General features: G+C 39.4%; 1 protein-coding gene and 4 non-coding genes across 5 annotated transcripts in view; 3 read left to right on the top strand and 2 right to left on the bottom strand.

Annotated features, from left to right (window-relative positions):
• Nucleotides 1-68, top strand: part of trnaa-cgc (transfer RNA alanine (anticodon CGC)) — a 72-nt gene extending 4 nt beyond the window's left edge. Inside the window, exon 1 of the tRNA in view lies at nucleotides 1-68. This exon is cut by the window's left edge and continues 4 nt beyond it. This is a non-coding gene — a tRNA (tRNA-Ala).
• A 202-nt stretch (nucleotides 69-270) lies between these two features.
• On the top strand, nucleotides 271-342 carry trnaa-ugc (transfer RNA alanine (anticodon UGC)). Its single transcript has one exon. It is a non-coding gene; the product is annotated as a tRNA-Ala (tRNA).
• A 34578-nt stretch (nucleotides 343-34920) lies between these two features.
• Nucleotides 34921-71770, top strand: m1ap (meiosis 1 associated protein). The gene is made up of 13 exons (XM_062444481.1): nucleotides 34921-34990; nucleotides 39013-39149; nucleotides 41734-41997; nucleotides 42151-42348; nucleotides 46513-46678; nucleotides 67271-67426; nucleotides 67580-67739; nucleotides 69426-69567; nucleotides 69841-69898; nucleotides 70158-70300; nucleotides 70832-70944; nucleotides 71059-71137; nucleotides 71750-71770. The coding sequence occupies exons 1-13, from the start codon at nucleotides 34921-34923 to the stop codon at nucleotides 71768-71770; spliced, it is 1707 nt and encodes a 568-aa protein (XP_062300465.1).
• On the bottom strand, nucleotides 43671-43742 carry trnaa-cgc (transfer RNA alanine (anticodon CGC)). The gene has a single exon. It is a non-coding gene; the product is annotated as a tRNA-Ala (tRNA).
• Nucleotides 53368-53439, bottom strand: trnaa-cgc (transfer RNA alanine (anticodon CGC)). Its single transcript has one exon. It is a non-coding gene; the product is annotated as a tRNA-Ala (tRNA).
• Nucleotides 71771-72089: the final 319 nt, after the last annotated feature.

The raw sequence follows: 72089 nt of genomic DNA, 5'->3' as shown, positions 1-72089 counted from the left end.
ATGTAGCTCAGTGGTAGAGCGCATGCTTCGCATGTATGAGGTCCTGGGATCAATCCCCAGCATCTCCACTTCTTATGTACTTTGGTATGGCACAAGGCACTTTACCAACTGAGTAATGTTCTCAATTGAGTTACATAAATCAAGGATGGTGTACATAAAAGCTTAGAATAAAGCTGATACATCAGTTCAGCTGCTCTGAAAGGTTATGACATTCATCCTCAGGTGCACCCTTAGAAAAAAGTCTTAATAATAAAATAACCTTTCAATTGAGGGGATGTAGCTCAGTGGTAGAGCGCTTGCTTTGCATGTAAGAGGTCCTGGGTTCAATCCCCAGCATCTCCACTTCTTATTACAATGAAGCAAAGCAGGAATCTTTCCAGAGTGGGTGATGGTTGGTTGGGTCAGCAAATTCTAACCCATTGTTCAAAGGTGCTTTATGTAAAACTATTCACCACAAAACAGTTGTAGCCTTGTGTTGCCACGAAGGTGAATGTCAGCTGCTCTCACACAGAAAAATGTGATTTTTCTTCTATTGAATTTTCAGCTACTGCAGCTTTCACAAGGGTTAAACAACCCCCGTTGTCCTCCAACTTGAATTTTTCATTCATTGTATACACTGTGATGTGATGAATCGGTACACAGTAATATGAAACATGCACTGTTCTGTTTAATGTCATTTTATCTTAACCTTTACTTATATCCATCTCTCTCTCTCATTTGTCCCTGTGAGTCCTTTCCTTAAGCAAACAGAAAACAGCAGGAGAGATGAAATGAAGACGGTAATAAGAAGGGGGTTGAGACTCAAGAAAGAGGTAGAAGGGGGAGAGCGAGCAGAGGGGGGTGGAATAAGGAGTAGAGGGCTTTGTTGTGTGTTGTACTCGTTGAGAACACTCTAAAATTGCATCTATTAATAAAAGACATGGTTCAATAATCAGCACATGAATATGGATTCATAATTTCATTTGGAGGGAGAACAGGTTGACTGAAGGAAGGAATGAGGAATGAATCCAGCTGCTCCTTGGTTTTTAAGCTTTCGTGACCGGGGACTGAAAGAAGAAATTCAGAGGGAATTAAAAAGGGAGCGAAGGAGTGACAGGAGGGAGGAGGAAGCGAGTGGCGTCTTTCCCACCCAAACATCTGCTGACTGATTACCAGGACACTTCTAGAAGAGAGGAGAGGAGAGGAGAGGAGAGGAGAGGAGAGGAGAGGAGAGGAGAGGAGAGGAGAGGAGAGGAGAGGAGAGGAGAGGAGAGGAACAGACTTAAAGTTTTTCTGAGAGCTAAAATAGAAATTGAAAGGTGGGTAGTGCACATAAATCATATGTTCATTAAATACTGTATGAGATTAGAGCATATTTTATGGAGCTTTGAGTCCCTTTTAAGAAAAAAGGGTTCATCCCTCATGAGCAGAGAGCAGAGTAAAGTAGACTAAAACTCCATGTCTTATTCTCAGTCTCTCCGTGGTGTGTGTATGTGTGAGAGATCTATCTAGTATATGGGCCAAAAGCTACTTATTGTGTGTGTCACCCATAAAGATTTAAAAACAGAACATTTAGTATGTATATACAGTATAACTACTCTGTGTGGTTCATTCTGAGGGAAGACTGTGAAGGCTCAGAAAATGAACAGTATGTAAGGGGTTAAACCAGCCCAATATCCGTATTGGAATTTTGCCCATATTGGATATTTCCACACATCACGATTTATGTGCCAACATTCAGTGGCAATGCAGGAAGTAGAGTATCCTTCATGCAGTGATGTGGAAAGTAAGGGTATGGAGGTCAGGGTGGTGGATGGGTATGTAGCACGTCGGACTCTTCCTGCAGGAGAGCACAGTCCGTTTTCTGTATTGCATGACTGCAGCTCTGTGTAGCACTTTAGCCTAAGACAAATTTCCCTCGAGACATTAAAGTTTATCTTATCTTATCTTATTCTGTCACAGCTGCCATAACCATGACGGTCCCTTAACCTTACCCAAGTATTGCAGTTGCTCAACTATCTTTAACCACATTTTATTATATGCACAGTCTTCCTAAATGTAACCATACTGTTGTTGCCATGTGCAGATATTGCATTGGAGACTTTTAGAGAAAGTATGATTTCATGTGGGAAAAAAACAAGCGTCTAATTTGTCTCTAAAAATCTAACTGACTAAAGACAATGAAAAGTGGCATTGCATTTTCATTCATCTTGTGATGGAGAAACAAAGCTTGGAGTGACACTGCAACTTTTTTTTAAAACTTAGTGCCTCCATGAATGAATATCTGTTGTATCCCATTTACCTGCTCATGCAGTGATCACAAAAAACACTTCATTTCAAACCTGACTGCACTTTATTGAGTTTGCATGAGATGCTGTAAACGCAGTAAAGTGCAGTCGAGTACGTGATGCTGTCGTGTATTCTGTAATACACAGAGACGAATGCTTGACTTCCAGTATCCGCTGATGTTTTCGATACAATCCCCCTCAACTGCATTGCGGTGACAGTTCATCTCCCGTGCGAGCAAGACTGAAGAGATTTTTTTAGACAATGTCAGAAAAAATTCTGCAGTTTTTCTTTTGTCTGTATGAACAGGTAGTTTCTCAGGAGTAAATTTAACCTGACAGCAGTAGTCGCTGGTGTTTCCCCTTGGGCAAAACCCAATAAATACCGATCTGTTCAAGGGAGACAGGGAGGGGGGGTAACACGCACAAAAATCACAAGTAAATGTCAGCAAATATTATATCAGGTTAGCCAGTCACTCTTCTGACTGCCACTATTTAGTTTTTTCATTACTTCTTTGCTCAGATATTCTCTTGTGCCTCACTCCTCTCAGTCCATCCTTGAGCTTGGATGTATTTGCCTCTTTTTTTGCCTTCATCTTCTTTCATCCACCCCACTTTTGTTCTAGAGTCTCAAACCCTTAACCTTGACTGTACACCAGCAGACGACTGGTTATTAAAATTCAGTTTATTGGCTATGGAAGATGGTAAGAATGCTGGACACAATTTGTTGACTTTGGATATCCTCCTCTCTATCCTCCTCTCTAAGTAAGTAAGTAAGTAAGATACACTCTTCAAAAATAAAGTGGCAAAAGCAGACATCAAACAGAGGCCATAAAATGCTTCAAACAAAGTGCTTGTTGGCCCATTCAGCAGCGTTGAATCCCCCTCCTTCTACACCTTTCTGACATTGACACGAGGCTGCACTTGACCATTTCTGTAACCTTACATACAACCCAACAAGCATGCACCCTTTACACAATGATTGGCCAGGTGTACAGAGGTGTAAAAGCAGCCTTGTAAAGTACATTTAAACTTCTATCCCAATTATTTTCTCCTTTCTCATACAACTGCCATTTTAACGATTGTAACACCTTGTGCGAGTTTTTTACTGACCCTTTTAGTGTGGCCGTGCCTTCAGCTTTTGTCATCCATACCTTAGCCTTTACAGAGTGTGCATCTATTAGTAGTGGTGTGGAAATATCATCTCAGAAGTCAAAGAACTTGTCCAAAGACATATTCCTTAGTAAATAACAACATAATTATAATAAGGAGATGATTTACACAAGAATTTGTACTGCAGCTACTACAGTCACTGTCTTCTAACACTTGATTGTCTCATTTATAAGTTGATTCGGATAAAAGCGTCTGCCAAATAACAAAATGTAAATGTAAGACCTTTTCTTCATGTTAATGGTCACACAAGAAAAACTGGTCCATATTTTATATCCCTCCAATTACATGTAAAGTGGCAGCTGAATTGCTCCTGGGCTAACTCATTCAAGTCTTCCTCTCATCTACCCACTCTCCAGTATTCCAGGCTCTCATTCCCCCTCCGTGTCTTCATCCCTTCCTCCATCTCACCACCAAACATAAAGTCCTCCCCAGCATCTCCTTTGAGCTCCTTCAACTCCCTGAAGACAGACAGGGAAGCAGGCTTTTGGGGGATGGGGTGATGGTGGTGGTGGTGGTGCTGATGGGGGGGATGGAGGGAAGGGTGTGAAGAACAGTGTTCCCAGAATGTCAACACCCACACATGTGCACGTCAACTCACATACATACGCACATCGGAGAGCCAGATTTCTAAACCATACCTCCTGGCACACGCACCAACACTCGCACACAACTGCTGCCAATCGCTCCACCCAAAACCCCCTCTGAGGCCCCTCTGTGGTTTAATTGGTGTAATTATATTTGCATAAGTCTGTCCCGTTTGAGCTAACACACACGCACACACACACTCCTGACAAGTTTTAATAGGCAAGATAATTGAATATGGTTCTCCCACTAGTGCCCTGAAGGGTCTATCTGTATATTCTGCAAAAAAATCGGCGCTCCATACGTTTACTTAGGCAAATAGGACAGCGTTTGCCACTAGATCAGCTGTTAATTATCTACTTCAACGGTTAATGGACTGAAGGAAGCATTTGAGGTCATTTTATAGCTGATTATGAAAGGTAACAAACTGCATCCAACACTTCATCAGAAGATAACCTCCTTGATGGTGTCATTCTGTTAACAAAGTTGTTTCTATGCGTGAATCCACGCCTCTTCTGAAAAAACAAGTTAATGAAAAAGAGCAGAAATAATGAAGGCTTGAAGTGGAAATCAACTTGACATTTTCCCAAGTGTAATTTTTTTTTTTCCCCTAATTTATACAAGGTTACAGCTTAATATGTGAGACTGAATGAAAGTCTGTTTCTTGTTCAGTGTGAGCAACAACAAGGGAAACATAATTACTAGCTAAGCAGTGCAGCTGAAGATGCTGATTAAAGTAGTTATAAAAGACATTTAGTTGTTTTCTTTGCTGCTGGAGTAATCTGAGGAAACCTTGAGGTAGTCTATTAAAGGAAAGATTTATTTTATGGATAATTAATTATCATATCAAACAGTATATTTAGAGTTCATGATAAAAAAGAGCCTTTGTACTAATAAAAGTATCACACCAAACCCCTAAATGAGCTATAGAAGGTTGCATTCCTGAATAAACTGGTTTTCATTTTATAGCTGAATGCTGAACTCACTGGAATGGAATGTAATAAAGTGTAAAGTATAAAGAGTCTTTAAACAACCCTTATCTAAGTGTAATGTAGAAATGCACCAAGCTAGTTTAAGGACTCAAGATACTACCCTGAACTTTTTTTTAAGTTCAATAAAATTTCCCGAGACTGATCATTCTGGTGAAGTTCAACAGAAGTCTGTTTGTGGGTTTCTTATGATGTCAGAGAACTTTCCATCACTCACATTTCACTGAAGAGACTTAGGTGTTGGAAAGACCTATATCAGACCCACAAAACAACATTCTCTCCACTTACAATATATGACAACAGGAGAAATATTTTCCTACCAGCGATGACTCACCTCCTAAATATCACAAAATGTCACTGCTCCTCATCATAACATTTGCTAGTCCCACTTTCAGTGCAATGACGACCAGCTTTGATCAGTTTAATTAAATTGGGTCAGGCACCAAATTGATCCAAGACACTAAAATAAAATTGACAATTTCTTCACACTCCAGGACACTGGCCCCCAAAACTTCTTTGCTTGTGACCCTTAATGGACAAGCAATGCCTGCACTTCTTGAGCAGACTTTTTACATGTTTCATGTGTCTATGAACTGTGATTCAGAGTGATGCCTTCTCATACTTAATCATTGATAGTTTTTTGTCCTGAGGAGGTGAAACTCTCCATTATTTCATGAGGAAAAAGCTAAAATTATACAAATGCCTGAAATATTAAACAATTTGCTTCCTCTTTTCTTACTTGCGACCCTTTGGGGCCCCCCAGGCCCCTGGCTAGGAACCAGTTCTCCAGTAAACACTCACAAGTTCTTCTGTGTTAAACCAACTGCTGGCTAAAAATCCATATTGTGGCTTAAAATCTGGCACACATTTGTCAATAGCCTTCTCCACTGCTGCTCTAAATTACATACTGCACACTGCTGGTGCACTAGAGTAATGTGGAGCCACTAATATATAAGTGGGCATGGTTTCATTAAATTACATGCAGTGAAATACCTTAAAGATATTATTAAAAAACAGATTTTTTGACACAAATTGCCTTCTAAAGTACCACCGACTGAAATAGCTAAGTGTTTGAAATGATCTTAACAATAAGAAAATGACACCCAATCTTCTGCACCTCAAAGCGATTTCAAATGATCTCTCATGCTGAGACACCTCCACTGGTCACAGCCACAGTTTTACATAATGCCCTGTTGCATTTTCAAGCTTATCTTTTTTTATTCACAGAAGGTTTTTTCCTTTCTTTTGCTTTGTTAACCACATCTCCCTTCCCCCTCTCTCTTCCTCTCTCTCTCTCTTTTTCATTTATGAACTCACCTCACCTACACTATCCATCCCTACCCCCTTCTCCTCCTCCTCCTCCACCTCCTCCTCTTCATTTTCCACATACACCAAAACCCCTCGCCTAAAAATGAAATCTGATTTTCAGTCTCTCTCACTCTCTCCGGTTCTCTCTTTTTCTCTATCTCTCTCTGGATAAGGGTCTCTGGGTCTTTTGTTCATCCACCCGCTCATGTGGCCTCCTCTCGTTGCCACGGCAACCGGGTGTATACATACTGTTGCTCCAGGAGAAAGAAAAATCGACATGGAAAAGAGAAAGGGATGCAGTGAGATGCAGTCAGATGAGAGTTTGACAGGGATGAGATGGAGTCAGAATCAGGGGAGGAAGAGAGAGAACGATAAGGCATAAAGGACAAAATGAAGACATGAAAGTGTTAGAAGAATGGAACGATTAAGAAAAGTGAGAGGAACAAAAAAGAGAAGACAAAGGAATACAGAAATGACTGGTTGCATGAATTAGGAAGACACACACATCCTTTTCCTTACTGCTACAGGATAATTTCTTCCCAGCTCTGATCATTTCCCTCTGAATGAAACGACTGTCTAATATCAACCCCAAAACAAATTTATAGATGCGATTCCTGTTTCAGTGCTCAGCATTTCTTCATTTCTTATCAATTTGTTTGGCGGAGGATAATTGAATTCTTTTTTTTAGATGCACAGCAAAGTTTAATCTAATCTCTTGTCCTGGAACTCATCCCGTGTGTTTCATATCAGAGACTGATTGTACTATTGGGATTTAATCTTGACTGTGCTGAAGTCACATACTGCAAAATGCTCCGAAACAAGAGCATCAGCAAAATTGTATAAATTGAAAATGTGCTGCAATGAGAATGCAAAATGTAAAAATGTTTCTCAGCGTGCATGGCAAGCCCACAATTTACAAGTTAAACTTTGAAGTTGATTCATTTGAATGTAATTACACTACAAAAATCAATAGAGCTGCAATTTATAGTTGTACCAAAACCCCTTAAATGAGAAGGTGAGAAAGACACTCATTAAATATGCTATTAGAAAACATTTGGAGCCATTAAAAAATGGTGTAAATGATAAATGAATTTAATTGCAAAGTTCTTAAAGAAAATTGGTTGTTTAAAGCTTCAAAGATTATATACAGAAGAGAGAGAGAGAGAGTGTAGATGGAGGGAATAAATTAATAAAGGTGACATGGTGGATTAAACCAATGACGCTGTGAATAGATGATATCTTACTTAATATAATTCTGTCTAATGCTTATCTTGTCTGTCTTCTTCTAGAACATCTCTTTTGTAATAAATATATTAAAAATGGGAACAGACATCACAAAAAGGAACATGCAAAGGAAGGACGAAATGGAATGGGTGGCGAAAAACTTACAAAGGAATTGAATCAGTGAGGACAGAATCAAAGTTTAAATAAAAAAAGAAAAGATTGAGAGAGCAAAAAGAAGGAGAAAGAGAGACACAGAGAAACAATGAATATCAGCATCCTCATCCGAGCAGCATCTTTTTCCACCCAGTTGTCTGTGTTTGCTGTATTAGAGGCCCTGTAGGAATCCAAACCCTGCAGACAAGCAACCATCTGCCATTTTGGCTCCTGGCCAATGCTGCTCGGTGGAGCCAAAATGGCACCCAGTCACAGATATTCAAAAGATTCACATCCAAAACTCACAGTCAAACAAGGCATGTTTCATTACATGTCAAGACACGCAGACATCCAAAAGCCAGACAATATAATAGATGAATTACTTTATACTGGCACATGTAAGAGGAAAAGGTAAACTAGTTATTGCATTTCAATTAAATTAAAGCATATACTAAGAATAATACAGCCTGTGTGCTACTGTACATTTAATAATCAGCAGCTGTACATGTCTTGGCTATGAATCTGTCTATATTAAGAGAAGACGGGCAACAATAAAGTCAACCAGCCATGCCTATAACACACAATCACATACGAGAAAAACTGTAAATAGAGATATAGATTAAATTTAAAATAAAATAGAAATATATTACTAACTACATTGCAAGCAACATAGTAAGCAATGCAGACAAAGCTAATCAAGTCTATAAAACAGTATGCAAAACCTCAAACACAAAATTAAACCTTCGCACACATTCATGCATTGTCAGCAGAATAAGGGGAATTAGAAATTCCAAGATGTTACCTCCATTAGCTAAATGGTTTTTTTTTTTTTTTAAACACGTTACATGCTAGCAGCAGTTCATTAACAAGCAAAACTAGATGCAAACAATTAGTGTCAGCTACCGCTCCTTTTTAATTAACAAAGCCAGTGTTTAAACTGGATTTAATGAAGATGTAACTCCCAGTAATGATTGCTTTTTAGACATTTTGTCACCAATTTGTTGACACTTGTGTACAGTAATTCATCTCACCACGTGAGAGCTGTGAGAAATTCACAATTCCACTACCCAGATATAATCAGGGGGATATAAATGCTGCATTAAGCAACCATGTCAGAACACCAGGAAATTAAATATGTATTTTAGCTAACGGAAAAGCCTCAACAAATATGAATTGTAGATACATTTGTTACTAGTGTCAGCGGAAGATGTTTAACCTAGAGGCTACAGTAACACTGTGAATGAATTACTGCTATTATTTCAGAAAAATGAAGAACCTAAAGACTACTGTAGTAATATTATGTATGCTAAACGCTTGACCTTTTCCTAACTATGAGACAGGATGCAAGCCTTTAAATAATGTACATGTCTATATTTTGTGTTTAGATTGGTGGGCACACTATGCTAACATGCTACACATAAGACGCATAAGAAACCTAGCATTTATTGCCTTTAAAATAAGTTACAATGTGCTTTACAGGGGAGAAAGGAGTAATGAGAGAGGACAAGAGAGGCTGGATATGTGGATTTAATGCCTATATGTGGCCAGCTTTTTATCTATGTGGGACAAGGACACTAGGTCAGCATTTACTCTAGCTAACGTTTCTTTGGTGCTACATAATGTGTGACAAGAGTGACCATTGACTGGTTTGACAAGTTGGTGGCATTTTGTATGCATGGCTGGTGGCCTGTTTATATGATGACTGATTGGCTGAGCTGAAAGATGATGTAGGAATAATGAGCAGAGGCAGGAAGGAGAGATGGAGAAAGATAGATAAGTTATCAATGTCACAGTGATTAACCATCCCAACTGCACATACATGCACACACACACACAGAGCTGTATAAGGATCATGACACAACGCTCTGATCTCAGGCTAATGCAGAAACACCCAGACTCACTGGCATCGTTCCATTTCACACATACACACACACACACAAACACGCATACACACTCTGACTTTCTCCTGGCAGTTTTCCATTATAATAATCTCTCTTTCCTCTCATGCATATACATACCCACATGCTCAGAGGCCACCAGACTATAACCAGAATATAAAATGAAACTGTATAGAGGTTCATCCTATTATCCAGGAATATTTGTATTTTTATGCATCATTTAATAATAAATGTTTCTGTTTTAGCAATTTATAAATAGAGAATGTGTTTTCTGAGGAAAGTGCAATGTGATTGGAGCGGGAGGGTTTTAATGGGCCAACAATGTATTGAAATTATCTGATGCTGCCCGGATTACATTTCTTTAATTACCATATTGCAAAAAAGCATTTTTAATTAACTTATGAGCTTAACCAAAGTGCTTATGTTGCTTAACCCTAAGCACGCATGGGATTCAAGATGTATACTCCAGTCTATGCTGTAAAGTCCTGCACACTGTGCCAACATCATTCATCCTGACCTCGTCTCTTTGTATTTCATGTGGTATATACATGTGACACTTCCAACATTTTCAAAAAACTGGGACATTATACAGGCAGCAATAAGGATTCCCAACATGTATTTGGCAATACTAATTAATAGAATACAAATTATTTCGAGGAGAAAGAGTTGGATAGACTGGTGATTGAATGCTTCATGTGGTTGCTAAGTGGTTGCTATGGTGTTACTGGTGTTTGAAAGGTTGGTACCAAGTGGTTGCCTTCATTTAATAATTAATTTCTCGGTTAGAATCAATACCATTTATAATGAATGGATATGTGCCTCTATCTCTCCCCATCAGTCATTGCATGTACATCAATCGCTTCTATATTTTGTTCTATATTAATGGAGATTAATGTTTTGGAGGAAGAAAGTAGCACCTTGTTTGATTTTTATTGTTTTGGTGTCTGTGGAGCTGATTATAACTATTTCAAATGTGTATACAGCTGACAATGTTGTTCAGAAATGAAGTGTTGTGATGCTGAAGTGGGGGGAGCAAAGCCCTCATATTAACTACAAAAGTCTAGTTTTCCAAAGTTGATAAGCATTTCTTGAGTTTGTGAGATGCTAATACAAGGAGGGAAAATGTTGCAAGATGAAAACATTTACTCATTCAGCAGAACACAGAGACCCAAATATGTCCAAAATCTTTACTCTCTTTCCCTCTGAGCTACATTTCATCTTCATAAGAAGTTATTAATGCTGCCCATTTGAAAAATAATCTTCATTTATATTTGGACCTATCTCTGTCTTTACCAGGTCACAGGGATTATATGAGACCCATGTCCAGGGTCTTTATAATTACAGATTACATGCGATTACACAACACACAGAGACATCTGTATAATCCTGACATCATTCTTCTGACATGTGGTGAAAGTCAGCATATTTCAGTTGTTTGTCTTATGACTGACACTGAGACTGATTAATTGTGAATACTTAATCACCTTAATAATTTATGCGTTTGTGTGTGTTTGCATATGTGTGTGATTGGCTCAATCCATGTAAAGTCAACAATATGCTGAGTGAGGTCAGTCGTGGGTCATATGCTGATGGTACATGATGGTACATCTGTATGTGTAGGCATGCATGCACAAGTGGAAGCATACATACATACATGTGATTATGTCAAGATATACAATATTACACATGAGAATATGTGTGCATATTTGTCCACGCTTCAGATGGTGTCATACAGGCAAACGCTGAGGGCGCAGTATCGCTCAGAGGGGATTGACACATAAAGATGCTGTTAATAACGTATGTGTGTGTGTGTGTGTGTGTATGTGTGTGTGTGTGTGTGTGTGTGTGTGTGTGTGTGTACTGGAGTGAGGGGTCTTTAATCTGCAGGATTAGTGCCTGTGGATTGAGACTGAGATTAAATTCAACACCAAGCAGGGGCTCCTCCTGCAGAAAGACAGATTAATGGGTGTGTCCGTGTGTGCGTGCGCTGTGCGTGTGTGTGCATGTGCGCGTCTGTGTGTTAGGTCAAAGTCCTGACCAAGGCAGAGACATCCGGAGAAGTGTTTGCCTGCCATCAGTCTGAGGTCATTTTAGGGTCGGAGCCTGGTTTGGGAGACAAGATTGGACATTACAGATTCATTTAATTTAAAGTGGCACTATATGGAGTTTTTTAAAACTTATTTAATTTATTTAACAGGCCGAATAGTACTTCAGTAGAGAAAATATCCTCAGAGATGCAGCAAATTCATCTTCAAGGACCAGTGTGTAGGATTTAGTGGCATCTAGCAATGAGGCTGCAGACTGCAACCAAGATTAGTTCTTAAGAGGCATGCACAAATGATTTAAGAGAATTTATGGCATTCATTATACTTAGAATAGGTACAAATAGAACTTACAAGTGGTCCAGATCTGTCATAGGTTATACGTCATGGAAAGATCATCTCTTCCTTTCCTCATTTGATTTAGAATAATAATGTCTTCATCTGAGAAAACTTGGCGAGATAACAAAGCTAAAATAAAATATATAACTAAAACAAAATGAATACAACATTAATATTCTGTGCACCACAGTGGCATCATTGTGGCTGCCAATTTTCTGAAAGGGTTTTTAGATTTTATGATTGTAATTGGCATATTTTGGCACAGAAACTACATTTCAGTAGTTGCTAGGAAACTTCTTCATCAGCTGCCTCAGGTTGTTTCTGCAGGTCTCTGTCCAGTATCATCTTGTGTTACAGCTGACAGTGTAAAATCACCATAAACTATAATATTATCCTTTAATAGATCTGTGACTGTCACATCCCTTGACCACCTTCCATCACAGAGCACTTTGCTTTAGAAAGACAATCTTTGAAATATTAATTCTCTATCTCTGTCACAGTACAGTGCTGCTCCGCATCATTGTATTCAATTATTTTTTTAAGGTTCTCTCAGCTACTACTGGCACTCCAAAACTTAACTTGAAGTGCCACGGTGTAAAATTAATCTTTTTACTCTTCAGGCAATTTTAGGCATGCTGATTATGCTAATGATCAGATCTCACAAACATGCACCTCCTCTTGAACAGGTGACATTCAGCAGGCTGAAACAAATAATTCACAACAAGCTCAGGCAGATTTAAATGAATAGAGTTTTAGGAGAAGAATACAAAATGTTCTTGCAGGAGGAACATTATCTGCTCCAACCAAACGCTGCAAACATTTACGGTACCTTCATCCTCAGCAAATCCAACATTACCTCAGAAAAACACATTATGTTACTTATATGATGCAACTTTACAGGCTTTATGAAATAGGTTCAATTGTTGGCTGACGCCTCACAGACATTGTAATGCAAAGAAATATCCAGCATCCACTGGTGTCTTATGTGAAAGAGAGAGAAAGAGAAAGAAATGCCTTTCCATATTTTCTCACTCTAATAGGAAAGTCACAAACACACACACACACACACACACACACACACACACACACACACACACACACACACACACACACACAATCTCAGGACTCAACCCCAACCATAACTAGTACTTGTCTAACCTTAATATAACCCTAACCACTGACCCAAAAATCACCTTTCCCCAAATTGAGGACATGGCTTTTGTCCCTAGTTGGAAGAGTTATCCCTAATTAACTGGTCTGAAGTATGAAATTTGTCCCCAAAATTAGCCTGTTACAGACCACACACACACACACACAAACACCCCAGATCACGGTCACTTTTGGGGACATAACATAGACTTCCATTCATTTCCTGGAGACTCATCCAGACCCCAATCACCACCACTACTTATCTAACCCTAACCATAACCTTAACCTTACCCTTACCTTAACCACTGACCCAGAAATAAGCTTTTTCCCAATTGGGCACACGGTTTTTGTGCCCAGTTTGAAGAGCCGTCCCCAATTAACTGGTCTGAGGTCTGAAATTTGCCCAAATGTAGCCTGACAGACCACACACATGGACACAAACAAAATATTTTTACTGGCTTTTCTCTATACTGCTCTCTTTTTAGTCTCTGTGGATCCAGAAAAAGGTCATTTATCTACATTTAAAGAAATTCACTTTACCTCTTTCTTTACTTTACAAATTTGTCTGTCCTCTTCTGCCACACACACACATAACCAGAGTCCCTCCATTCTCCATTTTTGACCTTTAAATACACTGTCAGGTTTTTTTTATTTTTTATTTCTTTGTTGAGACACAAACTAAACCTGAAATTGCTTGTGGGCTCCTGCTCACAATCTCAAAATCAATGCATTCTGACATTTAGAGGGGGAGTGGAGGCAGAGTGTGCGTGTGTATGCAAGAGACTGTATGAGTGCATTTTCTTGTGCGTATGACCAACCAGTAAGTAGACAGACAGGTGAGGTCAGTTTTGTTAAAATCCTGTCCTAAAAGGCTCCTGCTTACATTTATTACAGTACACATTTCAAAGCAGTGTACATGGTGAGGCTGTAAATGAAATGTAATGTTTTTATGCACTGGCTTGGGCCATCACATATGATTTTCACTCTAATTTATGTAAAAAATAAGGTGGTAGAATTGGCTGTTGAGAGGTCTGCCTCCATTTTCCTCAAAACAGTGTGCAAATACAGTATAATGTAGATTAATTCCAGTAGAATAAATATTGTACAAAACTACATGATAAAGCTGAAAAGCCATCTCATTGCACACGACACAAGCACTGTCCCTACACTGCCAAGATCAATACACATCTGATCTGGCCATTACAACTAATGGAGGGCAGCTAAAGAAGCTGAAGGTATTGACAGTATGTGTACAGTACTGCTGCACTGAATCAATATTAGCCATTGAAACCATAGAAATGCTTATATTATTATATAATAATACAAAAGAATACAAATAAAGCAAAAGCTGCTATAACTATGTTGTCAAATTGATGCAAATGAGGACAATTGTTGCTACAGAAATATTTTAGCACACATGACCTATTGGAAAATGGGCCTTTCAAATAGTCAATACAGTGTAAGGCACAGCAGAGGCAACACAGTCAATATCAACAATGGGTCGCCCTGCACTCACACTCTCATGCACAGAAGTACATTTATTGACAAGCTCGGGCAATTTAGTGACGTCCTGTGGATAAAGCACGTCTGACCAAGCATATCCTGGGAGAGGGAGTTTTAACTGTGCACTCACTGTTTTGCCAAAATACACACACACACACACACACACACACACACACACACACACAATCCCCTTTCCCCTCCCTCTTTCTCCCTCATACTTTATGTGCACACTGACAACCTTTCACCACCTTTCATCATCATTTACTTGTGTGGACACACTTGGGTCTAATCATGCACCAGCATTGTCAAAACGTCCATCCGACTGCATCTGCTGTTGCCACTCCAATCAGCAAATCGGGATCGTCACTGCCGTCATTGGTGGGTTCGGGGCAGCGGCTTGTCAAGAGTGACAGTGATGGCGGCTGAAAGTGTCAGACCAATGAAGGAGATGGTGAGGATGAAGGCACCCTCCAGATGTGACTATTTGTGTCCCATGCATCTGTAGTTTTTGACACAATATCCTTACGTGAGCTGAGAGCCAAGAATATTGAAGGCATTCATTTTTCATCTGGTGTTATATAAAGTATAAACCAAGATAATAAGTGAGTTAAAATGGAATTACTGATAAAAATGATGAAGATTCATGGACCAGAAAATGAAAATGTACTGAGTAAAAATAATGGTTTGGAATTTAAAGTTAAGAGATAAGAGTGTTGATTTAAACAAAGATAAAAGTGTGTCTTCTACATCATGACATATCTTTCTTTGTACAGCACAAAGCAGCTCAATGCTTGTTGGAAAAGGTCCTCAACTTGCCTCAGGCTGTCCTCAGACTCTTTGTAGGCTGACCACTTAAAGGTTAGGATGTGCTCTGGGCTTGAGTTCATCAATTCGAGGGAGGTCAAAGTATACAAGGTCCATCTGAGCCATTTTACATTAGGTCTTTTCTTTCCACTCGTATTGTAATACTAATCCCTGAAACAGCCCACCGCCTGAAAGATTTACGAAGCAGTAAAACATGGAGAGAGATGATAACGTGACTCACTGCCTCCAAAAACTGCACCTGTAACTGCATGGGCTGTATTTCACCTCCAGTTAATTTGGAAACAGATGCTGGGTTCATAGTTTGGAAGAAAGATTTCCAGAAAAAGCAACATCAAAGTTTTTCCAGGCTAAAAACCAGAGGCAAAATCCAGTGATGGCACAGCGACTGGTGAATTCATCCGATGAGGTGGAAGAAAGGTTCGTGTCTGAGAGAAGGAGAAAACGGATTTGCTGACATACTTACTGAGCCTTAACAGACCTCTATTAAAAAAGCAAACACTTTTCTAGCTTGCAAGTGTACAAGAGTGAGGAACAAATCTATCAAACAAATTACATCTAACCTATAGGCAAAAACATTATACAGTATCTATGGTTAACTATGAACAGCAGTCTTTGCTGTTAAGAGCCTGTGTTATTCCAGGAATTAATCTGTTTACAACATGAAACATCGACTAATACCGTTAAAAACGTACAGATCTGTGTCATGGCTCCAACGATATCCAAAAAACATCGAACGCACAACAATTGGCTTTAAGCTTTTAGCGCATTTGACACAAATAACCATATTGCGACAAATGTCATCTGTCTAGACGGTCACAGAATCACCCGAAAACACAACGACACCCCAAAACCAGTCAACTGAGAGACAGCAATGCTTTAAAGCTACAATGTCTCATAACAATGGGATTTAAAAAAGCATTAATACCCACGTTCAATAACAAATCTTAAACCCTCTTATCCCTTTCTAAAATCCTCTTCCTCGTTTCACCCCAAAAACATTTCCCAAATAATCAGCTTAAGTGATACGACAGGGGCTTTTTATTCAAGCACTATTAAAGAAGAAGAATTCATTCTCCTTTCGAGGAAAATACCACAGTAATTAGTCTAAAGCGTTGTAAAAGTTAGGTATTAAATGTAGTTGTCAGATCTTCGATATCAGCTCCTTTCATATTGTGCTTGATCTTCTAAAAGAAAGGTTTTGTTGCTTGAATTAGCCAAAACTTGGTCACCCTGACAATATCCTCTACTTCATTAATTCAAACACTGACTTTGTAATCCATCTGAGCCAATTACCTTTTGTTTGGACTAGACTGGATAGTTTTGCATGAATCTCTCTCGCAGTCCCAATTGTATCAGTCATTGGCTCAGATTGGATCAATGGGGTTGATTTAATTCACAGTCAGGGCAGTCAATACCTGTAACTAATGCTAATTTAGATGTAAATGATACTATCCAAATTTGCGCAGTCAAGGTCATGTAAGGATAAAAGACTAGTGATATGGAAGCGGGGCGATGGTGGAAACGGAGAACAGGTAAGTACAAGCAGTACGAGAGGAATTAAAGATGTTAGATAGTGTGATGTCACCTTCACCACACTGTGACTCTGAGAAACAACACATATGTATAAACAGACAAGTATAACCCCTGAATCTCATTCTACAACACATAAGAAGATATATGTGCTTTTTTTCAATAGATGCAACTTAGAATTTTAAATTATTCCTTCAAAAATGTCTTTGAAAATCACATTTTAACAATATTCGAGTGATCAACAACAACAATTCATCTGGAGCTGAAAATGTATCTCATGTCAACCCGTCTAATAGTTGCTGAGACATTTTACTCATGGAAAAATCCCAGACTCCACAAAGTCATTATGCTACATCATCTGAGAACATTTACAAAACGTGATACCAAATAATCTTGTAAATGTAGATGATAGTTCACACATCAAAAATTACAATTTTGCAAAAACACTGTAATTGAACAAGTTAAATAAATAATATGCAGCTAGTTTGCTAATTTCTCACATTGTATCTCTTTTTGTTCCAGGAAGCATTTTCTCAGCTCAAAGTTGCAGAGATGTCACAAAGAACATTTTCAGTACCATTGATCAGTGCCTTCTTGCAGAAAACAAATATAACAACTTTTGGGTGCACGAGATATAACATCTGGGAGAAGATGTGCTAAATGATGTCAAACCAAACATCTGGTATTTATCAGTAAAAGTCAGTAAAAAATTAAAACATTGTAAGCCTTAGGTACAGTAGATAGGTATATTGGTCCTGTGCAGTAAGATTTGGATCTCTGTTGCAGTTATCTTCACCCTCACCTCAAAAATGGCCACAAAGTAATTTAAATACTATATGAACGGTCAGTCACCTATGAACCACTTGCCCACACAGTAATTCCCCAGTTGAGACTCTTGTATATACTGGTATACTACTGGGACCTGTGTGGGCACTTTAATGGATTAGCTAGCAGGACAATAGTTACCACACACCATATTGCAATTGGAATCAGCTAATACGTTCTGTTTGACAACAGTGACGATTGCAAATTTTGTCCTGAGGTAACTGATTGTGTGTGTGTGTGTGTGTGTGTGTGTACGTGTGTGTGTGTGTGTGTGTGTGTGTGTGTGTGTGTGTGTGTATGTGTGTGCTTAGCAGCCCACTTTGACCTTAAAACACGAGTTTAATCCCCAAGGAGGAGCCCCTGGTGTCCTGATACATCCTTCAACACACACACACACACACCCACATGCACTCGCACACACACACACACACACATAAAAACACAGTTGGTCAGTCATGAGGACACACCCCATACGGCGTGGGAACAAATCCTCTTGACAGCCGACGAGAAAAGGAGATAGTGTGTGTTTTTAAAAATGTGTGTGCGTGCATTTTTTTTTGTGTGTGTGTGTGGGTGCATTTGTGTCCCATCGTTGCTCGCTCCGTCACCTGCACACATTAGATCGCCCATCATTTCTGCTTGTGTGTGCTTCAAAGTGGAGCTCGATGGACGACCACTAACAATGATATCACTTCAGCCTATATAAAATCCCTTTCTACCTCCCACAGGGCGAGCAGCAGTGGGAGAGAAGAGAAGAAAACAGGAGTGTCAGGAATGAAAGAGGAGAGTGTTTGCGCCCGGTGGGTGATGAGTGTGTGAGGCAAAAAAGGGAGGGAGGGCTGAGGGGGGAAAAAAAGAGGAAAAGAAAGCCACGCTGTTGTCGGCATAGTGCGAGGCATGTATACCAAGGTTGGAAAGGACAGGGGGAAGACTTTATTAAATGACAGCGATCACAAGAGACCCAGACTTTCTGTGATCTGCCTTTTATTCTTTTTTTCTCTCTTTTTATAAGTATCTCACTCGGCTTTTTTCTTTCTGTCCTCATGGTCTCATGGTCACATTTTTCTGGAGTCAATCAGTCACTTAGGAGTAGGCTGAGGAATTTAATTAGCTGTGACATCTGAGAATGCAAAGGATCTGATGTTGTCAATGGGGCCACAAGATAAATTGGTAATATATGCATATCTGGAAATGTAACATATTTCTGTTGCATTATTTACAGTTTTTAGATTTTCCTTTTTATTATGAAACATTTAATAATTCTACCTTTTCATGAGTTTAGAACATCGCTTTGCTCTAAAGGGTCACAAGCTAACAAGACAAAAAGATTGGGAACCAGTGGTGTGAAAGCAAGCATGGAGGTACCAATTAGCAAGCTGCTCAACCCTAACAGTACAGTACAGGTGTTACAGGTGTGACGGTGCAGGTTTTTGCTTTTTTCATGCTCTCTGACTGTGTGTTCGGACAGAATGTGAAGTAAAATGTTCACCTCGCTTCATTCACGCGTGCAGTTCTGTCCTTTCTTCGCTCTTCCTCTCATCTTTGTCATTAGCAAAACAACACACAAAGCTCTCCAGGAAGTGGAAAATATATTTTTTTGTGGGATGAACCACACTGATCCTCCACTCACTCATTTCTACATTTTCCTCCTTTCACTCTCTCTCCTCTCCACCTTTTCTCTCTCTCTCTCCCTTTCTTGGACTCGGTCTTTCATGTACAGATCAGAGAAGCCTGCCACTTATCACAGGAGTCTAGAGAGGCTTTCCAATAAAAGCTGGCATTACATGCCTGATTTAACAGGGCACACACACAAAGGCCCCACTATCTCTTTCTCTCTCTGACTTTTTCCATCGCATTCCCATCTGTAGGATATCCCTCTCTCTTCTTTTTTCAAGCACACTCTCCTCCAACAGAAATAATGTCACTCACTCATAAGATTCTCGCTCTCTTTTGCCCTCTCTCTCACACACATACACACACACCGGCCTGCCTCAGCTCTTGTTCTGTCACAATGGGATTAGTGGTGTGATTCCTCCACTCCTTTTAAGTGGGCACACCACCAATCCACTTACGATAGACTCAGCTGAATACTGAAAAGAGTGAAGAGGAGGGGAGGAGAAAGAAAGAGATTCGGAAGAAGGAGGAGGTAAAAGGAGGGAAGGAGATGAAAGATGAAAGGATATTTATGGACTGGAGAAGAATGGAGTTAAACAAAAAGGGAGGAAGAGATGGATATGAGTTCAGGGGATGGGAAGAGAGCTGTAGAGGTCACAGATTATTAATCTTGTGTGTTTTAAAATGAGAAAAACACTGTTTAGATGATACAATGAACCTCCATGGGAAAAGGAAAGAATGGAAAGATGAGAAAGAAAGAGAAAGAAGCATAAAAGAAAACTAGCATTAGACTTCAAGCCAGAGGTGAGGCAATCACAGCATAACTCTAACAAGCACACACGCACACATGATTGGACCTGTTGCCAGGGTGACAAGAGGCAGCACAGCCCCGCCCTCCCCTGCCGCGTTTCACACAGTGATGTCATCGGTTGCCGCCAGCGCCGGGCCGGCCCTTGGCCAATAGGACAAAGGCACCGGAGGGCGCAGCTTGCCCTTGTCTGTTTTTTTCTTTCTTTCATTCTTTCTACCCTCTCAATCTTGTTCTTTCATCAGGTGCTCTCTCTTGCCTGCCCTCTAGTTTTTCTGCCCCTCTTTCTTTTTGACTTATTCAACTCGGTCAGCAGGCGGCCACAGAAGTTGAAGCTTTAGGTCTTTCACTGCTGATGAAGAGTGTGGCTGATTAGACTGGCTGTGAGAATATTTCCCAGCAGGAAAGGCTACAGCGATTGTTCAAATCCAGGAAAAGGAACGCTATAGATACTAGTTGGTTTCAGTGGGTACTGTCACAGCAGTTTTCATTTTTCAAAGCAGGTTTCATTCAAATAAGTCTGAGAGTCTACAGCCAAGCTGGCAGCTCTGATGTGGAGATATTCCAAGAAAACTCTGTAGCACTAGATGAAAAGACAAGATATCCCAAGAGTCAGAGGGATTCATCCTCTGGGGATCATGAATGTTTGTACAAAATGTAATGGAAATCCATCCAATACCTGTTGACATATTTCAGTCAGGACCAAACAGAATTCAGTAATTCATTTTTATAGACAGACCACCAAAAATCCCCCAACATGTTCAGATGATTTAAACAGCCTTTACTTTTTGCAGTTTGTGCATTTAAATGAGCTAAACTTGACTACACATAACCAAACCTTAAGCATCGAAAATGCTGAATCACCTTTTTAGTAATAGTTGGAAGGCACTGATAAATTCCCCCATTTTCCTGCTTATAGAGGTACCAGATTATAGAACATGGGTCATTTGGTGTATTACTTATGCAAACTTTTTGAAATGAATAGAAACTAACGTCTACCTGGAACTCTAGGTAAACTCTAGGTGAAATAAAATACATAAAAGAAAGTGCATTTCAGTGCTAATGGTTTAATGTGTACCCTTTCCTTGTCTGGAAGGGTAAGAAAAGTGTTGCATCCCATCCTAATCAGGGTTTTCTTTGACTACTAAACTCACAGATGGCACAAGTGTTTTTGTTTTTTTGCTGACCACCTACAGTGTTTATTTCCCTGCTCCCCTGACTCTGCAGCGATGGATGCCCTTCTCCCAACATTCAGCACTGCGGTTATTCACTATCTGCTGTCAGAGTCATAAAAGCTCACTTGTCAGAAGACATTTCCCCCCTCTACATGCTGATCTCACACAAAGAAATACATAAAAATACCCCGGTCTTACTTCTGCATGTCCTGTAGAATACTAAAAGAAGCCGTGTGACTTATATTGTTTGTTACACTTTAATAGCTTTTGCTCTTGTCATTTTTTTTTTTGTACTGCACCACAAAACGAGAGGAAAAACTGATTACAGCGGAAATGAACATGCACAGAAGCCTCATTACCTCAAGTGCCTCTTCCATTTTCTGTTATCTTTAGAGGTTTAGTTGAATGTGTATGTGCTTCCGCTTCTCTATCATCCTGATTTACTCTAATATATTTTTGCACTTGGTTTAACCTTGTTTTAGTCTCACTCCTATTACAGTTTGTCCCCTGACTTTATTTCAGTGTGCTCCTGCTTGCTGTAATCTCCTTTCGTTTGGATTGGTCTCTCCTTTGTACCATTATCTTGTGTTTCTTCCACGCCTTTGTCAGGAGGGAGACATACAACCCAAGTGTTTATTGTCCCAAAGCTGGAGCATGCAAGGACTCTTCACAGTAGATAAGAACAGTCTCCAGACACATAACCCGCTAAGAAAACATCATTTTAGGATGAACATCCATTATGCAGGACAGGGTGTGTATGGGTGGTGTGCATGTGTGTGACACGGCATGTACCAGGTCAGTGAATGGAGCCATTGAGGCGAGACTGATTGTTAATTATTGCGTTGGATGTTGGCGGCATGTGGAGAGAGGATGAAATAATAGGAGGAGCTGACAGCAGAGAGGGCTGTCAAAGGTCTGTACCTGACACACACACACACACACACACACACAGAGAGAGAGAGACACACACACACACACACACACACCACACCATGTACACTACATACATTCATACATGCACTGTGCTTGTTACATTTGTAGGGGAAGAGGTCATATGGACCAAGTAGTACCTCTCTGGGAGTCAGTGCTCCATCCAAGAGGATAATAAACAATACAGTAAGTGCTACAAAGTGCTATTAGATATGTGATATTAGAAATATGACTTTGTTTTCTTCCATTTACTCTAAAAAGATTTGTTAATTAAATCATATCATATATTAATGTATGTTCTATATATTCCTGTATCTCACATTTAATACAGTTATATTGTTGTGACACTTTAAAATGTAAGTGCAACAATATTTGTAATACTGTAATTAGGTCAACTCAAAAATAAATGAGGATACAGCTTTTAAAGTTTAAACCATATAGTTGTTCCTATACCGATACCAGTATTGGATGTGCTTCCAATACTGCCTAAAATGCTGGATCGTTCCATTGGGTATCGTTAAGTACAGGAATATGCACCAATTTGATACCACATAATTTATTAATAAAATGTAAAGTAGGTTCACACCAGGATGAATCAGAAATCAATTCTTCTTTGCCGCTCCAACACAGCAGCCTACACAGCAAGATGCTCTGTGCAGCCAGCGGCAACTACTGCTTTAGAGTAGCGGAGAAGAATTGATCTCCGGTAAATAGAGTAGCCGTTAGCAAATACCAGCTATCTGGCAATATTTTACACTGGAATCCCAACCAGTAAAAAGGCAATGTCTACTACAGTATACCAGGCTTTAGTATGAAAGAGGGGTCACTGGTGTTACCAATTTCAACATGAACCCTGCATGTAATATTAATAAAAGTGTCGCATATAGACTTTAGTGCTGTGAGGAAGTGTACTAATACTTTTCAACAACTTGACCCCACAGACACACCTCTTTTGTGATTGTTGTTGTGTGAGAGGACAGAAAGTTGCTTGCCTACCCCTTTGACGTTCTCCACTTAACACTTTCCTTGTTGCTAAGCAGAGAGAGGAAGCACATATGACCAGAAGAGACTCCTAGAGGACCTTCTTCCTGCTGGAAAGTCAACAAAAAGAATGTTGTAAAGTTCAGTTCATTCTCTTGCTTGCCTCGCTGACCCCAGTCCTAGCCACAACAATTAGTGTGGGATATCGCAGAGCCTGACACCAGATCAGGGTCAACCTAAAGTTACAAAGCACATCCTGTCATAAAATAAAGGTGCTGTCATCCTGCAGCTTCATTTGGCTTGTTGCGCTTGTTTTTAGCCTTGAAGTGTTGAAAGGGTTGAAAGGACACAACCGTGTTACTTAATATCAGTGCATTATGTTCTCATTTCATCAAGCAGCCTTCTGTGCATAAGCCATCCCATTATTTTAATTACCTTAAAATAATGGGACAGATCAAAAAGAATGACCCAGGATTTTTTAATGGGACTGAAGCAGCAATATTGCAGGTACGAATGAAAGATCTCTTCTGAGATTGTGCAAATTTGATCCTAACAAGTTTCGTTTTAGCTTTTATTATTGTTTTTTCCACACTTAAGGCACATGTAGTTAAGATGACACTGTCTACCTTTGAATAGACATTCAACTGGTCTCACAAACTACATGAGCTACAACTATGATGCACACCAGGACAGTCAAAAAGAAAGAAAGAATGTGGTTTGGCAGAAACTATGGTGCAATTAGGGCTTAATGTTATTATGATTCATACATTTAATGCCAAAGAATGCTTAGGATACATATACTTAGAATACAGCATCCAATTGTGTGGTGTTTCTTAAGTGGATGGCTCAGTTGTCATGAAGATGGCTTAGTTGTTATCAAGGCACCACAGACCACCCTTGACTAAACAGAGGTTACAACTCAACCTCACCCACCCCCCCAAAATTCCACACTTGAGTTATAATAACTAAACCGCCTTCTTCATGATAACCTAGCACATCCATCTGCTGATGAAGGCTGTGATATGTAGCTGAAAGTTTCAAGTTTATTGACCTTGTGATGAATATTTTCTCTCCAACTGCAATTTCCAAGTTCAACCATGAACACTTTATTTATTACATTAAAAGGTTGAATGAGGAAAGGTTGTGTTTTTAGAAACACTGGAATGACACTGAAAAAGATAACATGGCTCTTATTGGTACATCAGTGACACATTTGATGGATTAAAGATAATCTTGTTCAAATGAAACAAAACTACACATAGTGAAGAAACTACTAACTTTTTGAGAGCTGGAATCAGTTAGCTGAGCTGTGCAATTATCCATTTTACCTGTTACCATGTTCTCTGTATTCTGGAGACAAGTGAAATCAACATGGTACTACTTTACAATCATCTCATTAGGAGGTGAATCTATACTGGGAGAACACTGTAATCAAAACATGAATATGTAATATAAAAAAACATGCACTGAAAAATGTTGCTCTTTTAGGTCTTTGCAAATCCCACAAACCCTTGCATATTGATTGTGCATGGAAAAATGTTATCTAATTTTTTTTATTGTAAATCAGCAGTGAGTGTCGCTAGATAGTATTTACAATCATGCTAAATTAATGGAAATTACCCAGACCAGCTACAACAAATACAATTGGCACAGGAAATGACAGACAGGCTACAGGCAGGATGCAGCCTGCCATAATGAGAAGTTGATCAATGGATAGACAGGAAACAGGAGGAGCGGCATATGTTGCCTGTGTTTTGAAGTTGCACATTTAAAATTACATAAAGTTGCATGAACGGACCGTTATTTTCATCAAACAAGGTCATAAACTATAACGCATGTCTAACAGAACAGAGGTTTATTCAGGAAATTGAGAAAAGCACAGTGTTTGCTGAAAGGGGATTGAACTGTCTGTCTCCACTTGACGGAAATCAAAGGCTCAAGACACAAAAACAACATCATATGACAGAGGTAGTGATACGCAGCTGCACCAATATCTGTATCACACCAGGAAGAACAAAGTTCACTGGACGCAGCGTGAGTTACTGGGAAAGAGAGAGGAGAAAAACAAGGAAAGAAATACATAAAAGGTGATGATGTTATTCCTACAGTGGCAGAATGTGACCAAATACATTTAAACTCATAGCGTACAGTCCTGATGTTTTTAACATTTATCACACTTAATGCTTCTACTATAATAATATATCTACTTACTCCGATATATTTATTTAACAGCTTTAAACAGTTAAACGGCAATTTGACCTCCAATAGAGAATTTCATTTACTATTGCATGACTCTTATTTTGAGACAGACTTGGGAAAATTTGAACCTATCCCTTGATAAGATAAGCATATGAAATACAATGCATTGTGAAGTATTAAAACACTGATTCCCAAAACCTTTGGCTTGTGACTCCTTACTAACAAAGCAGTGTTTACTCAGGGACTCTTATCATGTTTCACACGTCTAAACAATTTTATCAGTTTCACCAAAGTGATATTTTCCCTCTGGACCTCCCTGAGGGTCTCTGTAAAGAACTGGCTGAAGCCTGAAAAGATAGAATTATCTAATATTAGATTAATACAAATTTGTGTGACAGAAGGAAACCTCTTGCATGAGAATCTAATAATGTAACATCTGATAATATATCAGTCACAGGGTACGTTTTCTGCAAAACATGTACTTTTACTGGAGGATTTTGAAAGCAGTACTTTCCTTAGTGAAGGATCGGAAATCCTCGAACACTACATTACTGAAAAGGTGAAAGTGCAACATGATCTTCACACATGGTAAAAATTTTATATTTAAGAAACTGGGACCATGATGTTAAAGAAAAACCTGGTGGAACAAAACATACTGTGATCATAAGTCAGCTGTTCCTTGTTTAGGTTGTTTTATTTTTGACTGGGTGAGTATCTGCTGTTCCACAAGAGACCATAAGTTGTTTTTCATACAGGAGTACCGCTGAGTACGTGTCTGTTTGCTCTCCTGCTGTGAAATATTACTTTAAAGGGAGAAAAAACATACAGCCCTGGAGGTGTCGGCAGGTCACAAAGCAAAACAACATATCAGACTGACTCCAAGAGATAAAGTACTAACAAACACACACACACACACACACACACAAACACACACACACACACACACGTACGTTTATCTTTATATCCTTGTCAAGACACTCATAATAATGCATTCCTTAGCCCCTTACCCTAACCTTAACCATCACAACTAAATGCCTATACCCAACCCTTACCCAATGTGAACCAAAACCCAATTCTAAACTTAAAGTTCAAACCAAGTCTTAACCCTCAAATTACCCTTTGAAGTTGTGAGGACTGGCCAAAATTCCCTCAGAATACAGAAATGTCCTCACAATGCTGGTTTTTGACTGAAATTGGTTCTCTTAAAGATAGAAAGATAGATATGCGCACACACACACACACTTTCTGTGTTCTTGTAATTAAGACAAAGTGCTCCATTAGTTCTCCATTAATGACTGGAACAACTACATGTCTAATCAAGTGATTTGGTCCACAACTCATTTTTGGTTTCTATGGCAACAGACCTATTGAACCTCTCAGCGCTTGATTAACAGTGAAGAGTGTGCACCATAATGTAGTCCATTATGACGTTCCTCATCCACTGTTAATCAGGAGTAACACGAACACTTATTAATAAGCACAAAGAAACATATAATATATTCAGTCTTCTGTGCTCCATATTATTATCTGTCTCAGTTCAATCCCCAAAGTTTGTACTGCATTCAAATGGAGATAACCGCACCTTGTTTTTCAGAAAGTACAGTGTACTGTTTGGGATATCCCCAAGAATTGAATTGGCATTACTTATTGCAATCACACAATTACAATGAGACTATAAAGGAGGGAGCTAATAACTAGCTATCAAGAAAACAAGAAATATGATGACAAACAGTATAATGTAAATTACAGCTTGTCTACTAAGGAGGAATTTCAATTGTCCTCGCCTGAGTCTGAAGGGAAAAATAGCTTCTATATAAATCAATACACCTGTCCATACAGGCCGCATAATTTTGTGAACTCTGGACAATTTCAGGTCCGGACCTTTTACACATGCAGCACACAATACAAGATCAAACGCATTCTCACCAACTGGAAATACTCCATTTGGTTCAGGCGAGGGGTGGCACATGGTTAGAATATGCCGGAGGCAGAACATGGTGCAAATAGTACAGTGAGGTGTTTTGTTTACAACACATTGATTGAAGATGTACCGACTCATCTGTAATGAATCCATAATCAGTCTAATCATCTCTCCATTTAGTCATTTTCATTTGCATCTTCTTGTAAATGACCATTTGATTTACCCTCAGATGCCTTTATTCTTCTGGTTCTGTGCCAGTTGCATGAAAGAAGCATCATTAACACACCCACTCACTCACTGTGAATTCTCTGGATAATAATCTGCTCTATTCACACATGGGCTCAATCAGACATTACACTGACATTGATTAATAAGCTAACAGAATAAAGTCTGTTCTGGTCCAACTGATTCAGACATCTAGACTAGGTAATGTCTAGATAAGTTCAGGGTCACAGTGCATGTGTGCAAAAACATTACATCTGGGTAAGTCGTCATGGTTGTCTGTCACTGCATGTGGAGGGATCGGGCCATACCAGCGCAGCTCCTCTTGGCAGACTGGGCACAGTGATGTCATCCTCTATACTAATTGGAGGAGAGAAGTGGATGACTCATTGAAATATAGCCTTTTCATTGGGAAAACCGCCTAAGTGGCTAAGGATTTCAAGCTGCCCGAAACCCTTTTTACCCAACAAATCAAGTATTCAATCTGGATGAAAATACGCTCAATATGGCAACACTGACTAGGAGGTCATTTATCAAAGTGAGATAATTCAGTCAGAAACAGAAAAAAATCCCTGGGATGAGTAACAGAATGTAATAATAAATGTTTAGCAGCGGGGGTAAATACTACAAAAATAGCCCTACTGCATATACTAAGTGATGAGTGCAGTCTGGACAATTTCGAGAGCACAAATCAGTAGAATCATTCCTTATCTCTCTACACTCACTTTCCATATTTCAGACTTAGTGAGATTATTAAAACTGGCCAATTGGCATCAGTACCAAAGACACAAAGGCATTCAGCTCTATCTATTTTGAGATGGCTAAGCGCCTACCCTAGTTTTTCTTTGTCGATTGAGCAGTTTTTAGCCCAAAGCAATTAGGCAAACCCACCAGCCCTGTCAGCGGTTGCATTGAATGCAATCCTGCATTGAGAAATTAACCATTGGGTAGATTTTGTACCTTCCTCTCTCCATTCACTGCATCTTTTTACTTCACTTCCTTTTTCTCCGTTTTTCGTCTTTTGATGAAATGACAGAAAGAGCGATTAACTGCTAAAATCCGCTTGTTGTCCGCCCCTCTCTCTCACACACACACACATACACACAGTGATACACACAAAAACTCAAATTCATCATTCATGTTTCATGCAAGGGGCGCTGAATAGTGCCGTTTGGAGAGCCCAATTTCCATGACAACAGGTCTGAGGATTAGGGTGAAAGACTGTCATTCCTGAGCAATTGTCAGAGCACCTTGATTCAGAGGAGCACTTAAAAGGGAAGTGAAGGAGCAGAGCACGGGGGTGGAAAAAGAAGAATTTGGGTCGGTTGAAGGATCAAGGGAGGAAAGGAGGAATAGAGTTGTGGCTAATGATCCTGCTGAAGATCACTTTACCCCAAAACTCCTCACTCACTGTAAGTCACTGCGGATGAGGGGCAAATACCTAAACTGTAAATGTATAGCAATAATTATAAAGGACAACTTATAAGAATTTTAGTTTTAAACAAATTACACATTTTATGGAATTTGTTTAGAATAAGAAAAATATATAACACCAGCCTCATCCTTTACCAGAAAAAAACTGGTGTATAGGATGAAAACTGGTCAATAAGCATAAATGACTAAAGGTTTCTTTGATAAGATCGCCAGTCTTACAGCTGTTTAATGATGAAGTGATTTTTGTATCGGTCATGTCAGAATTAATACAGGTGGTTTAACTTTGAACATTTATCTGAGTAGAACATGTGGCAACTGCACCAATTATAGTTGGCAGGTAGGTGGAAGACAAGAAAAAAATGTGGAAAATTCACCATGAAAAATTCTGCAGATGTAATTTTAGGGATGCTACATAAACCTAGGGATGGGGAGGGGGCTGCAGACAGGTTAAAGGAACACCTTGACACTTTAAAATCTAGTTTATTTTGCTTCTCCTAATCTTTCACTGACAGAAGGATCGCCTCCCACAAATTTCTTATTCACTTTTCAAAGCGCAGCCAGAAAGTAAAATCATCTTGTGTGAGCAGGTTTCATGTGATTTCAACTGTAGCAGCCTGTCACTCTTTCTCTATTTAAAAAAGTTTATAACAGCTTTATATATTTCAGCACCTCTGCTCAAAAGCTTTTATGTTTTAATTTTAGTTTTTCATATTCATGAAAATCTGACAGGTTTACATAACCTGATCCATATGCTTTCCAGTTGCTTGGAACTCATTTCGTTCGCTACGCACGAATCTTCAACCCGTCTTCAAATTTAATAGACAAGGCGCTTGTCTTTCACTGCAGTCTCTTCTGCGATGATCTGCCTGGAACAATGTTTCGACGGGTCGATGCTGCCTCCTTCCAATTAGCTGTTCCTGGGTTCCTTCTGAAGATAACAGCCGTTCATGTTCATCTCGAAACATCTGCTGTTTTTAAATGGATCTGATGAATAGATGATTTTTATTCTGCTCCAAAACTGTGCTAATGGTGTCAGCACACTTTAACATCAAGTCATTACTATTATGAAATTCAGACTTTTGAAAACCCACATCTACCCACAAAACCTTACACAAGAACAAAGTAAAACTTTTAGCTCCCATGAGTGCAGCAGCGCTGACATTTTACAATATGTATGACACAATACCTCACTTCATTGCCCTGGAGTCACAAAACTGCACATGGTAGAAAATATTATTCATTACTCAAAAAGAAATGTAAGATTCAGAGTTTATGAACAGATCAGCCATGGCAGTGAGACATACTGTATTTGCACATATGCAAACACACACTTGCACACTGACATGAATCTTTAAATCACAATCAACAGGAGAACCAAGATTCATGAATATGTTAACAAGCACCCCCTGCAGAATAATACGGTCCATCCATTAACACACACACGCACACACCAGACACTGACCTGATCATTATACAGCCCTGAGGAAGACACTGGGTTCAGGGAAACACAAAGGGAGAGAGCGGTGACATCGTTACCATGATGTACTGGGCTCCAGTGTCAATACACCTCACCTTATACACACATAAGTGAAAGCCAGCGAGGATAGTGTGTTTAGAATGACGATCTATATCTAACACATGTAGACACAGTGTCTCGCCACCTCAAAACGCAGCTCAGATACCATAACATTAGCTGGATCTGCTTTGATTTAGGCTTGAGATTCTTTATATTACATGCTGAAAATGTCCTCTACTCATGACAGACCACTCAGTAAATACACTATGTGTGCTTAGCCATAGATGTCTAATGTACAACTCAACAACTGTCAAATCACCCAAATTGATCAACAAACCTATCATTTAATTAATTTTCCTTTCATTTTCTGCATTTGATGCCTTTTGACCCTTTAAAGGAAATGAAGAAAACAAATGCACAGGCTTTAAGTCGTTAACATGTCACACCACCACAGCTGGGACAATATATAGCTTAGGCTACTTGTTCCTTTTCTGAATATGGAGTAGAAAGACATGGGAGGAAAGTGCAACAACAGAGTGGATTGTTCGAAGAGTCACATGTCACATCGGCAGATCCGATGAGACCATGCGGTGCTGTAGCTGTTACTGTACAGAGCTATACTGTCTATACTGTCCTGCAGCAGCGATAAGCAGGAAGCACTTCCTGACATTACTAAATTACACATATAACAAGAAGACACAAAGAAGCATTCTGTTTTCTATACATGTAAATCAACAACATGAGGCATGAGACATGTGTGGACCCAGATATACATACAATAAGAGTTGGTGTTCTAAGTTAAAATTGTGCTTTTGTGCTTAGTTTGTTTTCGAAATGAACAATTTTAAGCTCTATACCACTACAGCTGTTTTAAAGGCCTGGTTTAACCAACTTTAAGTGCACTAAGACAAACCAGGCTTCATGTGTTACCTCCAGGCATCATAGCAGAAGATAACCAAACCATCCTGTTGTAGCCCTGCTTTGCAGTCTTGCCTCAAATCAAGCTGTGTCAATTGTAGGAAATGCATGTGTTTATCACCAACTTAGCAGGCATTTGTTTGTGGAGCTATTCTTTAATAAAGATTTGTCCACACAACTAGATTGACATCTTTTGTGCTATTTAGTCAATTGATCTAAATATAGAAGGGTAAAAGTGGAATAACAATGGTGAGCTCTTACATGAAGAGCTGCAGGTGTTCTTACTTTGGTTAGTGCGAACCAGCACACCCCCAACACCATATCCAGGTACTTTGTAGAAAAAGATTTGTAGAAAAAGGTTTGTAGAAAAAAGGTTTGTATCACCCCAGCACGGCTTGAATGGTCACTGTTGCTCACAGCCCAGCTCAGAGTTAGTACCATCATCCCTGCTGAAAAACAGCATATACATATATTAAAAGCTATTAGCATTGAGTAGTGTTGGCTACACTCCTTTATTGACAGATAACTTAACATAAATATCTAAGGCTTATAATGAAATCTAACATATTTTAAAAGTAAAGACTTCAAGTTGTCTTTTTCTCTTATAGATGCAAGTTGGTCTGAGCTGGTTGCTAGGCCAGAATCCAATAGCAAAGGCAATATAAACTCTCTGTAAACCATTTTCAGATAAATTTTATGCTAAGTGGAAGTCCTGATTTGACAGCACCGCCTGTGTGAGTGTGTGTGTGTCACCATCGACCGGGGCTTAATATTTCTGGTTTGGATGGTGGCTAAAGAGGTGCACATAAACAAGCTTCCTCCACAATTCTGATTCTTGAATGCCTACCACATCTATTTCTCCCTTCCTTTCCCTCTTTTGTTCCTTCCCTCCTGGTTAAATATTCATCCCAAATGTCATCACACACCTGCTCCTTACACCTCATTATAGAGGCACTATTGGGCTGAATAAATAGGATCGGGGACTGAAATAATAGCAACATTTGCATGAGATATTTCAATTTGTCACAACTCATGGTAGTTCAGCATAAATACAACATACTTACTGGCATCACATTGCCAATCGGGTGATATACCACCTTTTATAACAAGTCATAAGCGTATAATTAAGTTATTAATGAGATTATGACACCACCAGGAGCTGACCTGAACAGGGTAACGCCATCTAGGTCACCATCAAGCCATTAGCCCTGAAGATGTTGATGTTCAAGATGAGTCATGCATGTTCACGAGGACTTTCTCAGCAGTTTCCTGCCAAGAACATCACTCCTGTTCATGTGGTACATTAGGAACACTGACTTATTGATGAGGCTGCAGTCACAAGATCATCAGGAGCTTCTGTTGTTTGGTAGACAATCTGTTTTCTGACGCAAAACCCCTGACAGCAACTGACGCAAAACCCCTGAGAATGATTTTAGAGCTGAGATAAAACACTTCCATATAACACTCCAAACAGACCTTTTGACGATGGTGTGGCGATGCGGTCTGGGTCAAAGGAGTCTGCCTGTGGCCAAGTATCATCAGACACATGCGCAGCCACACTTTTGAGCAAATAGATGGGAGTGGCAGACCAGCTAAAACCTTTCATCCATCATCCTATTAGAGAAGGAAATGTCCTCACGGTTTCAATAACAAATTAGATTGCCAATAGATATGTAATGGATAATTATATTTGGCCAGAATTGAATGGTGTCAGTTACACACTGAATAAGGCAGGTGGAGAGCTGCAGAATTAATTGCCCTTGCAGAAGTCTGCCATGTCTTGCCAAACTAGATTTATAAAAGAAAGAAAGAAAGAAAGAAAGAAAGAAAGAAAGAAAGAAAGAAAGAAAGAAAGAAAGAAAGAAAGAAACAATACATCGGCTTAAACATAGGCAAAATCAGTTGTTTTGGCCACTTGGGGACAGTAAAAATAAGCTCTAAACACAACATTGACATATTATTACGCTTAAAGTTGAAACTTGTTAGCAACTTTTTATTTATTCCTCTGCCAGACACAAAGCAGCATTAGCATTCATTTGGAGTTGGGTTTTTTTGATCATCTGATTGCTGTCAAATACAAAATTCCCTCTTTGTTTAGCTCTGATCTAGTCCACCAACTCCTGAGAGAAATATCTGGTTATTTAGCTGCTAGATGCTCCAATATATTCACCAGCAAGTCACTAATTTTGTCTGTTTTCCATTTGGTGAACAATGGGTTCATCAGAGGGTTTTCTTACTGAAAACAGCAGGCTGCTGCAGGGCCTGCTACAACAGGGATGAAAAAGCAGTGATATAGAAGCAATTAGCTAGTTTAAAGACGTGATAAAGCTCGGTAGAAGTGAGAAGAAGTGCAGAGATTTTTATAGGTTTGTCACTATGAGCAACACCTTTTACATTCGCTTAGTCATTTGAGTCATCATTCATATGAAAATCTTGATTATATCAGCTTTAAAATAGGGATATTTTTGATCTACAAAGCCTGCTCTCCCATCTCACTATGGCGCCTGGTAATGCTTCACTCAATATTTATCAGTTAATTAATCAAAAGTTATTACTTGAAAAGCCAAGCCCTTATGGACAGTAGCACTCATGGTAAGACCTTAATGACCTGTGATAAACAAACAAGGCCAACTGGTAACATGAACTCTGGCACGTTCAATCTGTTGTCTGGGAAACATCTCAACTGATTTATATCAACGTGGACCAGAACATCTCCTCCCTACCGACTTTGCAATTAAAATGTATGGAGCCAAGCAAAGCAACAGTGATACGTGATAGCGATGCTCTCATTGTTAAGGTAGATGTACTCCATGTCACAAAAAAGCAGAGCTCCAATTACACCATTAAGCCATAGAGGCTGTGCACCCCTCCTTTTAAAGCACTCCCATCAGGGTAAGAGCAGCAACTCTGTGACCTGATGAGTCCAGGACATTCACCCTTTTAGCTACTTTACCCTATTATATCACACTCTGTCACAACAGTAAACACAAACACCACGGTAAGCAGGTTTGGCTTTGTGCATTGACACACAAAGACGTGCTTCTCTCGCTCTCTCACACCCACACGCACATACATACACACACAGGCATTCCAATGAAGTCGTTTTCCCACCCAGATTAGTACAAACACTCAACGTATTAATGCTTATCATGCTAAGCCCAAAACACACATACACACACACATAGACACACACTTCCCAGAACAACAATTCCCATGATACCCACCATTACACTACGAACCAAACACATCCTCTGTAACAATAGGATTGGGTCGACTCGGAAATGGGTCCCATGTGGATAAAAGAACAAGGTGGTTTGTCCCTATTTGACTTCTGAGCCAAAGCCGATTTACAATGACAAAAAAATCTCATTTGATTGAACATTTTCATTTTTTAAAACATGCACGCCTGCGATGAGGTTCAGCATCAGTTGACCTACAGCTACCCTGAGGGTTCTCTGTTGCCACCAGGTACACAGCTTTGAATTTTGTTACAGCAACGTAATTTGAAAGAAAAAAAAGAGATAACACCCCTCAGATCTGCCAGATTTAATAGTTGATTGATGATTCATTCATGATTCATGAAGCCCAATAACAACAATGTCAAACATGGCAATCTAGAGAAGCTAGAGTTTCAAGTCAGCCACATTTTCTCCTGAGGGTAAATGCCTGTAAGTGGTTTAGCTAAATCCTTTTTCCACATCTGTTTTGACATATTGAGTGTTTTACATGTCAGGTAGAATTTAGCTGCTCTAAAGTGGCATTTGTGGCAGATGTCTCTATATTCTCAGTCATCAGAGCTGCTGTACTGTAGCTGCTCTGTGACATAGTTCAGAGCTGTGATCCCCTTTTCGGTCTTTCTTACTCTCGAGACGTACAATCTAGCTTCAACACAGTGTAAAAATATTGACTCAACCCAAATTGTGAGCTTTTTTTTAATGAGTCCAGAGAAACAAGCGAGCAAATACCTGCAGCAGCTCATTGGAAGTCAACCCTGTCGTGTTAAGACAGATACATGTAAAAGGTGTGCTCTGCTGATACTGAAAACAAGCAATTTTCACAATCCATGTTTACGTCTAAACCAGTATGTTACACATAGCATAACACTGTAAAGTCTACCCAACATGCTGAAACAAGCCTTTTGTTTTTACACTGGATTCCCGCACAGACTTAATAATTATAGTCAACATACTCTTTTTTTCCTTCTGCTGTATATAAAAAGGGCACTCAGAGCCTGTTATTCTTGTTAAGAGACATTGTTTTTAAGATTTAGACATATATTAGAGATGGAGATTCATCATCAAATGTCTGAAATAATGTGTACATAATAAATAGTGCAAAACCAGTGCAATAACACACTAAATAATGAGATTGGACACAGTTCCATTGTCATGTCCTTAAAAACACAACCCTGCTGCCGGCTATCTGCTTCCATCTGCCCCCCCCCCCCCCCCCCCCCCATCCCCTTCCACTGAAACTGCTGGGACGTACTGAGAGGATTTTCTAATTTCATGCTCCTGTTCCCATTTTAGGGAATTAAACTAAAACTTCTCAAGGCAGCAAACAACTTAACACAACTGACTTAACGTTAATTCAACCTGGGTCACACAGAGAATAAAACTGAGCCTGAACCCGCAGTCAAAAAACGGTGCCATAATCACACTAGACTGAGAAAAGCAACTAGTGTGTAAAATAAGTACTAAAAACTACTGTTCAAACTTTCCCCCAAATCTCAGAGAGTAAATCAAAAAAGCATATCGGATTAGTACACTGCCGGAAAGCTCCTATTGACCTAGAAGTGTGCTCATCACAACTAAATTAGAACGCGTGTGTGTGTATGCTTGTTAAGTGTGTGTGTGTGTGTGTGTGTGTGTGTGTGTGTGTGTGTGTGTGTGTGTGTGTGTGTGTGTGTGTGTGTGTGTGTGTGTGTGTGTGTGTGTGTGCATTAGAGCGATTAAGCTCCAATCATATCGGTGCACCTAATCCCTTTACATGGGCCTTCATATTTGAAAGTGAAAGCTCACATCTGTCTCAGTGGAAGATCCTCCTGGTGAAATCTATGCATCCCGGCTGTGATTTTATACATTACAGGTAAAATTACAGTTTCTTGTGCTGACGGGCAGGTGGGATGTTGTGAAGTAGGAGTAGGTGGGACGGAATGAAAGAAAGAGTGGTAAATAGAGAGATAAGGTGCAAAGGATCAGGTGTATGATGACATGACAGGAATGTTTAACCAGGAAGGAAGGAACAAAAGAAGGAAAGGAAGGCAGAAATGGAGGTGGGAGGCCTTCAAGAATCAGACTTGGGGAAGAACGCTTAACTCAAGTGAATCTTCTCAGCCACCATCCAACCAGCAACATTAAGCCCTGATCATCTGGTGACACATACACAGGTTGAGCCTTCAAATCAGGATTTCCACTCATCTATCTGGAAATGTTTTTTGCCAGATACAAATAGTTTCCCTCTCTCACATACACACACAATGCTCATCTTATCTCCCATAAGCAGCTGTACATGTTCCACATTTCTTCACGTCATCTCACGCATCCCGACAAAGTAGTGTGTTGTGGTTGTGGGTGTGACAGAGAGAGACAAACGAGCGCTGTGTGACTTTGCATGAATCAGCTCTCGTTTCACAACCCAGCATTCACTAAAGCCTCTTACACGGTACACAACACTTTACAAAACCCCTGCACTACACACACTCACAAACAAACACACATTTAATATTGTATTTCCCTATCTCCAATTCCTTTCACATCTTGATGGTACCTTGATGGCTCTAAGGGTCACAAACAATCACTGAATGAATGGAGCAGACAACTATTGGGAACAAATTTCCATATTACTCTTTCATTCTGTCCCTGCACTTGGCCTCTCATTATCTTTCTCTCTATGCATATAAAACATGAGGCACAGAGAGAACCCATGGAAGAAGGGCAGAACAAAATGCGAAAGTTTTGAATTAAACTTCACATTTTGCAAGAAGTTTGCCAAAACCTAAATACGTTTTCCTTCTAATTTAAGAGAAAACCAACAGCTTACTTTCATTCGTGGTGTTTCTTTTTCTGTCCTTCTTTGCTCCTTGCAGATACAGATGTTCAAGACTTCTTTGTCTGTCCTGCTTAATTAAAAAAAAAGAAGAAAAAAAGAAGTAGTTTTCTTAGAAAGTGATCATTAATCTAGTAAGGTGACTTTCCAATTCAGCCCAAATTGTTTCAGGAAGCTGTGGCTTGGCCTTTTCTGCCTGCTTTTGAGACAAATTCCTTAAACAAGTGAAACACAGAGTAACATACCATGAAATTATGACTTTTATTATGATATTTTAAATCTGTATCAAAATACACAAATTACCTTCAGGTCGGTCGCTTTAGACATCACGACCTACGCTGTAAAATTCACCACAAAAAAAGTTACAACTCTGTTTTGAAAGCGAATTGAAAGCATTAATTTAAAATATTGACAAGGTCAGTATTTTCAGATGTAGAGTGATTCATCTTACCAATAGACAATCTTTGCTTCCGTTAATGTGAGGTGGTGCTTGGCTAACAGAGAGCAGGAACAAGAAAGACGCTGCTCTGGACTTTATTTACAGGTTTGTTGGCATAGCCTGTTAGCTAGGTAGCTTTAACTGTTGGATTAAAGTTTCAATACGTAACGATAAATAGTTAACAGTTTACGTTTGTCGTGTTTGTCAAATCTTTAGAGGATACATTTAAGAATCATTAGTATTAATGTTATGTAATTGGCTGTTATAGACTAGTTATCCCAGCAGCAAACTCAGCATCTGAGGAGAAGGAAACTAGCTAAGGTAATTAGGCAGTTAGCGTTAGCCAAACTTTTCTACCATGTTATTAGCAAAACTCATTCAAATCCTTACAATACATGTCTAATATTTATAATAATTTAACGTTAGCAGTAAAGCTAGCTTTCAAAGGTATTTAATTCAATTTCCAACTTTCTTATAGCTTATTTACTTTGGTTAAAGATATGTGCAGCGTTGCTTGATTAACTTACCCTAACCCATATACAGGTCAACTTTACCAGTCAAAAGACACGTCCTCTGATTCACTTTAACAAGAAGGCGTGTACAAACTTTTGACTGATACTGTAAACATAAACAAACATAAACATAATTAGAGGAATTTGAGAGAATTCACATAAAGTTATTGTACAGTACTTAGTTATACTGTTTACCAAGTCTGTTTATGCCAAGGAAGAAACTCAGCTGAATAGACGCAAGGTGCATGTACCTGAATCTGTGTATTATTTGATGACTGAGTCTTATTGCATTTATTTATGTTTACACAGAGTGGGAGTTGATGCAAGATCAAAGCCATGAGGGTAAAAGATGTGTGATCTGGGTGGTGAGAAGGACAGATTTTGGCTTAGAAGAGGAGAACTGAGTCATAGACAGATGAGAAGGGCACAAGATCAAACAGAAAACACACACTCACATAATATTCGGTGTAAAATAGCCCTTTCCTGTGAAGATCAAAACAGAACAGGGTTTCAGGACAGTGGATTTAAGAACCCGGGTGATAAAGAGTGCTCAGGGCTCAGCTTTCGATCCGAGGGGATTAGTTCTGTCAATGGTTTCTACTCTGATAACAGCAGTCCAGGCCTTCAGGTGCTTTCTGTATGCCATGTTGTTATTTCTACCTCTATTTTGAGTTCAAAGCTGTTACGGAGCTGCTGTTGCACTGGTCCTTGTGTTCATGTGGGCATCAGCAACCCGGTATGACTGTGTGTTTCTGCAGACAAATGAAGTGAGGCAGGCCCAGTGGCAGATTTATAGCAACATGATGACATAAAGCTGAAATATTCCATCCGCATTTAAATTAATTCACCACTTAAACCCCAAAAGGGAATTTGTAAACAGAACTTTCGTCTGTAAGTGCCTAAAAATGTAGTACCTCAACCTGGGGCACGGGCTGATTGAAGTGTTTTGCTGCAAGCTGTACCGATGTGTGTGTGTGTGTGTGTGTGTGTGTGTGTGTGTGTGTGTGTGTGTGTGTGTGTGTGTGTGTGTGTATTTACAGCCAGTAATGAAGAAGCTTCCCTGTTCCTTAATAGTTAAGGCAGAGATGAATAAAGTGAAAAATCAGGCAGTATCATCATAAGAGATAGTTAAGTCGGGTCTAGGGCTGCAAGTGATGATTGGTGAATGATCTGTAAGTCGTTTTTCATTTTAGTCTAAAAAATGTCAAAACGTTTCCCAGAGCTCAATGTGACATATTCAAATTGCTTGCTATAGAAAAAAAACAGCAAATCTTAACAATCAAGAAGCAACAATCTGTGAATGTTTTGCGTTTTTGCTTAGAAAACTGGAAATTTGATTTCCCACCTTCATTTCTCGCTAGTGATTCACTGACTCAGAGTCTATTGTCTGAATATTAGTATAATGTTTTGATAATATGATCTAAAAGCTCAGAAAACCCCATCATGTCATTTTTTCTGTGCAAACCGTAGCGTAATCTGTTCCTGTTTCAACGGTTTTCTCCCTCTCTGTGGTAGTGCTTGTTCTTGCCCAGCGAGGTGTGGAAATGAAATGCCTAATTGTACTGATGTGTGTCAAAATATGGGGTCACTGATGTTGCCAAATAAGGGGTTTCCCTTCAGTAATGATGATGCTAGTGACCAGATATAAAAGGCTGATTCACACAGACACATTCCATAATGATAGAGCTTCAGATGGTGCGATTGACTCTGTGAAGCGTGGGGAAGGTTTTGGGGGGGGGGGGGGTCCCTCTGGCCACATCCTCTGTGTTGCATGACTGACTGTTGCCTTTTGACTCACAGCTGAGGCTTTTTCCATCTGTGGAGACAGTAAAAAAACCAAAAAAGATATGTTTTTCTCCTTGTACACATGGATTAGATAAAAACTTCATCAAAAACATGTATCTTCCATATTTTCTTTCCCTTTGTAACATGTGACCATGGACTAAATTTAGATTTATCATTCTCTGATAAGTTGGTCAGCAGAAAACGAATCAAAAGCAATTATTATAAATGTTTAAGTGTTTTTTTAAAGCAAAAATACCTAATATTTGCTATTTTCAGCTTTTCACTTGTGAGGATTGAGAATGTTTACTGTTCTACAACATATTTAATCACAACTGATATACAGTGTCTGAGTTTTGGATTATTGGTTGAGAGTACTTCACCTTAAACTCTGGGAACATTTGATCAGCATTTTCACAATGTTCTGCTATTTGAAAGAAACTAAACTAACTAAACTATGAATCAGTTATTCAAAAACATAATTGACACATTAATTGACAATGAAAATAATTACTAGTTGCCACAATAATTGATACCATACTATCATTAACTCCAGTGCTCTGTATTATCCATTTTGATTAGGTTGCTGCAATAATCCATTTGCCCACAGGGTTCATTAACTTTTCTGTCAGTCTAAAGCTTGCGTTGCATCCTCGTAGGTCGGACCGCTGTAAATCATGAAGAACAAATTAAACATCTTAATTAGTTCACCACAAATGACTCTCATAACTCTTAAAGACCACTTGAGGGAGGATTTACACTCTACTGTAGGATGACTAAATATGTTGTCCTCTTTGCAGATGCCTGATGGAAGTTTCTGTTTTCCAAATGTTTTTTTTTTACACTTTTACTTTCTACAATGAAACACTCTTCCTTTGATTCATCATTGCACAAAACCTACTTTAGTGTTAACTTGGTAGCAATCCTCTTCCCCAGTCAGGCATGGAGTTATGTGAAACTATTTATAACCTAGATTCTGTTGTGACTTATGTAATTTTCTGTGTTCATCACAGCTGATTTATTCATGTTCTATTTACAGTAGTGCTTACTGCTGATAATTACGACTACAGTGAGTGTACTTTGCGACAAATGTTGACTGTAAAGGCTAATTATCATCACAGAACAATGGATTATTGTGGGATTCTTTATAGTGGTCTTTTTTGTAATTAAAGCTTCCCCTACTCATGGCCTTGTATATTTGTTAGATGTATTGTAAACAAGTTTTGCTTACTTGCTTAGGTTTGAAATATTTGTGCAAGGGTTTTGGGCTATATGCAATTTCAGCACAAAACAAAACATCTGGAAGATATCCATGAATACATCTTGCATGGCATCTTTGGGGGGAAATCTTGGCGTTTATGTTTTCTTTGTACCCTCTTCCATTTTATTAGCCATCGAGCATCATGTTATTCTGTGTTCCTTGTTCTCAGATTTCTATGGACAACAAGAAGAGGTCAGCAGGTTCCTCCAGCTCTGGGAGCTTGGTTTACTGGTCCTCCCCTTTCCCGCGGCAAACAGCCAGGGTCCTGATTGTGGAGGCGCTGCCACCCTGGTGGTCCGACACCTGTACAATGCTCTGTGATGCCCTGGATAACTTCCTATCCCTGGCCTGTAGTCTGGATGGACCCTGTAGAATACCACTGCTCAGCTTGTACGCCATCAGCAGGCAGCAGGAATGTCTACTGCCATTTGTGGTAAGATAGATTAATATGGGTTAGGGTTAGTCTTTCTAAAAGCAATGAAAAACACATACATAAGGCACAAATCACAAATACAATGAGTAGATATAAAGTCCATCATCTCTCACTTTTATACCTTTTTTCTTCTTTCCCACTCTGTATTTTTAGCAGGTTCGCGGTAACCTGGCCAGGCTGCGTTCCTGTGTCGAGGAGCTGAGATCTATTCCAGGTGAAGGATGTATCAGGGGAGCAGCCAGGGGAGGCGAGCTGCTACGACAGGCAGTGCTGGACAGTCTGCAGCAGTTTAAACAGTACATCAGACATACCAGCACTGGCAACCAGGCCAACAGCAACACATCTGTGGAGGTGAGTATAGACAGGCCTGGTTTAAGCACAACCAGCTGAGCAAAAACACAACTTGTTTTCACAGTCAAAAGGCATTTGCAGGAGCGCCCTGGTGGTCGAGTGGTTAGAGCGCATGCAATATAATTGCAGCGTCCCCGGTCAAATCCAGCCAGGAACCTATGCTGCAGGTCATTTCCCCCTCTCTCACTCTCTCACTCTCTCTCTCTCCCTGTTTCCTGTCAGCATCTCTGCCAACTACTATCAAAATAAAGGCATTTGTGGCACCAAAAGTTTCTAGTTAGACTGTCCAATTTTGCCATTGCTTTCAGAAGTGGCACCATTCAGCTTCATCTTTATATGTGAAGTACTGTTTTATTATCAGTCTAGTTTGAAGTGGGAATTGAAAATGTGGAGATGCTGGGGATTGAACCCAGGACAAATTATTTCATATTCATTTTATAATGATTTCTGTACACACCTGAAATGACTAAGCAACAGGAAATGGCCAAATCACTTCTTCTTCATTCAATTATGGTGAGCAAACAACAAAACTGCACATCACAGGCAACTTCTGGTAAAATGAGTGAACATCACGAGATCATGCTAGAATACATGTTGTCAGGCTTCAAGTTATGTGCTTGTTTCCTAACCACTAGTGGTGCGGACCAATCAGTGTCACAAATCCAGCTGCCTCACAAGATAAGACAGTGATTGATGGTGATGGACCAATCCAATCACCCACCAATCATATTTGAAAGTGCTTGCCTTTATCCATACAGTCTTCATGGATGACCTCTCAGATGGATCTGTGTAACAAACCATCTGTTCAGGTTACACAGAGAAGGTTAGAGGCAACAGAAAGTTGATGTTTATACACTTTACTAACCCACTCCCTCACCATATCTTAGCTGGCCTACATCATATCTTATTCTTTTCCTTGTCCTCACTAAAACGAAAAGCCAGCATTCAATATCCAGATATAAATACCAGCAACAAGAGTGAGCATAGAGGTCCAAAATGGAGAAACTTACCCACCCGTCTAGAGAGCATGAAGACTCCAGTTATCGGAGGATCATTCACAGTGGACAAACATGTTCATTGCTTTGTGCCACAGGGGGTGCAGGTGCTGGGGATTGAGACCTGGACCTCATACATGCGAAGCAGCGCTCTACCACTAAGTTACATCCCCACACACTGAAGCTCCCTGAAAGCATTTCCAATTGATGTGTTGTAAAAACTTCAATTTTAAAGTGTGAAAGGGCCAAAATGGGAAAAAAAGATGTAATATAAAAGGCAGTGTATGTAATAGTGTTTTCACAGTAATCAACATTGAAACCAAGAAGTGGAGATGCTGGGGATTGAACCCAGGACCTCATACATGCGAAGCATGCGCTCTACCACTGAGCTACATCCCCTGCTTTTATAGTTTAATTACAGAGAGATATCACAATTTTTTTTAAACAGTCTGCCTACATTTTTAATTAAGTTAAGCTGAAGCATTTTGTTAGTTTAACATATCTTAATTGAATTTTCCACCAAATATTTGGCTGTTCTCTTCCCATCCATTATGGAGGAGAATCTCTTCAGCTGCAGTGTAGCTCAGACTGAATAGACTCCCTTTGATATTCAAGCTTTGTACTTCATGCTAATGTAGAGAAGAGCCTCCACTTATACCTGTTAAATGAGCTCTCTTCAGGTCCAATTCGCTGTGTTTAGCAGTGGCAAAAACATATTGAATTAGGAATCTGATTAGCATTTTTAAAAGCTTAAAAAATCTCAGTCCATTTTAGTGGCTGAGAACTCTTCACATCTTATATCAGACAGTTCACTTCGAACCAGCTCACGTACATTTTAAATGCAGGATATGGGCTTTATTCATCTGCTGCTGAACATCAGAGCTGTAGTAGTTTTCAGGGCCTTCCTGCTAGAATATCCAATCAGCTATCATTTGTAAGTCACAGAGGGTACAAAATATTTAAACCGCTTTCTTTTTTTTTAATAGTTTCCAGGAAAATCGTGGTGTAATTTGTTTCTGCTCGCTTATGTGCCTCACCACATTATGGTCACACAGTAGTGGGTGGAATTATTGACATCAATAAAAGATCATAGCTATCACTCAGTTGCAGCATATTTAATCAAAATATTAATTCCTACTTCTGTAATGTAATTTAAAGCCAGCTTTAGGCTAATATTCTGTTTGTGACACTGTATTTTAGATGTCAGCAAATGGCAGTTTAGGGGAATGGGTATATTAAGCATGTCATTTGTTACATTTAAACGTTTGACAGATGGGGAGCCAACTGAGAAGTGAGCCAGTCACTGCCCTTCTTGTTAAATCTGAACAACATGTCCTCTGGATACAAGGCTGTGGGTTGTTGACGTAGATTTCTCAAATCCAGCCCGCTTTATTAGGAAGCTCTGGACAGATGATTACACTAAGACCCACTGTTTCCGACAGCAGCAGATATGAATAGCACTATTAGAAGACAGAGAGACACTAAGCAGAGACACGACCCCTGTAATGTGTGTCTGGGTGAGTGTGTGTGAGTGTGTGTAGCTTCACTTACACAATACACATTTTCATCATATGTATGTTGCGAACATTCATGTGTGTGTGTGTGTGTGTGCTAGGATTCAGCAGCAGTTTCTACTTATAGCCCAATAGCAGGAAACAGAGAGCACTGATAATCCCATCATAATCATCATTTACTGTTCCTGTTAATATGATTCAGTAGAGTGCTCAACATCAGCCTAACATTACTTTATCCGTTTTCGTCACAGTATGCATGTAAATGCCACAGAAAACTAATTTTGGTTCTTTCCATTATCAGAAACACATTTTTGTTAAGTTGTTGTCTTTTGCAGCACAAAACTGCACAAACCTTCATTATCATAAACTTAATGGATTGGTACATTTTGCAGCACATTACCAGCAGTTGTGTTTATTCCTGATATTCATCATGACATGAGATAATGAAAGGTTTATGAGTTACAGAAAACATTAAAATACAGATTATATAGCAGGAGGTCAGCTAAAGTTGTTTTTTTCCCATCGAATTACAATTTCACAGTAGAGTTTTGTGAGTATAACATATGCTATGACATTTTGCTCTCAGTGTGGTTGTTTGCTTTACTGGAACTGGGACAACACTGCATCTGACATCATGCATTTAATTTAGTAACTGTAATTTACCGCATGTCATGTCCCTTAAGTACAAGAGAAATATGAGAGTAAGGCCCAAAGAATGCATTGTTGTTCTTGTGTTTCTGTGACCTGTTTTTTTCTGAAGATGTGACAACTTAAAACAAAAACGTTATCTTTCATAACGCCAGCTGGAGCTATTCAAAAGTGAGCTTTTGGGAATAAGTTATGGGGAGGAATAAATATGTGGCTTAATAACATTAAATTAAAACTGATCAAGGCTGTCAGTGTGGTGGGGGATAAACAGCAATGTTGACTGAGTTCAACAGAAGACTTTTAGGATGGGAAACATGTCAGCTAGTGTGGTGGACTGATTCGTGAAACACTAAGCTGTGTTATAAAGGATGCTGTTTTTGCCCAGTATTGATTGTACCCATCAATATATACATAATATAATATATCAGTCTGTCCAGCTGGTCCAGAGCAAGCTAGCTTGAAATGAAATGTGACTTTCAGAGGATGTTTCTTAGTAATTCTGTTATGTTTTGTTTAGCGCCACAGTGAGGTCAAAATGTCCCTTTCACCAAAACTACTTAAATATAAAATAATCTTAAATTCAAAACCTAATGGGTGATGAAATGTACTGTGCATGTTTGTGCTCCACAGAGGATGACTTATTCACCGCGAGTGTCAGGCCTCCAGTTATTTTCCAACTAACTGCAAGAAATTTTACATTGCTTTAATAACCAAGTTTCATCCACTCAAAGGGTGGGAATGTTCAGGATGTTTCCTGTGGCCTCAGTAATCAGACAATGACATTTAAAATTCTCGTGGGAGCTCCAGTTTTTTGTTTTTGTGTCTTTCCTTTACTTTTTTTTTTAGCTATTTGCATCTGATCCTGCACTCTTCAAACTAAATGAATTAATTAAATATTGGTTTGATACAGTAAGATGGTTCTAATTTAGGTTGATTTCTTTTGGGAGATTTTTGCCCCATTTTTGCAGAGGAACTTGTTTTTCCATTTCCCTTTGCTATATTCCCAGGTTACCGTGGTGACCAGCCAGCCAGGGCGGGGCATTGTGCACCAGATGGAAGTAGGACTCAAAGATGTTGACCTGGTGTCACTGAAGCGGCTCTTGGTGGTGCAGATCCATAGTGTAGCAGACTGTAGCCAAGACGCTCCTTCACCTGAAGCTGCACACACTGAAGGTAGAAGACACAAACACACACACACTCAAAGATACAAACTTACACAAGATTAGAACACATACGGACACACACACTCATGTCGTTCTGGGATAAACATGTCTGCTATCTACTTCTTGAACAAACTTTACTCCTCTTCACTTTGACACATACTTTTAGCCTGTGCTTCCTTAATCATCTTCGGTGTTTGGAGTTATGTAGTGCTGACTAACAAGAGAGTGCAATGAGGAAAGAAGACACTGAGTGAAATAGAAAGCAAGTGAAAAACAGACAGGGAGGAGAAAAGAAATGAGAGCAAGTTTGAGAGAGAAGGGTGCGGAGAGTCTTGTAAAAAATCCTCCAAAAATATTTATGCAGCATGTGAAATATTTATTCCATGGTGATAAATATTTACCAGAATCTGACTGGAAAAGACTGAACGGAGTGCTTGAGACTTTGGAAACATGACTCAAATGATGTTGTGAGTTTTAACTCACCTGACACAATCATGTCAGTTATGTAATCTCTCCTGCAGCCTCATTTGTTGTCACCATCCCCTTTCCGTTATTTTTACATCACATTTAAAGTGAATTGTCAACAATTTGTCCTAGTTCTCCTCATCAAACCTTGCCCCTTGTTCCCTTTGGAGTCAGTCTCCCCAAAAACAGCTAATGAGTTGTGGTAGAATAAATATGCTATAGAATAAGAGGCCACTTACTTTATGTAGAAACTGACATCGGAGCTAATAGAGACTGCAGGTCATGGAAAGCGAACCAAGCTGAGATGTCAATCTTCCTTTTTATTTTAAACTAACTTAATAATATGAAAGTAGAGATCATAGATAATGAATGACCACAGAGATGTGATTGTTAAAAGCAGATATAATCCAGTTTAATGTTGCATGCTGTCTTGTAGTGTCCTTTCTCTTAATCCAGTGTATCAGAAAACCGAAGGGGTTACCAACTGAGTCAAGGGTTAAGAGAGAAAGAAAACCAAAATGCATGTTAAAGTCTGGTTTTTCTTTTGGGGGGGGGTTCTTGTGAAATATTGGATACTTTCACCTTATCAGGCCTCTGAAAATCCTTCAAATTTAACAACCATAGAAGTTTAGTTTAACTTCCTACAAATTCTTTGCACCGTAAGGCTATAACCTGTGGTAATGCATCAAGTAGACTTTGCTTCATTTTAAAGGGTCACAGTCCAAAAAGGTTGGGAACCACTGTCTAAAGCTGTTGACACCGTGTTATTGGTAGTCTTTGATGTCAAGTGCCGCTTTGAAAAATATTAATTTGAAGAGAAAGTTGGAGGCTTAAATTCAATCACTTGAATAAAGTTATGAATTATGATAAGCAAAACAGGAGAAATGGTATGCAGTATTAGTATGCCTTCCATCTTATGTCTTGCAATTTCTCTCTGTTGGAGTCTCTGTGAACCTCTGTTGTTGTTCTGACTGTAAAAAAAGTATCTGGAAGAAATGTTTCATGAGCGACTGGAGCCTTTCTGTAGCAGCATTAGCAGTACAAATTCTTCTGCATTTATTATACTCATCGAGCAATGCGAGTGATGCTCAGTCAAGTCTCTCTCCAGTGTCTAATACAAAAGCAATGCCATGCAACAAAGAACTATTTGGAATGGAGCCTTGGAGACATAGTTTAGTAGTAACCACAGTTGGATGATGGTGAGGCCTACACCCCTTCAGTTGCTGTGATGCCAGTGGGACTAAATCACTGCGTTCCTCTGCAGCATTGTTTTCTCAGAAGTGTTTATCACGCTGAGTGCTCGAAACACAAGAGTCACTTGAGCTCTTTGATGCTAAGGCCTACACCCTCCAATGTCAACACTGGTGGTGCTACTACCCACATAAAGTTGTTTTTCATATATCCTTGTTTCCACGGTGAAGAAAACTCAATAAAAGATTATAGCTACTGTACACTGTTTTTATTGAGTCTACCAGCATTTAGGTGGCTCTGGTTTCAGAGAAATTGTGTATATTTTTATACCTACTGTGTAACAGCGCTGTCAGTTTGAATGTGCATCTTTTTGTTTTGTCTGTCTCTTCCAGTTCTCTTATAAATCCAAAACATTTTAACACAGAGACTTAGCAACATGACAAATAGCATAACAGCATTATGCAGGAGATGATTCATTTTTAGTTGTAAGGTTTGCTGTGATATGCTGGAAGATTTAGAGATCTTTATTTGGTTTGGTATTCATTTTATTCTGGTTCACCACCAGCTGTGCCGTCTCAGCTGCTGGTATTTATTATTATTTTACTTAATCATGATCTTTTCACACTTACATTATGAAAAACGAATGTCTAAACACACTCTGTATGATATTCCAGTTTGTCACATTCCTCACAGTAAAACCGCAACCATTTTGGATGAGGGACTTGGCCAACACAGAAAAGGGAACAGGGTCAGTGTTGCTTTCCAAGAGCTATGTGACCTCTGAGGTCGTCTGGCAGAAAACTGAAGCAGGCTTAAATCAAAGATAAGAAGTTTATCTGTTCTGCCAGTATGAATTCTGCTCAGCATTAATGGATGTTCATACAAGTCCTGAAATAGTGTCTAATAGAAGTTAAGGCACTCACTCACTCACAAGGAGGATTTTTATTCAAAGATAGCAACTATGTAAAGAGAAGGTATACTGTGGGGAAAGTGAAGGGGTGCTGAAAATCCTTTTAAAGCAGCTCATTAATGATGTGTAAGTGGACCGTAAAAACAAGATTAAGATTAATTTAATCCTTCATTAAATACTGTAGATCAAATTATAATAGATCTGCAAATAAATAATTTAAAACAGGTTCCTGTTAAATTAGACAGCATGGTTTGACAGTTTGTGTAACTAATAGACTAATCATAATAAAGTCAAATGTCGAAAGCAGACTTGATTCTGGGAATTCTCTGGAATCTGGGTGTGCTGTGGAATCTTAATCGTGTCCGTCTGTGTGTTAAGATGCTGGGTGGGAATGGACTGTTAAAGGGAAAGATTGCAGCAAATACATTTCCCTTACCCAGACTATTTATTTTAGCTGTGCGTGTGTCTATCAGTCCTCGGAGTGCAATGTATTAGGAATATAGGAAGTGGGTGGAGTATCCATTTTTTTGTTGTGTGCCAAAGTGAAACTTCAAGAAAAATACGTTTTCTCTCTCTCTCTCTCTCTCTCTCTCTCTCTCTCTCTCTCTCTCTCTCTCTCTCTCTCTCTCTCTCTCTCTCTCTCTCTCACACCATTTTTGCATCTCCCACAGTTGAAAAAGAGGTCACAACAGTTGTCTAGAGCATAGAAGGGGTAGTGTATGTACAGTACAGTACAGCTGATTCCTAGAAAACATCCATTAAGCAGCTGTTACACAAATGTCTCATTTTCCAAAAGTGTTCAAACGTTGTGCGAGGGCATTATTGGAAAGCGAGGACATTTTGGTTTGTCTGCATTTCTTCAGGGTTAAGGTTAGAATCCGGTTTAGGTTGACGTAAGAAAGGTGGTTGTGAGCGTTCAGGTTAAGGTCTAGGAAGTGCCGTGTTACAATGAGAAATCTCAAACGTATAAAAGTTCAAACGAGTATGTGAGTGTTTGAGGGACAACGCCTTGGTAAGTATCCTGTTTTTGTTGAAGTGAAACCATCCCTGAGTCCCGGGCCTATTCTGTAATTGTACATTTGAGCACCCGGGAGAAGAAGATAGAGAAATGGGTCATGGAGCGAGAGCAGAGGAACAGAGGCGGAGAGAGAGAGAGAGAGAGAGAGAGAGAGAGAGAGAGAGAGAGAGAAGGAGCAGGGTGAGACAGGAAAGGGGATTATTATGGCACCAGTGGTTTTGGTTTCCCTCCTCACAGTCAAACAATCAAATTGTTGACTCAAACAGTCAACAAGTTGTCCCACACTAGAAGTAGCAGTTCCTTCTGAACAGTCAGGGACAAAACTGTAAAGTGCATCACTCTGCTTTATATATTAAGCTCAAGCATCAATTATCTAATAATCCTTACTCCTAATGATCATATTAAATATCCACAAAATAGTGAAAAGGTATTGCAGTATATTTTCTAATATGACCTATTACTATTTCTCAAAAGTAGCGTCTGTTCTTTCCCACATAGCGTATCATAAAAGTCAGAGATAACTGTAACCGACAAAACATAAGAGTTTGCTTTTTTATCATTGGGCAAGAGGGATGTGACTCCTCCGCACTAGTAGACAAGGCAGAAGAGACTTTTTTTTTGTATTTTTCCTCATGATGAAATTGGAGTCAAGAGTTTGACGAAAGCGGATGAAACGTTAGCGAGCCAAAAGGGGATGCTGGGACTATCAGTCAAAACATGGCCGTTACTGGTCGTCCCAGGGGTGTGTACAGATTTGAATAAGGGGTAGACATACTGAATTTAGTTTCTGTTGATATCAGTCGTGTTCTGAGTAAATTAGGTCACGTCATAGATGTCAGTGTGTCATTTTCAGAAACGTTCACACCTCGATGACTAGAGAAAGTAAGAAGAGGTGAAGGAATTTCTCTCTCCTGCTGCTCACAAAGAGCAGCAGGAGAGAGAAATACAGAGAAATACATCGAAAAGTTTGTTAAAAGGAGAATTCAAAATAGAAACAGGTAGATCAGATAGCAACAGTGCCAGTCAGTGTGTTGATGGCAGTGTCAGTAGGTAGCCAGTTACCCTCTGGCTCCTCATCACTGAAGCCAAGGACATGGGGTGACATCCTAAGGCTGAGAGGTTTTCTGGCACTAATACAAGCAGCATTTTGTGTGTGAGCATGTGAAATATTGTCCCATCCTGCGCTGTGACTTCAGCTTCCTGCAGCTAGAAAGATATCACCTACTCGGAAAGAATTGGATCCACTATTTATTCTTAAATATAAACTTTTGTCAGTCTTTCTGAGTCTTTGTTGTTGTGTGTATATGACAGTATCACATTTTTACAATATGTACATGTTCATCAAAACACATATCCAAGCACACATTCAAACAAATAGTGTGTATATTTACTCTCCAGACTTATTCATAGCTTCTAAAAACAAGTGTCTGTGTTGGCTCTGAGACTTTTTATTTTTGCACAGTCATAGTCAGCAGCAGAGGTCACCCAAAGTAACACGTACACAGACACAACATCTGGAGCAGCAACAGTGATAGACAACAACCATCTGCTTGTCTCCCATGAACACCTGAATGTCTCTCTCGCTGTCTGCTTTCTGTATCCTCTGACAATTTGATAGATTTCAACAAATTCACTTAAACTCACATTAGAAGCTTGTAGCCATGTTGGTTCAAAGGACAAGCCCCCATCCTCAAATGCTGTCTTCTATTCAGATTGCCCACAGCAGGTCAAAAGCCCTTGTGCTAATTGTGGCATAGAGGCTTATTGATGATGCTTTAAACAAGATGGATTACAAGAAGTGGAGATACTGGGACAGACACAGTGATCCGGCCAAACCTGCTTCAGCATTCTATCTGATAAGTCAACATGCAACAGCCTACACTCCTTCATAACCCTCTTCCTCACAATGGTTAAATACAGGGAGAGACATGGACTATAGCCACTGTCAAAATGAAGTATAAAGGGCAGTAATAGTTATTACAACAATTGTAAAGGGAGAGAGAAGGAGTCATATTTGAAACAGATGTTAGGAGGGGAGTTTATTTTAGATTTATTGTTTTGCAGAGGCTCAAAGCTTATGTATTCTCCCTGAAAACTCTGAACTCCTTATCATTTTGACTTACTGTTTGGATGTTATCCCTCTTCCAGAAATCCTCATTTCCACTATCAAGAGATTATGAACCCATTTAAGATAAGCTTCAGTGTAAGAAGAGAGGACACATCACTGTTTCTCTCAACTTTTTGTGTTGTTGCTCTTTGCTGATAGTTTGATTTGACAAACTGTAATAGTCTAATCGGTCTGTTATGTTCTGTAGGTTTGTAATGAGACACATAACTCTTTACAGTTTTGTGAGAAGAGTCTGTTCTGAAGCAGCCAACGCTGAATGAAAGCACAGCAGATATCTGACTATAAATGGTGTTAATGTCAGTGAATCACTGTGGGAGTTTGCATATGAATTATTTCACTATACTATAAGTTGTTCCAGTCAGAGACATTTCCACAGAGACGTATGTCTTTGAAAAGAAATTATCTCCGCACCTGACAAATCATATATCTAGTTTTGTTGACTAGCACTTTTTTGATATTTGAAGTGTCTTCATGTGATGTTGGGCCGCCGCAGGCTTGACAAACCACTTTTGAACGGCTTTAAAAGAATGTGACACCATTACTCCACAAAAACGTCTTAATGTGGTATTTTATTAATGGGAGTGGTAACTGTCTCAGGAAATGATTGAAAAAAGTTAATCTTTTGCTGATGTTAAACTCCTGTTCCTCAATGTTTCTCAGCAGATTCTCTAAATGAATTTTAAAAGCTTGATAAGAAGTTTCTGTTGAAGGCTAAATTAAAATTGCATCAACACTACACTGAGTGGATAAAACATGTGCTCAGCTAGGCTTTATCTTCTAAACATATGTTTGCTGATTCTGAACTAGACTAAGACATAAATCAGTCGGTGTTAAGGCTTTATTTGTTTGAAATGCAATTAGTCAACGCATGGCTGCTATTTTCATGTTTTCTTCAGTGTCATGTTCAACAGTGATGCAATTTGCTCCAAGTTCAGTTCAAATATACTAGTAGCCCTGTAAATGTTCTCAGCTAACATAAGGTGCAGTTGGAGATGCTGGGGATTGAACCCAGGACCTTATACATGCGAAGCATACGCTCTACCACTGAGCTACATCCCCCCTTATTCTCATCCAATGTGTTACAGGTATATGCCACCCTCGACATCACCCTCACCCCGCCTCACACCAGCCCATTTGAAAGACGAAGCATTTACTTCAAATTGATAAAATGATCCCATCATCCCATCTCATCCTCTTGAACCCTTTAAATACATAAATATTTAAATGAGCTGAGAGGAGAGTCCAAGCTGGAGGAGACCGTGCCCCAAATATTAACATGTCTCAAATGTTAGTACACTGAAATTCAAGTATTTGCATACAGCATCCCACATGTATTGTACAAAATCCAAAATATGTTTTCGAGCAGTTGACGTTGAATTTACATTTCAGGAGAGACTGGAACTCTCCGTGTCAGTGTGTTGAATACACACTTGATTAATTTTGCATTCATTTAGGTTACATTTACAAGTTCACAGTAAGTGCCTCTTCTGAAAATACCATGAGAAACACAAGTAGAACTAATCCTCTGACAACTCGGAGCATGTTTTGCCTCCACAATTTGCATGTATTATTTACTTTTTTTCTCTTTCGTTTATCAGCCAACCTGCATTTCTTCCGCACCCAACACCTTTAGCATTTACCTCTACTGTACTACAACAACATTAGAGCAACATTTTTCCAACACCTTTAATAATTCATCCTAATTCCAATAACTGAGCGAGTGGCACTTCATCCCTAACCCTGAGAACATTAGCAGGTAGATGTTGAAAAGAATTACAGATACTCTTAAGTATCTACAGCTTAACATTGTCATCATTGTGGTGGATGATGCATCATCTGACCAATGTTGTCACCTTTTCCACAAACCCTACAAACACAACTAAAGTAATGTGTATTTGTTCAGTGTATGTGACAGTTTATGCTTTTTGTTTGCCACTGTGCGTATTTGTTATTTTTAATTGGTTTGCTACATATTATTTAAATCTATGCAAATGAGTGTCTTTGTGTGTTCTTAACTCTTTCCTCTCTGTCAGAATGTTCCTAATAATAAGGCTCAGTATAATGAAAATCCATGTGATGCGTACTTCTCAAATCTCCCTGTAAATCCCCCTCAAGTGGCTTCCTCGTCATATTTTGACAAATATTCATTCAAACAGGCATTTATTTCATTCAAATATGTGGTTTGCAAAACCTCCTTCAGTTGTCAACATAGTGGTTCCATCCATATATTAAGTCTGGAGTCCAGGTTTTGAGTGACAGTCTTTATCCTGTTCAAATACCATCCACAAAACCATTTTACGATTGCAGGTGGAGGCTGTTATTACCCAGTCATTGATCTATCCTCCAATCATCCTCTTAGCTCACATCAATAACTTCCTTTATTGCTTTTTCTAGTTTAGCTCTGAGGTAAAAATTATTTCCACTCTTTCACACACACACACATTTATAACGACACAAACTTGTTTGCCCTTGTTTTGAATCAAGGAAATAATACATGCCGCGTCTCTAACTCTAACTCCATCCCTCTAATGTAAGGTGTATCTTTAACATAAACTATGATAAGGAAAGAAGCGTGAGATCATAGAGTTGGAGATGCTGGGGATTGATCCCGGGACCTCATACATGCGAAGCAAGCGCTCTACCACTGAGCTAGATCCCCACCGAAGAGGATTTGTGTATTTTTAACACAAACCATTCATTCCATAGACCAGAAGTTCACATTTTTCATTTATAAATTGACATGGTATTCACTCTCCTCCCAATCTCTTTCTTACACACCACCAAGAGGTGAGGGACAATATATTCAGCTCTCATTCTATGCAGAAGTATATTTCATAGTTTATTTGAAGCTAATATGAAGCGTCAGGATTCTTAGTTAGTCAAATGAAGTGGGTATCATTCAGAGTTACAACCTTTTTAGTACAAAAATGACTCTCTTTCTGTTCTGAGCTATAAACACAAAAAGGGGATTTAGTACTAAAAAAAAGGCAGTTTGGAAGGCACCCACTTTATCTATCTACCTCAGACTGCTGAAGCTGGATTTTAGCTTTAGACTTTGCAATGTATTTTTGGACAGATCAAGTATTGTGGATTTTCCTCACATCTGTTACATTGGAAAACCATTTGGAAGGGATGAGCAATATGAACATTAGGAATAATTACAGCATCGAACCATCAATACATTCATCTGGCAATCTTACTTTCATTGTAGGAACCTGTCCTTTAGTTTCATACTTTAAAGTTCAAAAGTAACTAGTGTGGCCATAACATCAGCATAGATGGTTGAAGTACTACAATGCAGCACTACATCTCCTCACAATTTTACAAAATCCGAGTAGTGGGAATCATCTCAAGACTTAATACTGCTGTTGATTTTACACTCGTTTTACATGTTGTGTGTGTGGGAAGTGTGGGATGATAGCTGATAAAAGGGAAAACAAATGAGGGGATGTCACAGTAACACAAAATGAATTCTGTATTTAATAGCGACAGTAGATAAAGTAAGAATTACTGTGTTTAATTGGTAATGAAACATCATTACTAAGATTAAAAAATTAGCTCATAAAACCAGACAGCTGGTAGAACGGGCTAATCTTACTGCACGTGCTATTTCTGTACTCTTTTTATCCAAGACCTTTGAGCTGAAGGTAGAAGCAGTCTAAAAACAGACTCATATATCGGACAAATGGCTCATACAAACTGACACTCCATCAGCAATTTCTGGATCCTTCTTTCAATAGAAAAGGATTATGGCCCATTATATCTCCCCTAATCCTCTCTCTCTCTCCTCTATCTCTCTTGCTCTCCCTTCTTTTCTTTCGACTCTCTTCTCAAACTGTCCATATTGCAAGCTCAGTGTTTTCCCCTCCGGATTGTTCTTTTCTTCTCTTGTCTGCCTGTCTGTCCAGTTTGTACGAGAGATAAGTAGCTTTTAAAAGGGACAGATGACAGTTGTTGTAGTTAAGACTCAACGAATAGAGAATAGCGTGTGTGTGTGTGTGTGTGTGTGTGTGTGTGTGTGTGTGTGTGTGTGTGTGTGTGTGTGTGTGTGTGTGTGTGTGTGTGTGTGTGTGTGTGTGTGTGTGTGTGTGTGTGTGTGTGTGTGTGTGTGTGTGTGTGTGTGTGTGTGTGTGTGTACCAGGTATTCCTCATGTTGTGGGGACTTGCCTCCCTTATGGTGACAAAAAACCAAGTCCCCTTAATGTAAATCATTAACTTTGGTGGGGGTAAAGACTTAGTATAAAGTTAAGGTAAGTTTAGGGTTATATTAAGGCTAGTTTAAGGTTATATGAAGGTTAGGAAAAGGGTTAGGCGTGTGTTGGTTATGGTTAAAGTTAGGATAAGTCTCCAGCAAATAAATTTAAGTCCATGTAAAGTCCTCTAAAGCGATGAAACTGTGTGTGTGTGTGTGTGTGTGTGTGTGTGTGTGTGTGTGTGTGTGTGTGTGTGTGTGTGTGTGTGTGTGTGTGTGTGTGTGTGTGTGTGTGTGTGTGTGTGTGTGTGTGTGTGTGTGTGTGTGGTCCCTACAGAAGTAATTTTACCATATAATTGAAACGTTTCTTTTAATCATACTCTGCTTCACAGGATCTGCCTTGCTCCATCAAAATGTAACAGAGAGATGAGAGAACTTTTTCCTCTTTCCCTTTCTTCTCTCTCCGGCTAATTAATTTCTTTCTCCACCTCCTTCTCATTCCTGTCTTCCTATATGTCTCTCACTGGGAGGAGGAGAAAGAGAAATGATCTGCTAAGTTTTTGTCTCACACTTTTCTCTCCTCCCTCTGACTTATCAGACTTTCTGTGAACTATCCCATTTCCTCTCTTCTTTTATCTTGTTCCTGCTTTATCTCTCTTGTATTACCATAGATTCATAATGTATTAACCTAGATTTATTGTACTTGTCTGCCTAAACCACTTGTGATTTTTCTCGAAGTGGGTCTGCTTAGATTAAAACTAAGCTTTGTTCAATAAAGTGACACTTAATAATAATCTGCAAATGTTAAAGGAAGGTTGCAAAGAACTTCGTGTCCAAAATATTTGAAAAATCTTTCACTTAACGTATAAAATTAAGATGTCTAGCAACCTAAAACAATGTCACTTTTAGTCTATATGCTCTACATCCATTCACAATTGAATATATATATGTAGCCAAGCGTGTGGGTGTTCTGTATTGTGTAATCATATTAACTGTTACACTGCCTGCAGTGTGTACTGTATGCCTTTTCATCCTTGTGACTGCCACCTTGAATAAGTAATGCTCTTTTTGTTTAGAAGTGTTTTCCTTCTCCTTATTTGCCTCCTCCGGAACACTTAAGCCATTTGCACACCCCACACAGTTGCACTTGGATCAGCAGACATCCCACAAATCCATTTTGAGTCGCAAGAATAATGACTCCGAACATTTATGTCCCTTGAGCAGAGGATTATAATCCACTGGCCCACAGCCAAGAATTATAAGAGGGTAAGCCAAGCCTTCATCCTGAGGACTTACAATGAGACATACTTCTCGTATTACATTACAATAATAATGTGAAACGTCATTGATCCCCAGAGGCAACTTGTCGACTCACTTGCCCTCCTCTCAACAGGGACTTCAAACCTACTCAGCAGCAGTCCTAGAGCAGAAGGGGAATAACTTTTGTATTTTATTTAGCAGTTCAGTTTAGCTAGAGAAGTACCACCTATCCATCAAAGTAACACAAAGTCATGGGTGCCTTGTATCACCCATGCATATCATTCAGCCTTCTGGATGATCATGTGTGTTAAAGCAGCGAGAGAAGCTTCCTTTCTGTCACTTTTCATGTGGCCAGAAAGCAAAGTCGATTTATCTGTTTCAACTACTGACTAAACCTAGCTTTTTATTTGTGGAGTCTTTAATGTTTTTGTTTTTTAATGTAGTGTCTGCATGAACGACATTCTCCCTGTGGTTTTTCACTACCTCCCTTACAATAAATCAACATTTTGATACATCTATAATTTCACCATATTGAACTCCCTGGGAGTAGGTAGAGGGATATTATTTGTGTAACAGTCTTGTGCGGCTACCTCCAGTGTAGACTCAACTCCTGTAGGATGTTAATAAACACCATTCCTACATTTTTGTGGGCTTGGTTTTGCGTAAAAACAACTTTCCACCAGACTTTTCCTCCTCATCTAGTATTACAACCACACACACCTGCTGTGATTCTACCCGGCGTTGCTCTCTCCCTCTCAGGCTCTTTCTCTTTAATTCTCTTTGTTTCTGTCATTCAGATAACTTTCCGTCACAGTCAGCTAGTTCAGCTTAGTGTAAAAGTGCACATAGGTGCTCAGGAAGAAACTCCACCCAGATCTGCTGACACACTCACGCTCATCAAACCAAAGCCACCACACAACATACACACAGACTTGAAGTACATTGTACAAGTTCAGATAAATTGTCCATAAACACTTATGCAAGAATGAGGATGAAAGTTTCTATTTTCTGTTGTATTTGACCATTAATATGGTTTAAAAAGATTGACAACGAAGATGCAGGAAAATGAGGAGTGCATCCTGCCACACGCACACACACACACACACTGTGCCAAGGTCAGGCTGTTCACACCTCTGTGTGACGTTAGCAGAGCAGCAGGTGGCTGTACAGATGGATACCGGCATCACTCTTCACACCAGGATATGGAACCTATTAGTCCCACACTGAGAGATGGCCTGTCGCTTCGCATCATGGACACACACACTTTTTAAAATCTAAACACACCTGAAATCTCAGCCAATCTATCTGAAATATATTCATAAAGTTCAGATAGATTGGCTGAGATTTCTATATTATATTATATTATATATATTGGCCGAGATCATATATTCATAGAATGGAAGATTTCAAAGAAAGCGGATTTAGTTGATATTCAGATGTAATAAGGTGGAGTCACAAGATTTCCTGTTGTTGTGACTTGCAGGCAAGACAGGTTTCAATTGTCCCTCCCACTCACAATTTTTTCTTTTTTGATTTTGTTTTTTTGTCTCCATTACATGTACTGACCAAATAAAGGTTGATTAAAAAGCAAGAAGATGAACAGAGAGAGTAGAAGAAAACTGCTTCACAGCTATTAAACACCCAGAGAGTGCTGTTACACTCCATTCGCCGCCGACCTCCCTGCTGTCTGCCACCATCCTACTCCTTCAATCATATCCCTCCCCTGTCTTTATCACCAAAAAATTGGAGTTTGAAGAGTGTACCACTAGATATTTAGGTGGAAAATTCAAGGAGTAGGGCTGCAACTAACAATTATTTATCACTGAAATCAATCGTTTCTTGATTAAATCATTCTGTATGTTTCAAAAAAAGGTGCCACACTCCAACTCTTAAACCCAAATATATTAGGATATAACAAATGTTGTCATTATAGTGTCAAAAGGTCAACCTGGTACAATTGTCTTATTATCACAAAACAGCAATTAAATCCATCCTCTCAATTTCTGATCCCTGTTACATTTGCCGAAGGTTAGATTATGTCTTAGCAGAGAATGAGAACATGAGTTTGCACTCTTCAGTTTGGTATCTGTAAGCATCAGATAATTGCTTCCAAATATCACTCTCTCAATCACTGGTTTCCTCTCATTTCTTCTGTAATGGCACATTTTCTCTTCTTACCATTTTGTTCTTCACAAACTTCTTCCTACACTGTTTCACCTCATTTCCTCTCTTCTATTTTCACTCCTTTTGTAAAGCAGTCATTTGTAAAAGGACGAAATTACTTCTCTCACTGCCCGTCTCTCCTCCTGTCTTCTTTATCTGTATGTCTGCACACACAGATAGACTGTGTGTCTCTCTTTCATCTTAAAGGAAACACGGTCATTCTTCTCTTCCTCTTTTGAGAGGTTTGTTATGTGAAATCGTCTCTCCATTCTCTCAGCCGTGCTCTCATCTTATCTGTCCATCTTCTTTTAAAGGCCTGCTCTGCCACATATCACCGTCCCTTTCTCATCTTTCCTTCCTGTCTTCTTGTGCTTGAATTCACATGTGCACTTTTTGGTTTGAGGACACTGCATGACACTGGAGACTGAGAAGTCTGTCTGTGGGAATCGTTGTGAGATTGAGGCGGCCTTTCTGGCAAATGGACTTTTTGGAGTCGTAATTGTCTAAGTCCATAAAAGGGATCCTTGTCAGAATCCCAAAGAAACAAACAGAAAAAGACAAATTGTATGTTATTTTTTATCTTTGCTGGATTCCTGTCCTTCTGCGTAACCCTGTGTAATCTATGAATGCCGACTGAAGAGCTCTTCTCATCCTGAATCCTCTTGTCTTCTTCAAGTGCTTCAAAGAAGTTGTCCAGCTGCCACGCTCTCTGAACCTATAGGTCCTTCTCTTCTATCTAACCCTCTCCTCTTTTCACATTCTACTTGAAACCAGGCAGTTGATCTCTTGCCATCACTTTACTTCTTCTTGCCTGTTGGTCATGCTCACTGTAACATGATTTATTTGAACAACAAGAAAGCAAATAGCAGCTCTTCCTCTCCAATATCCCCAGGTTTAGAAACCTAATGAGCACTCATAAAAGGATGTCACCCCATCTCTCTTTTTCTCTTCCTTTTTTCCCCTCCTTTAAGATGACCGCTGGTGCCCCTCGTCCTCATGTCCTTCTCAAGTGTTCTTCTGCTTTAATTGTCTCCATGACCGCATGGCATTAACAGAAGTGACTGCAAGGCAATTAGGTCACACAGCCCCTGGTGTGTCTCAAGCTAGATGATCAATGTCGTATTTGTCACAGTCTCAGACTACATCAATGAGCTATTCATCATCAATGCTAACGCAGACACGCTGACACACAAGGACAGAGTGTGTGTTGTCAGTGTCACTTTGTATGTTAGATATGGATTTCAGCGGGAAATTCCACAGTCAGACATTCGTCAGCACTTCATTCATATTTATATACACTTTATGTTTGTCAGGGAGATGCATTAAGTTGGTATCACAGTATTGCTTCACCCTTAATGTTAAATTGACACATTGGTGCCAAATAGGGATATTTTTATTTGTGTTACATAAGTAGAGATACCAGGTGAACTGACACTGTTTTCTAATAGGATAATGCTTAACTTTAATCATAAGTAAGGCAGATATTATATAAACTTTCATTATATTATTTAACCAGCGAGTCCTCCAAATTAAACAACCAAATACATAACTTGACCATGCACCCCTGAATGACAACTAAGAGTGTTATCTAATCTGGGGTCTTGTCCGTGCTTGTCCATACTAAAAAAACACTGCAAATCACTGGTAAGAAATAATGATGTTTTATGATGTGACAACACTACATGATCTAGAGTTACTACTTCCTTAAAGTTAGGCTGCCTTTATCGTCATGGCTACAATAATACACAAAGGATTAAGGTTAGAGCACAATCATAGTTACAATCTTTTTTTTTTACGGTTGGAAATGTGACACTTGCAGTTAGAAATGGGGAACAAACTGGAATCTCCTGTGGCAAAATCCATTGTTGGGTTCTAACTTCCATCCACCATAGTCTTCTGACTGAGAAAATTTGATATACAGCATATACATCAACCAAACTGCACCACTGCTCTGGGTTATAAATACAGTGGCCACTAGATGGCATCTGTCTCACAAACGTAACTATATGTTGTTTTTGGGCACCTATACAGTCTGTGTTTAACCCAGATATAATGAATAATTGTGGTTTATTGTGATTATAATTATTATTATAATCATGGTTTGGTTATAATAATAACCAACCACATTTATTGCTGAGATATGGGAATACAGCAATATTGCTTCATTAAAGGTTAACTCGGTAATAAACACTGTTAAGATGACCTGACACGATTCCAAGACAAACCAAGGGTTCAGCCAGATTTTAAGCAATTATTCAGGAGTAAAACCAGTGAGTTCTCATGTAATGTCAATAATTAACTAGAAAACTGTATGTACACAACATGTACAGCAAGTACAATAGATCATAGTCACATTACAACACACGTTTATGTGAGTAATTTCACCCTTTGCCATTTCACTCATCTTTGGATCATCTGACTTCGCTGGCAAACCTTTAATAACATCATCATGTTCCCAGATCTCAGGATTCTCAGATTCCTAGGTCATAGCAACAGAATAAAAGGTCAAATTTTCCTTCAATGAGAGTTCAGACCTGTTATGTATCCACTTTATTAAAGTGTCACTGAGCTCACTGGAGAGGAAAATGACATTTTATGCTATCATGAAAATGTCATAGTTAGAAGAAAAATTAAAGTTATATATATGATATACATGCAGTGGATAGGCCCTGAGGAGGTCTTAAAAAGCAACATCAACTTGTCAATGCTAGACGTCTGACTGAACTTAAATAATGTTAATTTCTATATTGCAAATTAACCATTTAAAACAGGAATTCCAAACTATTGATCTTTTAAGTCCCCTTTAGTAATTTAGCCTATTGCCTACTTCAACATATTTCTCCATTAGCGTGATCTTACTGGAATAAGAAACTAATTGTTAGAAGCTTTCATAAAGATTCCTACCATTACAGAGCACAGGGGTCCATTATCTGTATCTGGTCAGTGGTCAAACTGATTCATATCTAAATGAGTGAAAACAGGGTTGTAAAGTAGAGCTCAGCTTCCTCTTCTGGTTGTGCATTAGCTCTCTGCATCACTTATTTCCCCAAACAAGCTAATGTAACATTGGTTGATGGTTACAAGGAAGATGCACTCTTGCTAATGCACAGAGTAAAAGGAAACCATTAAAGAGCATGGACCAGGCAGAGTGGAGGGTAGAAGAAGGAAATAGCCCAGGGAAAGGAAGTAAGACAAAGGCTGTGTCCGAAATCACTCCCTATTTACTATATAGTGCACTACATTTACTGTCCGCCATTTTATGCCTGAATGCTGTGTGTGTAAACTCCACTATGTAGTACCCTCAAATATTCCACAATGAAATGAAAAAGTAGCTTTCATGGTATGCACGCGACTTTCTGCTAACAAGCACACAATGCAATACTCCACATTTTTAAAAAGAGTTCAAAAATACCTTCACGCAAAATTTTAATCAACATACAGCTTTTGAATGCATTTGAATGTAACCCTTTGTAGCCTAAACAGGTAACTTCAGAGTAGTTGTGGTCATAATATGTTTAGAAGGCAGTTGCACCTTTAAAGGCAGCTAATACTCTTGAACTTTATTCATGATTTTTCCAAGACTTACATTTTGCATCAACAAAGAGAAGAAGTCTAGTTTTATGAGAGGGAAGCCAGGCATGTAGTGGGTCTACCTGCACTGTGCATTTTATTAACTCTATGCTGGGGTGTGAGGCTTGGCTTGATGGGCTTATACATTGTGATACAGGTTAATATAAGTTTTCTGCCTCATTCAGAGGGTAGTTCAAATGTAAATGTCCTTGTGTGAGAAATAACCCAACCTTCTCTGAAAGCACTCACATCAATCATTTATTTAACAAAAAGAGCAGAAGTCTCCAGGGAAATTATAGCAAAATCAAACTCAGGACATTTTCATCGAATCGAGTAGTGTTTTAAGGTTACTTTGGAATGGTTGTGTGGAGGTGAATGACAAATATGGTTGCCCTTGACAAATTTCTGTTCAAGAGATTTGGGCACGCCTCTAGGCTTTCGAACTAATATTGAAATCAGTGTCACACATTTTTCTTAGGTGTGCATCAAAACTGAAGTCATAAATGAGTCATCTGGACAGACCAAAGGAAACTAAATAAACAGGAAAGGCATAATCAGCCATTCTTTTACATGACAAGCGTGTTTCTAGACGGCAACAGACAGTTATGTAATGAGTCAGCAACCGTTAAATCTTGACTTTAACGGTCTTAACAGTAGGGAAAGACAGCCCACAACAGCTAACGCCTGAGTACATGTATATGTACCTCTCTTTAAAGAGTAGTAGAAGTCAGAGCAGGCTGGCTTTTGACTTTCAGGGACATTTTAATACCTTCACTTCAAGTTTTGGACCTTTGAGCTGTTGAACACAGACATCTAACATTATAACTGTATAAAAATAACTGAAAATAACAAAAATCACGATATGTCCCCTTTAAATCTGAAAAGATCAGAAAATAAAGCAATCTTAGGATTCTAGTTTTGAGTCCTAAAACTCTCAGGTGAGTTATTGTCTTTGCTGCATGGATTCTTTTAGATTAAAACTGAATGCTATTTGGTTGTAGATTTGATGGTTTTACCCTTGCAAACTAAATAAACTATTTAAAGTCCCATTTGTGATTTTTAGAGATTTTGTAAGATATTGAAGTAAAGTTACTGTCTCTGTAATTTAACTGGATTTTTTACTAACTTTAAATTTATGGTATTACATTGCAGAAACATACATATAAATGCATATTTATTTTATTCGGTGTGAATAATATGACTGTTTTATGTGCATTTTCTGACATCTTCCCAGTGTTATTAGTAATGAGAGTGAAAAAGCAAAGAAATCATGATCTTATTTAGTGACCACCCCTCATTTCACAGCATCTAATAGGGCCTGTGTGGAAACAGGTTTAATACAGTGTCACATATTCACTCACACACCTGCATATGTTTTCATAGAGATCCCCGTTTAACTCATAATCTTCGTATTTGACCCTACAATCAGGACACACACATATACGCGCTTAATGATATTCTACTGCGACCCTAAATCCTTACCTCAGCGTGTGTGTCACACTTTATCTTCTCAGGTATACACACACATACACACACACACCACGGGACACGCTAATGAGATGCATGAGCACAATTAGACTTTTAGATGAGAGGGATGGGTCAATCGTAATTTAATCTCTCACACTAACAGAGCAGAGGGAAAGGAAACAGACCAGAACAACCACGAACAGGAAGAGCGAGAGACACGGGAAGATAGAGTTTGGAGGCATGGATAATACATAATTGATTTTTTTTTTTTTAATCTTACATGCCTACAGTGAACACACACCTAATGAGGTCAGTAAAGATTCGTAATATAAGGAGAGACGTCTGTCGGAGGATTTAGCAATGTAAACACATTCTTCATGAAGTCAGATAAGCCTGCTGGAGAGAAAACACACACTTCTGGGTTAACTACTCTCCCCTTTCCTGCTCAGTCAGTAATGTATTACTTTACGGAAAGCATTAAGTCTCTCACACACACACATACACACACACACACACACACATATGCAAACTGAAGTGTCTTCAGCAATTCACCTCATTTTCTCTCTTTATCTCCCTCTCTCACACACACGCACACACTTCATGGTCTAATTACACAAGAGCGAGCACTTCCAACAGCACAGTCCATCATCCATCACCCACCACACCCATCCATGTCTTCTCCCTCTCTTATCTCACTACATCCTCCCGTTCTCTCCCTGGCTGTAATTTATACTTTCTTTTCCTCCTTTTCTGCATGCTCCAACTTCCATAATTCTTTCTCTCCTCTCCTCCCTCCCTCCCTCACCCGCTCTGTCTCCTCTCTCCAGTCCTACTCCCCAGACAGGCATTATCGGAGGGAATGGCGATCGATTTTTCTCCAACTTGTTTTTCCTCCGTCTCAGTCCATCTAAACCAAGGATTTTGCTCTTATCTCTCCATTACCGTTTCCACAACAGCAAGAACCCATCCTCTCTTCTTCTGCTCTTTCTCCACATCCTCCTGCATGTCTTCATAATGTGTCCTCTCCATCTCTGTCCATTTCTCCATTACTGCTAACTTTTGACTTTTCTCCATCTTTCTCTCGTTAATTCGATCCACTTTCTCCTTCTTCTTACTCCTGCTCTCCTCTTTCTCTGCAGTCACTCTGTCCTCGATCAGGAATGTAGCAATACTGTTATATATCTTATTGTAGTGCTAATCCCAAATACGTGAGAATTTCCACCAGTTCTTTAATCTGTATTAAGAGCAAGAGCGAAGTGGCATGTGTTGGAATTGACTTTACATGAATGAAACTGGATGGATTGGAGCAGAACTTGTAAAGCAAAAGTGCCTTTAGTATATCCTTTTGTTACCCTCTTAATCGCCTCTCTTTCTCAGCCCACATCCTTCTTGCCTTCACCCAGCAGGGATCAGACCACAAACGTCCATCACACCAACTCTGGGGGGGAATAAAAAATGTAGAGGACATAATTCTTTCCTCCTCAGATGAAGTACTTATTTCTCAATGAAGCACTTTTAGAAACTTTGGCCCGAGCCAGAAATAGCTTCCGTAGCTCTCACTCTGACAGATGAAAGAAGAAATGACATATTTTATTTTTAGGAATTTAAAGTTTCTCTTTTTTTTCCTGGCTGGGTGAGTTTAAATACTCTGTCTATTCTCCATCCATCCTCACTTCTTATTTTCTCTCTTATCCTCTTTTCTGTCAACCTCTGCTCCATCTGACCCCTCCCTTGCTCTTACAGTGCCTCCTGATCCTTTTGCTCCCTCTAGTCCCATTAGTTATCTCCTGATGGATCATTAACTAGTAAACACCAAATACAGAAAAAAGGAGAAGAGGGGCGTTCTATAAGGTTTCTATCTAGTATGCAATAATAAATGAACATTGAACGCTGAGGCTAGACTATATTGAATTTATTGATTGATGCTTCCATCTAGTGGTCAAAAAGGAAAATTGTTTGTAAGGAATGTAATTCAACTGCAGTCGGTCTAACACATGCAACTGAAAAACTGGGAAAGCAAAAATTGATTTGTTGAATCATTAAAACAACACGATTTGTATTAGCTGCCAAAATCAATGTGCTGAATAAAAATCAAGTGCTGGTTTGTCTTTATTGATCTTTTTAAAAGCAACTAATGTTAAAGAAAAATAAATGAATAAATGGGGATTCTTTCAAGTTCCCTGTCAGTCTGGTGTTCTTTGTGTCCAAATATGAATGCTGTGGTGTGTCTGTCTGCAGACAGTCTGATGTTGGGGACAGAGATTGACCTGCAGAGGGTGGACAACAGTGTGTTCGCCATGGAAACCGTGTTAAAGGCATGGCTTCAGGAGCAGGGGGGAGACAGAGAACACCTCCACCTCCTTCTTCCAAGCCCCCTGGACAACCCTATCCCAGGTTTGATACTGCATACACATATATGTATCCACCAGCTTTCAAAAAAGTATGAACCACTAAATGAATTCATATTTACAAAGGTAAGAAGAACATGCTGAGTCAGTGGAGCCTACATAATGTCACCTTCTCTTATGGCACGCGCCTCCTGTGTAGTATGTGTTAAGTGTGACATGCAGGAGCGTCTGATAAGCCCCGCCCTCATCCCTCTGACCCCCAACCTGGGAGTGAAGACCGAGAGCGTCCGTGACTTCATGCCTGTCACTAAGGGATCAGCCAATCAGAGCCCAGCACCACAGAGACTGCGAGTGATCAAGTAAGAGAAGGGGTGCAGGGGAAGAGGCTCCTTACTGTAGCCATAAACATGAGGAAGTCTGGCTTCTGTACAACTTTATGCAAATGTACAAAATAGTTCAAATTGAAGTTTTAACATGAAAGGGATTGTTCAGATGTTACTGTGTGAGCCAGATTTTCTTTTTCTTTTTTTTAAATCACTTTTGAAGGAGGATAGGAGGCAGAATGCGTGTATATGATCATGCATGCATGCTCCATTAACCACATGCATGTATGTTGTGTGTATTCAGTAAAACCCTCCATGTCTATGAATGGCTCCATTCTGATTTCAGGGAATAGTGGAATATTTCTTGGATGAAACCCATCACATCAGAGTCGGCTTTGTTCTGCCGGAGTCATCTGCTCTGATGACCCAAAATGACTAGAGTCGAGCAGAAAAATAGCTGCATGTCTGACAGCTCCAGTCCAGTGACTCTGTTTGTGAGGAAATGTTTTGATTCTCGTACAGTAGAAACTCATGACACAACAGCAGTGGTTAGACAGTGGTGTACGGGGGAAGGACAGTAAGCTGACAACAACACACTGGCTAGAATAACACACAGCAAAATAGGAAAAAGATGTTAACTGTAAATAGTCACAACACAAAACACAGATCTACACACACCAGCAGAAGCCAACTTAATGTTAACTGGATGTTTGAAACATGGTAAATGTAATCAGATCTTCCACAGTCTGAAAGTCTTCTCATGGATTTGAATTAAGTGGATTGAGTGTAACAAATTAAGGTTTGTCTGGTTCAGGGTGGTTATCCTAAAGTTATGAATTTATATTGTAAAGGCTCTCTGGCCATTACTGTTTCCTGTGTTTTCAGTCTTTGGGAATGCATTTTTGTGTGTCTTTTTACAAACTGACAGTGTTTTAAATTAGATTGAAGATTAAAAAACAACACTTTGTGTACACTGCTATAAACAGCTCTGATCATTCAGTACTGATGTCATTTCATCCAAAATACACATACAGGCGATCAATACATTTATTGTATGTACACACACGGATGATAGAAAGCACACATTCAAGTGTAACTTAGATGAGCTTCTTCTTCCTCTTTCCCCATTTGCATTAGTTTTACATTCACAGGGGCTGCAGTAGGATGTTCTTTGTATGTGTATGTGTGTGTTTTGCATAGTAGCCAGCGAGAACGGTACTGTGCACTGTGTATGTGTGTGTGCTTTACATACTCATGACTCATGATTAACAGCTATGACATTTAAACGAAGCTAGAGGACGGTCACATTGTTAATAAATTCACCTCGGCAGGGATGATGTCATTGTCCGTCTCTCCGCTCCCGATGATTTATTGTGTTTGTGTAGTGTCTGCGTTTGACTGAAAAATGTTTCAGGAGATGAGAGGCTTAGAGAAGACGGATGATTTGACATAAACTTTCTCATAAGACGGTTGCAGCTGTCACAGTCGGTGCAAGCTGCAAAGCATTTTTCTGACATCAAGGACAGTTGCTGGGAAAAGTAAAAGATGTCCAAGACGGGTGTGTGTGTGGGTCTGCATACTAACCGAGGTTGTGTGTGTGTGTGTGTGTGTGTGTGTGTGTGTGTGTGTGTGTGTGTGTGTGTGTGTGTGTGTGTGTGTGTGTGTGTGTGTGTGTGTGTGTGTGTGTGTGTGTGTGTGTGTGTGTGTGTGTGTGTGTTGTAGGGCCCTGCGAGCAGACGGAGTGTGTGAGAGTGTGTTGTACGGCCTGCCGCTGGTGATCCGCCCCACCACCTGCTGGCAGCTGGATTGGGACGAGATGGAGACGAACCACAACTTGTTTCACGCTCTCTGCCACACACTTAAGGTGTGTTTTATATTAGTTTGGGGGGGTTTTCACATCTTTGGACAGTTTCCTTTATTTTATTTGGATGTTAGTAACAGAAATTGTCAAAAAATAGCAACTATATATAGCTGACAGTACAACTACTGCAGAAGTTTCTGTATAATTAATATCACTGTGTTATCATTGATTATGCTGTAACATTCTTTAGTTAGCTCTTTCCCACATCGTAACACTCGCTGTACTTTGCAAATGTGTGACACTGATTGATGTGAGATTTGTTTTTCCCTCTTTCAGAGTCGTGACTTGTTCCTGCTGCTGCAGGTGGAGCTGGCCCAGAGGTCTACAGCTGGAGGCTCAGGTCCATATGTTGTGTGTGTTTACAGTATGTGTGTGAAAGTGAGTGAGGTCATGGTGGCCTAGTTGATAAGAAGCATACTGTACCATAGAACTGCAATATCCTCAGTTGGTTTCTTGTCAAATAAAGGCTAAATGCTTAAATATATATTTTTTAAAAGAGTAATCTGCAAGTCCTAATACATGTTTACGTATTGTCTCTGTGTGTGTGTGTGTGTGTGTGTGTGCATATGTGTGTGTCTCTGCATGCAACACAGGTGTGTATTCTCACTATGTCCTCCAGCCCTCCCCTTCTCTTTCCCTCCTCCTGAAGCCGGTGGTCTCCAGAGAATTGTTGCTGCCCTGCTCAATGCCTGTCTCGACTCAGGACCCGTCCCCTGAAACCATGCATATTATTCAGGTTAGGTGACCTCTGTTCTGCCTTATTAAATCACAGAAGTAGTAGCATCCACAACTCGGATATCTCACAGCTTCAAAATGATATGAAAGACAGTTTTTCTTTGAAGTGATATCTGATGTATGGGTGGGACAAAGGCTACTTCATGTAAATTAAAGTTGGACACACACAGAAATAAACAAACATACACTTGTATGTGTGTGTATGTATACTGCCAGGAGTGAGAGAATAATCAATAAATGTGTATATTTTAATAGAGAACACTACAACACTAAAAAAGGTCTCTCAGGAAGCTTCTATCCTTGTTTATTTATTACTGCGTATATCACTTAACTATCACGGCAACTATGATAGCAGGGAAAAAACCCCTCTTTTCCTCAGCCACTCAACTTCCTGTTATATTTAAATAGTTTTCAGTAATTGCTTTATTTGATTATGGGAATTACATCAAGCAATACACACAAACAGCAGTTTAGACATTCAAATGACACAAGTTTGGTTGATGATTAATTTGTTCCTGTCTGTCTCGGTCAGGGTTGTCTCACTCAGCTGGATGAGGAGTTTGTGTTCAACCCCCTCACCCTGAGCAGTAACCTCTACCAGCACCTCAAGAGTCGAGGCCTCTCACAGCCGCGATACCCTTACAGGTATCATGGTTTTTATTATCACTATCCTCATAAGTGTGAGGATTACACTCATATTAGACTAAATCTAAGTGAAGGTAGTTTAGGAGACATTTGGTGATGATGTCGGTGTTGTAGGGTCCAGCCAGCTTCCCACAGAGACCAACCTCAACCACTAGAGGGCCCTAAGACCACAGCCAGCAGACAGCCTCGGCAGGTAAACAGAACAGCTTTATGACAGTGTAAAGGTCATCCAGTAGAGCTCAATGATCATCACATGAGTAAACACAATAAGCTACATAAAAGATAATTTGACAGGGCAATATTCTCTAAATGATGGTTTATAGTACGTACTTGTAATTTCACTTCCTCTTCACTTCCTTGCTCACTAGGTGGCAGCACTCACTACATGCAGACAGTTTCACAAGTACAAACTTTTTGTGTCTCTTTAGTATAAGATGTTGAATTTCCCACATGTAGGGAAATGGTTCTTCCAAATAATTTCTGTCTAACAAGCAATGTTTCATAGAGCTAAGGATGAGGCTGATACGTTTTTAACTGTTCTCAACAACGTCAACAGCCTGACATTTTTTCATCTTTGTAGTTTTGACAAATTTGCATATGTTATATGTTAAAATACCAGCATGCTCCGTATAAGAAGGACTTCTACTCAGAAATATTTGAACAATCCAGCTACTGGAGGTTTGTCAGTGAGAATATGAAGTGTCACTGAACTCACAATGGACTTGAATTTCGTGCTAATAATCATTTTTATTTGACTTTGGAGGATCTTAACATTTCATTCTTCTCTGTTCTTCCGTTACATCAGCTGAGGCCCACAGTGGGCTGAAAGTGTGTAGCTGTTGGCAGTGTGACTCATCAGGCTTGATAAGGCTGCTGACATGCAAATAGTTCAAAAACACAAAGAAAATGTTCGTCCGCTCTGCTTTTGTTTCATCCTGTTCTTTGGCACGCTCTCTTTTTTACTCTCTACAGCAGAACTTTAACCCTGAAGTCTTCACATAATCTTTGTCTTTGCTCTGTTCATGTCCTGTCTTTCTTTTCTTCTTTCTAATCTCTATAATCTCTCTGTTTTTACCACCTCCCTCACAACCTCCTCCTCCTCTTTTATCTTTCTTCTTGTCTTTGTGAGAAATTAAATTTTACAG

The sequence above is a fragment of the Scomber scombrus genome, chromosome 23 (genome assembly GCF_963691925.1).
Source record: "Scomber scombrus chromosome 23, fScoSco1.1, whole genome shotgun sequence".
Classification (NCBI taxonomy): Eukaryota; Metazoa; Chordata; class Actinopteri; order Scombriformes; family Scombridae; genus Scomber; species Scomber scombrus.
Note: the sequence above shows the minus strand (reverse complement) of the source record. Positions and strands in the feature narration are given on the sequence as shown.

Bases quoted from the DNA above. Each gene is read 5' to 3' on its own strand.
- m1ap (XM_062444481.1), top strand. From the start codon at position 34,921: ATGCACGCCTGCGATGAGGTTCAGCATCAGTTGACCTACAGCTACCCT. The intron at 69,899-70,157 runs GCTCAGGTCCAT...CATGCAACACAG, and splicing joins CCAGAGGTCTACAGCTGGAG to GTGTGTATTCTCACTATGTC. The intron at 70,301-70,831 runs GTTAGGTGACCT...TGTCTCGGTCAG, and splicing joins AAACCATGCATATTATTCAG to GGTTGTCTCACTCAGCTGGA.